The sequence below is a fragment of the Aquila chrysaetos genome, chromosome 7, assembly GCF_900496995.4.
Source record: "Aquila chrysaetos chrysaetos chromosome 7, bAquChr1.4, whole genome shotgun sequence".
Taxonomy (NCBI): Eukaryota; Metazoa; Chordata; class Aves; order Accipitriformes; family Accipitridae; genus Aquila; species Aquila chrysaetos.
In genome coordinates, this window is record NC_044010.1 from 32536045 (window position 1) to 32608133 (window position 72089).

Genomic DNA, 72089 nt, shown 5'->3' on the forward strand with positions numbered 1-72089 from the left:
TACTAACCCTAATGCACCTTCAGTCAGGACCCCAGGCAAAAAACACCAGGTCTGAGCCTAAGAAATTAGTACCTTTCATTACCTGGGATTTGGGGATAGGATTCTAGAAATTGTTTTTCTGACCTATATAATGTATAGGTTGTACAAAATGCTAAATCTGCTACAGAGCTAAATGCTCATTCTGTTACAAATTCTGATACTTAATTTTTTTCTTTTTAATTTTTTTAATAACAGTTTAACATCAAATGTCTAGTTTTGTTCTATTACTGACATTTCTAAAAACCTTATTCTGATCCACTGAGATGGTTCGTTTCCATTATGATGCATCATCTTGTTTCAAAAATGTGCTAAAATTTTATTTTGATAAGGTCAAAACATTGCAGTATAATTTAAAATATTGGTTATAACATACTGTCAAATACACCTGTCATAATGCTATTGAAATTCATATTTCAAGGGACTATAAAAAAAACCCAAAAGGTTAATTCAAAGCAAAACTAATACCTTGTCATAACGAAATATTCATGCATTATGGAAATGAGAAACTTAGCCAGCAATCACTGCTGAAAATCACTGTGTCTCACCAGGAGTCCTCCGTTTTAGGCAAAACGGCGTCTTTTGTTGGAGCACTGTTCAAACAACAAGTTGTGGCCAGTTCCGCTTTAGTGCTTGTTGCAGGGCAGAAACTACAAACCAAACCATTACTTTTAGCAAAACTGCCCTTGAACTGCCTGCCTGCAAAAGTCTAATTGAAAGTAGGCAGGTATGTGCTGTCTCTGGAACCTCACAGCCTCCTTTATATTTATTTTCCAGGTTTTGCAGCAAGTAGTTTTGCGTTCGCATTCTTTCTTTCTCCGAAAAGAAAGGAAAGGAAGAAATGAACAATGGTAAACTTTGTATCGTAACCCTTATAAATTAAAAGTCATCATAGCTTTGTTTTATGCCATGCACAGAAATTATAAAGCAGCTGTGTCCTGCAGGCAAATCTTAGGGAACTCACACATAGTCATTTAATCTGTAGCCACTATGGGAAGCAGATGTCAGGGAAGAAGCATGGTTTCCCTTGTAGACAGTTGGTGGTCTATAGGAGGGAGCAGTCCTTCTTGCGCTGCTGGGCTGCGTCTGGTAAGGTGTCTCGTTCCCGCGACACTGACTTGATGTGCACAGCAGTGCACCACCGAGGATCGTCAAAGAAGCGGAGACGAAGCCAAGGTAAAGAGCTTGACCTATCTCGTACTTCATCCCGCTGGGAAGCACGGGGTTGTAGAAATCTGTAACGACGTCATTGGTAGTCCAAGAAACAGGTACCAGGCAAATGAGACCAGCCAGGATGAAAACAATCCCCCCAGAGACCGCGATGGAGTCTTTGGCAGAAGTCTCCTTGGCACACTGCGTGCACTTCATACCGATGACAGCAATCACGCATGCCAGCGCGGAAAGGACGCAGGAAATTACCATCATGGCACGGGCGGCTTGGAGGTCACGGGGCAGCGCCAGCTGGGAGCGGTGAACTTGGCACTGGTAGACGCCGGTGCTGTGCCAGACACACTCCATCCAAAGCCCTTTCATATAGGCCACAGCTGTTATAATATTGGTGCCTACATGTGCCGTTCGCCACCAGTGTGGCAGAATAGTAGCAATTAATGTCCCAATTAGGCCAAGAAGGCTTAGAGAGAAGCCAAGTAACTGAACAGCCGAGTTTGCCATGTGAATGTTTGTCCTGACTAGTTCTCTTAATAAAGCACCTCCGCTTGAATTCCTTTGGAAAACACGAGCTTTTCTTGGAAGATATGCAGCTGTTTTACTTTGACACCTTCTGCTCTCCTAATAAAAGGTAATTGAGGAAAAAAGGAGTTAATTATTACCCAAATGCATTACCTCTCCAGCCAGTAAGGTGCATTCCAAGTGCAGTTAGTGTAATAATTAGCATAGTTATCGCTGTTAATCGTACTTTTGTGGAAGTAATGGGAAAATAAGCTTCCCTCTTCACTTATATAAACAGTCTTCTGTTGCCCGCTGGGAAGAAAACTCAAGACAATTTATGAAATGGAAAAAAAAATTTTAAATGCAAATATTCCTCTTCCCAGCAGACTCTTCAAAAAAACAAACATGATTTCCTTTCTAAAGCAGAGAATTAGCTAGTGTTAACACTTGGAATGAATGAGATTTACAAAGTAGGGAACTGCAGGTTGCTTTACACGATGAAAACATTCCCAGAAGGTCATAGCAGGACTAGGAAAACAATAAGGGTGTATTTGCTCAAAGTAGGGAGCAAAGAGAGTGATTTAAAACCTGTGGAAGAGGATAACAAGTATTGGATTAAAGTCGCTTTCCTGACTTGCCAGTATTTCTTGAGGTTGCGTTTTAATAAAGCAACTCAAAGGGGAATAATTTTCATTAGCCTCTGTGGAGTTTCAGCTTATGATTTTAGCTTGTGGGCAAAATGACAGCATGTGAAACCAGATGTACATCATGGAGCTTCTGAGGAGTGACACCTTCACAGTTTGGTCGTGTATAAATTCTAGCTGAAAAACAAGGAATAGTAACTCTTCCTTCTGTATAAATTGCAGATTAAGTGGTCTTTTCCAATGGCTGACTTGCAAGGTCTGTTATACATCATGCATTATGTGTGTGGGCAGAAACCTGATATTTTAATATATAAAATAACTGTTACATCAAAATCCAACTTGGAATTCAGAAACAGAAACAAATTTAGGCTCCAATTCTGCAAAGACCCATGCATATGCTGAACGCATGTTCATAGAAGAAAGCATAAGTGTTTGCAGGACTGGGCCTTAGCAGGCAAAGGGAGGAAAACCATCTGGCCAAACTAATGAAGACCATTAGAACAACAAAATAACACAGAGGGAGAAAAGTGAAAGCTGGTTTACATTCTCCTTATCTCACTAAAGAGGCAGGAGTGCTTTAGGTGTGCATCAGTGCCCATGCTTGTCTCCAGACCACTGTCGCATGCACCGATCTCTACATGAGAACAAGATGGGGTGTTTCTCCGCAAAACAACCCAGAATCTGCCTTGGATGTTTTGCCAAAAGAAAGGAAAAAATTGAAAAGCACGGGGATTATATGGGCTAGGCAGGACAGCAACACAGGCTGAGAGTCTTGTACTTACACATGTTCCTTTTCTTTTGTTTGGAGCGTGTCTGCTGTGCGCAGACATAGGATGGGGAGGAATGCAATGTTGGACGGGATCTGCGGAGAAGTGCCCAGCCCTCTGATGGGAAGGGAAGAGAAAAACCAAAGACCAGCTTTCCTTTAGTGTGGCTAGTTTTAGGAAGGCATTTTCCTACTGCTAGGGCTTTCTGGCCTTTCAGATACTCTTTACATAATGCTTAAATGAACATAACTAGGTTTATGTGGTGGTTGACGTAATTTGCCTAATTTGCAAATAGTGAGACAAATGCAGAGGGTTTTATATCAGAAATCATTGTTCCAGGTAGGTGCCACGGGATGTCTCTACACTCTGCCAGAGAAGGTCAAGCTGCAGAAGTCTCTTGTTTTACCAGCTATGACAGAGTACTGCAATATGACAGGACACATGTTAGGGCCAAGCACAGAACAGAGGAACACAGCAAAAGTAAGCAAATGGTTATCTCCAGCAGTACTGGAGACATTTTATTTCTATTCCCACCACGTGCTTGGGTTAAGATCTCTAGAAGTCCTCAACGTATATTTGCCTTCCAGATTGTTTGGGTTTGCCTCATATATTAAGCATAAGGAAAATTGAGCAGTATTTTCCCTTTTTATATTACTGTTTGTTTTCTGTGAGGCATATGGTTGTTGTATCCAAGCATGCCACACACCTTAGAGAAATTATCCTCGTAATACCCCTCCAGGATCAAGGAGATCTAGACATGGCTTTGTGGCACAGCAGGAGGACAAGGGACCTACCCAGGTCACACAAGAAATCTGCAACTGAACTGGAAATGGAGCTCGGGTCTCCTGCGTCCCAGGCCCAGGCCCTAACCCCAGCACCACCTTTCACATCCCTGGTCTCTGTCTGGTCTGATAGTCCCCCACTCCCTCAAGTATTTTTCCCTGCGCACATCTGCAGATGAGTGCAACCTGAGATTATACTCTATCCAATTACTCAGCCTGCACATTATATCCATATATTGCACACCATTCAGAAGAGTGCTCTAGGTTACTCTTGCATGTTTGCAAATAGGCTTTCAAGGTCAGGCATCAGGCTTTGCAGCTAATCCCAGGGAGAGCAGGATATAAAAGGTAAATGTGATTTACACCACCAGTCACGGGAAATGGACTCCCAATTTAATGGAGGTCAGAATACTCCAGAGCTTGGCAGCAGCTATTTTTAGATGTCATTAAGGTGTTATTTTTAAACATTAGCCATTAAGAGCCTTCTAATTTAAGAAACTGGTTTTAATTAGCCCCGCTTTCTTGGCGTCATGTTTTCCATGTGCCTTTCTCAGCAGATGCCAGCTGCCCCTGGTGCTCAGTAATGCTTTAACTGCTGTGGACCAGCCTTCCCCTCCCCGCTTGCAAGTGGCAAAACCAGCTGTAACTTAACACATATATCTCCAAGAACATCAACGGCCTTGTTAAAATGTCTCACCTTACAGCTTTGTTCCTAACGGGTTAGGCGAGGAACATGACCACTGCAGCAGGATCAGGTGAGCGGTTGGTCGGAAGTTTCTCGTGGGCTGACCTAGTTAAATGCAAGAGCAAAAACAAGCCATTTTTTCTGCATGGATTTTGTTTGTTAATATTTTTTTAGAAAGTGAGTGAACCAGAGCCAGCCTTTGTGAGGCAGTGAAGATGACAGCTGTCTGGGGTAAAAAAATATGAAAGTTGGTAAAATGGCTTCTTACTTCTAAGTGGAGGCAGTGGCGTTACTGCCCAGTGCACAGCTGCCAGAGAAGGTAGAGATGGCTTTCTCAAATTGAGCGTGCTCCTGAAATGGCTTGTCTTTGCCTTTAGCTTGCTCAACCAGACATCCACATCTCGGGGACTGCAGAGTACATGAGATGTGAGTTGCTTCTTTCAGGGGAAGCCCCTTTTAGCCACAGTGGTGTCTTTTTGCACTCCCTCCAGCAGCAACACCATCAACCTCCTGGGCTCTTGTCCAAGCCCATCATCTCAGATAAATCATTTTGTCTTCACCCTTTTGGTGCAGTTTGGCTTGTACCGGTGAGAAGCTTTGAGCTGGCTGAACTGAACCCCTGCAGCAGACCTGACTTGATGAGCATCGTTAATTTACTGCTGTACACGGGGTGATGGAGCCCAATGTCAAGGCCCCATAACTGGATCAAGAGACAACGTGCACGTTTAGCCTTCATGACCTTCAAAGCCCATCTAAGCACTGAGTGATTGTAAAATGATGTGAAAATTTGTGAAGACAATCTGTGAAACTTTTGAATTTCCTTGCTCTGCCAGCTTATGCCAGCTTTATTTTTATGAGCCCAAGGGTTGAAAAGACAAATTCTACATACAAATTTTAGTTTTGCCTAATGTCTGTGTTATACAGGAACAGCCATAGCTGGGATAAATCCTTGGTTGTGCTTTCCAATGGGCTTATCACAGCTGCGTTAGCCTTGGGAGACATGGCTCCAAAGTAAGCTCCAAATAAACAGCAGAAACTGATGTCACTAATCTGGGTATTTATCCAGGATTAAATGACAGATGCATGTTTTACTGCTGTCTCTTTCATTGTTTCTCATTTTACTATTTCCCTACCCATATAGGTCTTATCCTTTTGTTTCTGCTCTTTCCAAGCCCTTTCTCCAGACTTGTGAATTGCTTCTTCTCGTGCAGACTATGGCTGCGGTGCCTCTCGTCCCCTGGGCTGCAGACAGTTCTGCCAATGAATTTTCATTCAGTAATTTTGGTATTTCTCTGTGAACCCTTACCAACCTATGTTTTCACTTCAGCTCCTCAAATTCTGCACCAATTCTCTCAAAAACACTGGAAATTTGGCCATTTCAACGTCTGCACTGAGAATGTAAAGTGGTGCGATGTGGTGATGTCTGCTGCAGATATCCTTCCCAGCTGCAGACCAGTGGAGAGTCACGCCTGAAGTACTCCCTGTTGTGGACCTCGGCCGAGCCAGGGCCTTAAGTATACACTCATTTTACATGCTTGCTTAATCTCGCACAGCCTGACTTATTAAGGTTGGGTCCATGTTTAAGTGCCAGCTGGATTGGAGCTTTAAGGCATGCTCAGGTAGTACGTTTGCCAGACAGGCAAGTGAGGTTACCTGCTCCGACACTGTGAGTTCAACTGTTTTGGCTCCCCAGATCCTTTCATTGCTAACGCCTGCCGAAATGTTTTTTGGGAAAAAAATTGACTGGCACTTTGCACTCTGTAATAAGAGATCCCTCTGTGTATGTGGGCGAAGGTGGGTGGATCTGAGGGGAAATAAGGCCTGCCGGGCTTACAGCAAAATTCTTCTCTTTCTTCCCCCCTCTTTATTTTTTTAAAGAAGAGATTAGGAAATCAATAAAAGTTTGAAAGGCACATTGTAACCAACCCTGATCCTACACCTACTCCCACCCCCTCCCTGTGAAACAAGTTCTCGTGGCAAACGCTGACATTGATCACTGCAGCGCAGCTGCTGCTCCGCCAGATGTGCAGGAGGAGCCTTAACCCCTCCTCCGAACCACAAAGCCTCCAGGACTTTCCCCATGCGGCACTATTGGGTTGTAACTGGCCTTGTGCCGCCTCGTTGTTTCCTTCTGCATGGACGGGATCCTAGGCCACTCACACATCATCTCTGCACCAATTGCTGCTGGCTTTAAAATTTTCTCACTTTGAAATACTCCTGAGTGGACCCCAAATTTTTTTCTATCACAGAAGTATTTAACTTTTTGGGATGTGTTATTTGGGGTTTTTCTAGAGGTGCGAGCCAAAAGATTCATCTTCACCCTGAAATTATGTAAAAGTCAATAGACCTGAAAAAACTAGAAAGCCCACAAAGAAAAAAGGATCAGGTCCACATTTTGATCCCACATAGTTTTACTCCCCAGATTTTGGAGTATTGTCACCTCAGTCCTCCAGACAGCCAGTGGTTGAGGTAGGTACCTTCAGAGAGAGGTTTAGATCACCACTGGGATGAATTGCCCTCGAGGGCTGCTACCTGCGTTTTGGGGTCGATAGGAGCAGCTGTGGGGAGCAGGTCTCCTCAACGAGGTGCTTCAGGCAGTGCCTGATCCGAGGCCTCAGGAACGAGGACTGCAACACGAAGCAGTTTGCATGGCATGAATAGGCAACAGGGTTAAGGAACGAAGGGACACTAACCAGAAATTGTATATATGTATATGCATATGTATATGTAGATATTTCCAAACTTGTACATGTAGATACTTCCAAAACTGTTCATCAGGACTAGACCTTTCAAAAGAGTCCTGTGATTTCAAGCAGGTTGGGTTTTGGATGCTTAACTTGAGAAACCTTCAAATGCTCATCTCTATTCTATGGTAGTCAGATTTAAGCTCCAAGAACTGGGGAATGTAAAATCATTTGTCACATCTATAATTGGGTCTCAATGTCCACCCATAAAATCTGTGGTATGGAAAAAAGAATGAAAGGACAAAATTATCTGAGAGCTAAACTGTGATTATAACAAAATGATTGATGTGTTCAGACAGAGGGATATATGCATATGACTATTTGGCTGGCACGTGAACAAAAGCTCTTGTGCTAGGACCACTTGCAGCTCACATGATCTCATTTTTTACTGAATGTAGCCAAGGTTATTAGTTTTGAATGATAATAAACATCCATGATGTGGTAGGGGCTCTTCCATATAGTATAACATAGAGGAGGATATGATGAATGGTACATTTATAAAGTGTACTCCACATGCAATGTGGCTACTTAATTCTGCCCTTTATTTATAGTATTAATGTTTTAAAAGAGCATAGTAGCAAATATACACTATAAACCTTCATTTCTTTTCAGAAAGTCAATCCTTTCACTGAAATTGGTTTACTGAATCTAGGAGGTGTTTGTTTGCCTGTGGGACACTGCTAGATGAGTCAGCTTAACAAACTAGAAATAATGGGCTCTTTTCTCACATGTTGACTGTGTCTTTGGAAGAAACTCTGCTGCAGTTATTAGTACCTGTCTGGGTAATCTTAATTTGAATCTGTCTGCAAATACACAAACATTATGAAGTACTGTATATGTACATGATAAAACAGCCTTTTTTTCCTTTAGAGCCCATCCCTCATTTGGTCTGGAATAATGGGTTGTAGTCAGGGAAATTAGATGAACAAGGCTGCTGTTGGGGGTGTTTTATCCACATTATTCCCAAAGCTCCTGGGGAGTGTTGGGCAAATCACAGGTGCCAGATTTCATTTTTAAGGGGGACCAAACATGACAAACATAACAATTAAGAAATTCAGTGGGAGATGGGACAAGGTAATGTGCTATGAAATATTCAGCACTACGAAAATCAGGTATGTGGTTCCTCTCTCCAAACACTAAACATTCGGTGACATTTCTGATAATTTCAGCTTTTCTTCTCCACATGCAAAATGGAAGTAATTTCAACTGAGTGTAAATTCATCAGTGTTTGAAACACTCATGTTTTACAGTAAGACCACAAAGCTGTTGCTCTAAACTTAACGTAGTATTTTATTGTAAGCTAGTATACAGGGAAAAGGCAAGATAAGAGTTTATCTCAGTATTTATGCACAGTATTGGTGCGCAAACAAATTTGTGCAAAATAAGGAGATGTGGGAACAGAAACTCTAATAGTTTGTGTACCAGTGTATTTGTGGATGCTTTTACTTCCAGAAGAAAAGTAGCCAAATCAACATCAGAGAGTCTCCCCATAGCCTCGTGTTGGAAACAACCATAGCCATTTTTGGAACATGATCTGCTGGAACCAGGGGAAGTCTGTGCGTAGGCTGGCCTTTTATCGGGCCCTCAGATTAAAAAGCCACCACATCTGCAGAAAGAGTTGCAGCTGGAATGACGCAGAACTTACGGGGGGCTCTGTGCCCTGGAGGATTCCTGTCTGCAAGTGTGAGCTGGTAAATTAATCGTTGCCCAGTCAGATTATGAAAGCCTAATAGCTAAATCAGAGTATTTATTACCCTGGAATACCACAAGATGATGGACCTATTTTAGCCTGAAGGTCAGAAACCCTTGGGCCAGGCTCTCAGCTAGCATAAATCCATGCACCGTCACTCAGTGAAGGGAGTGGAGCTACACCAATTTACACCGACACAGTATTTGACCCCTGGGAGCTTGGGGGGCAGAGGTTTTGAGGTCTCTCCCCCGTTCACATGCATGCAGCTTGCTGGCTACCTATTGTATCTGAGTTATCATAATTTATGACCGGACACCATTGTGCTTGCACAGCCTGCCAGTTGCATGAGTGTTTCCCTCCAGATTATTCTTGGGTGATTTTGCCCAGTCAGTTTTTAAATGACTCAAGTCTTTGAGTTTCTAACATTTCCTGTGTCAGACTGCTCTACGCTTCACTGTTTAGAAATAAACCCTGAGAGCCAAACCAAATCCTCATACTCTTTCTCCCAGCCATATTTCCTTGAATCAGCCTAAACAAATTACCTCGTTGATGTGTATGCCTTGCAAATACCTATTGAGAGTTATCATACCTTTTTTATTAGCTGTGTCTCACCTGGGCTCACTCCCTCTTCCCTTTCTGCTCCCCACTCTCATGCTATTTACATTACTTAATAGTGCTTAAAATAGTTTTCAGCCTAATTTAATTTCATCTTTGTTGCAAGGCTCTGTGATGTATTGCGCTTTATGCTGTCTTTGCCCCTTCAGCCATTACATAAACTGATCTCAGAAAGGGATCGTGCTACTCAGACTGGCACTGATCTGCTCGATGCAAAATCTTTGTGTTTATTGCTCCTGGTCAATGTTATCCTATGATGCAGGTAGTCTCAGAAACTCCTTCTGAATATTTGAACCGCTACTTTGTTAAAGACTGAAATCAAATTTACAGAGTTGCAGGTAGCATAACCTGCTAGGTGTCTGCATCTTCAGTTATCCTCTCAATATCCTCTATAATATTCAGTTATTCCCAGGATTGCTGATGGCTTTTCGGAGGTGATGACTGGCAGTGCAGCCAGCTCTCCCCTCCCGACCCCCTCCCTTCTCCGGGCTCAGTCCCGGGGGCGTTAGCGGTCCCACACGGAGAGGCTGGTGCTCTCTCGTTGAAAGATCTAAGGGAGAAAATATGCGCCATCGCAAAACCTGAAATAAGATCTGGGCTGCCATGCTTCACTCAGCAGCCACAAAGCAGAGGGACGAGGGGGAAGGGAAAGGCCATTTGTTGGATCCGAGCTAAGCTGCCCGGAGTCAGCGGGACGCCTCCCCACGATTTCCATGCGCACGGACTCAGGGCACCTTTCGCCTCTCCCTTCTGCCCTGCTCTGGGCCCAATAAGCTTTCATCCCAACCACCCACAGCCACGCGGGCATTTGCAGTCCACTCACATTTTTTATTTTATTTGTTTACCTTTTTTGGTTCCCATGTTTCTGCCAGGAAGGCTCCCCCACAGAAACATGGGCAGTCTGAGCAGCGCATCCTATATGCCTGTGTGTGTTGCAGAGACTGCACCTAGCCTGAAGAGCTGGGCAGCAGAAGGGGCTGGAGGCACCTGTGCTGCCTAGGAGGTCCACACGCATACCGTGCTGCTTGCCCAGGTTTGGCAGACCCCAGGGGGCCAGCTGGCAATAGTACTGTGAGTGCATTTCTGGACAGACATTTGGCAGCCCCAGATCAGCCAAACATCCCCGTTCTTGCTTACACAACATTTGGGTGCACTGAAGACATATCTGAGAATGGGTTTGAACTTGCTCATGTTGCTGTAAGCAGAAAGCAGCTCCCCCAGGGTCTGTCTCATTAAGGGGATGATAGATTGGAATCAAACAGGATGCAAAGATCTTCTTCTCCCTTAGGTTCTTCTCCCTTAACTTTGGACTTGTGACATTCTCGTGGAGATTTTACATAAAGCTTTATGTCCTCACACTTGCATACCTTAATGGGAGACATATTTTATTCCCAGGCTGGCTTAGTTCCATTAACAAACAAGCTGACAGCTGACTAACAGAGAGCTCAAGATGCTCATGACTTAGTGGAGCAGTAAACGTAACATAAAAATCAGTGGAAGCACTGAGTTCAAAATGTCATCTTTCCTTTGAGCTGAGTATGTGTGGGACTCCTCACTGTCGCACTTTGACCTGTATTTGCTTTGATAGCTACGTCTTTGGTCACGTGTGAAATTCTCCCCACATCTTTGACACTTTCATTTGTCTTTCAGGATGACAACAGAATAAATAAGACCGTTGGCCACAAGCTCATTCGTCTTTCCTGTAGCTCTCAGAGTGCTGTAATTATTTAACATCTTAAAACTTTCACACTCTTACAACTCTCATAAAGTAGTTATTTAACTCTTGATATTTTCTCCCCAGCTGTGATGATTTAATCTAGCCTGGGTTTTGAAAGAGTCAGCCAGGAAAATCCCAGAGCGCAATACAGCTCATTTATAAGGATCAACGTTTCTGCAATACCAAGCCTGCACTGCACTCTACATCTGTCTTATCTAAACACTACCATCACACTGTATTTAGATTTTCACGGTAAGTTAAACCACGACACGTAGATTTGAGCAAGTCATACATCTGGCCTGGAAAGATCATTCTGTATTTTAAACATTTTGCGGAACAGCTCCATATTATTAATTCAGGTAGAGCACATTTGTTTTGGGAGGTTTAGTTCTCTTGCCAGCAAGGGGGAAGCATTGCGGTCTCTTTACCACAGAAGTTCTTACTTCTTAAAAAAAAAACCCAAAACTTAAGTCAGTTCCCTAACTATATAAATCATAGCCTTTCATAAACATCACAAAACTATTCTGATGTGAGAATTGTATTATAACACAGGTGAAATTGCCTTTCTTTCCCGGTGATGACTTTCACACATAAGTGAGAAAAGAGCCAAAATAACTCAGCAACACGACAGTGACATTTTATACTTCAAAACCAAGCCCTCTGAATTCCAATACCTGGAAATTCTTATGATTAAGATGCCTCTTACAGACATTAAATACCCAATATAGTTTATGTTGCTTATTAATGATCAACAAGAATACTTTAAAGTTTATATTTAACACAGAAATTGCAAGTATAAACTTCTCCCACTACATATATTTGCTATTGCTGAGCTAACATTGAAAGACACATACTAACTTTTTAAATTTCCTGACTTTTATGATTGCTCAATTTTGCAACCTTAACATTATTTTGAAACTAGGATTGTGTAAAATTTTCCCCAAGAGACTGAGAGAACTATGTGCTTTTGAAACACTGCCTTTCTGTAGCTAATTTCCCTGCTTTTGTTGGGTTTTTTTCCAGCTGAAAATCTCACAGACAGGAGCAAAATCGCAGGACCTCAAAAATAATCAAGTGTGTTTCTAGTACCCTGGTGCCTTAGCTTTTCTGCATTTGCTGGGTGTTCATTCTACGGTGCAGGTGTACATCTGCTATGGATCACAGCCCTGTTCCTGAAAGCACTTGACATCACTAGAACCACTCACATGCCTAAGGTGAAGCACTTGCTTAAGTGCTTTCCTGGATTGGGGAATATCTTTAGAGATATTTAAACTTGAAAGGAAATTGAATTTAATTTTCCTATCGATGCATGTGGGATTTAAACAGATGACGAATTACATCCAATGGCTGCTAGCGTGCATATTCCCTGAACATGAGTGGGAAATTAATCCTTTCTGTCTATATGGAATCATAAAGTAGCATAATAAGTAAAAGAAACTGTGTTCATTTAAAACAAAACACAGGTCGTTCTCAGTTTGTATCCAGATTGTTTTGCACCTCAAGTTAAGAATTTGTTTCTGTGCCCACTGCTAGCTGGTTTTCTAGGGGTGAACAGATGGTGGGAGCTCTTTTATGAGCTGGTATTTTTAGGTGAAAATTCTCCCCTTGTGAGGGGGCTTAGCAGACCCGTACAATATTTAAAACCCCCTTAAACAGGATTAAGCGGTGTCTGAAGGCTAATGCTGGCCCTCCACAATGAGATGGCTTTTCACCCTTCATCAGCTGAACGTGAAATCTGAAAGTGAAGGAAGGGCAGTGTCCCTGAGTCCAATCCTGATGAACCACAGCACGATGCAGTGCCAGTAGGCACCTGCTTCTCACGTAGTACGTCGTCCTCTTCCCTTCGCAGCAAGAAGGGCCTGGACACTCTACGCCTGTCTGTGATGAACCGTTTTATTACTAACCTTAAATGGCACGTGGCTCTACACTTAGAGCAGATCTGTTAACCTCAGAAAGTCACCTATACAAGTATGACTATGCAGTGGAAAACCAATATCTTTTTAAACAAGGGCAAATCCTTCGTGCTACAAAGAGCACAAAACCTTGTGGAAGCACTGATCTTCCAAAGGGCTCGGCATCACACAGCAGAAAATGCTTCACACTGCTGGTAGCCTGGTTTTCAAAAATATGCGCAATGGCAGGGGTATTTAATTTGGAAAGTACTGGGTGATGCAGGTTTGTTTCCTTTGAACACGTGTCTCCCTAAACCGTGTGCCAGCGTCTTTTCCTGCGCTGATGAATGTATCTAGTTTAGATGCTGAGAGGAACAGGAGGCACTTTTACTGTGTTCCAAAGAATGGGAAATACCATTTCGTAGGTTTATTTTTCATTCGTTTAGGTGCCGTCCGGTCGACTGCTGCAGATGCCTCCGTAAATATCTGCAAGGGAGGGACCTTTCGGGAACTAGAGGCTGCTGATATCCCATGCCCAGCAGCCAGAGCCAATGGAAACAGACCCAACGTTCTGTATCTCTGTTTTCACTTCTTTCTTGTTCCAGCGTAGCTGCAGACTTTTTCCCCTGGCTCAGAGGTGAGCCGTGCCAGCAGCCGGTCTGGCTGAGCCGCAGCCCACGGCAAGCCCTGCCTTGAGCGGGCCGGAGGGTCTGCAAGGGGAGCGCGCCGTGGCCGGGATCGTCCCGTCCCTGGGAGCACTGCTGCCCATCCCGCTCTCCCGCAGAGCCCGCTGGGCTTCGGCAGGCAGCCGAGGTTTCTCTTCGCCCGCTCCCAGGGAAGGAAGAGAAACCTCCTGCGGTCCACACGCCGTCAGGCTGGCTGGTGAGAAGCCTGGGGCATTGGCAGCTCCTTAAGGCAAGGGCCATAAAAGCGCTGGGGGGCCCTGGGATGGCATGTGAACGTCAGCTAGAGTAAGGAAAGCTTTTTTTCCGTTTTGGCAGACTAAAAGATTTGAAGACCTTCCACTTCTTCCTTTATTTTTAAAGGAAAAAAAAACAAAGCAGCAACCCCTCTCTCTTTCTCCATTCTCTCCCCACCCCACAAAATGAAGGTGTTGTTTCCAAGCAGTGTACCCCAACGTGGAGCAAATTTTTCTATGGTAAAGGTTATTTGCAGTGTCAGCTACTACAATGACTCAAGAATTTGACCATTACAGCATCACTGTCTTATTAGTATTATTATTACTGGTCTCTTACTACTATTTCCAAGGTGGCAATATACTTTTCAGAGGCAGCCACAATTTCCAAGGGCTTTATCAGTGCCCATTACAGGGATGGAAAAAGCCACGTGTTAGTCTGACTGAGACTAAAACAGCAATTAACCTGCCAGTGCTTCCTTGATGCAGCGATTCGTAATGATGAAAGCTCCAGACCTGCTGGCTCCAAGGAGTTACTTTTACTGTACCAACTTTTCACATGTAATAAGTATAGCCACCTGAGAAATTGAACTTATCTGTGTACCCCCAAGTTTCAGAGAGCAAAAGACTTCTAAACCAAGTGATGTGATTAGGAGAAATAAGGAAATGAAATCACTTAATGGGAATGTGCAGTGCATAGAAGGAATCAATAAATAGTTCCCAGGAGTTATCAAGGGCCATTTAACGCTTTTTGGACGTAAACTATCTAATCCCTACCATTTCTGTTTTATTTGTCCTCCAGTCTACCACATATCACTGGAATATCATGCATCCTGTGAAGATCGCAGCAGCTGCTCGGTCCCAGGATGCAAGGTACTGTAAAAGGGTCAAGTTTTCTTTATGTTACGTATCAGATTCTCCATGAGAACTCTCTGGCTTTTCACAACTGCTTTAAAGCCTTATTAAGGATATGGATATAAGCCTGTTTCCACACACACACTGTTACCTTCCTTTTCCTGCGGCTTAATATATGCTGTGGAATAATCATCCTCTGGGATAGCCCAGTAGCAGTAGTTCATCTGAATGCTGATAGATAAAGCAGTGCAGTGCAGTGCAGTGGGCTGTAGGGCCGGTGAATCATTTTAAAAAGTAGTTATTGCAAAAGAGAAAGGAGGTAATAAAAGCCTACAGGCCCTCTTGGTGACATCTGTGTGACCTTGCTCTGACTAACATCTGAATCTGTCCCAAGATGTTTTCTGACTTACCTACCTGGGTTGCTTTCACTACATAAATGGGACAAATAAACAAAGGTAGAAAACTGTCAGTCCTGAATTCAGCACCCACTGATGTTACCATTCAGTTGAATGAGTCCTGGGCCAAGATTTTAATTCTGGGTGGTGCCAAATTATTCTCTCGTCACTGTTGACAACAATAAGCTTTCAGAGGACGTGATCACTAGGGTGAATGCCAGCTGACCTCAGCTGGTGAAAAACTTGGAGAGGAACAAATGAAAGACATAAATTGGGCTAGCAGATTATTTTCATACAAGGTAGTGTTAAGCAACATCAATCTTCATCTCTTTTTGTTTGGCGATGCCTACCTGAGCTGAGGAAGGTGTGCCAGCAACGAGCAGTGCATGTTAATTCATGCCTCTGAACCCCTGTCACACAGTTAGGACTCTTTCATTGCAACATCTTAGTTTTGACCCTTAATAGCACCCTATATTCAGCCAGGAGGATGGTTTGTTTACTGATATTTATCATTGCTGGAAAAAGTCCAAATGCTTTTATGTGGGCAAAAGTCCTACTTGTTTCGGTGGAAGTTGAGCCAGGGTAAGGAAAGCTGAAGAGGGCTTCAAGCTTTACTCCATTCTCCTGAAGATCAAAAGAGATTATCTGTGGAATGGACAAAGTTTTACCAGATACTGCAAACACCCCATCTAATTTTAATCAGCCTGAATTCTGCAGTCAGGATACCCCTACATCTAGTAATTCTGTGTGCCATCAATATGTCTGGTGATGGGATCGCACCAAATGCTATGTCTGAAGACATCTAATTTGGGAGATTTAGGTTATGGTTTAGATCCAGTTTATAGCTTAAGTGTGTATCCCAATATACAGCAGTCCCTTTGTGTCAGTTTTTCTCATTTTGTGGCTCAAAAAATGTGTTTTGCATAACAATGTAAAAAATTGTATTGAGTTAGATCAAAGATCCATCCACTCCTGTTGTCTGTCCCAACAGTGCCAATAGCTGAAGTTTAGGAAAGAGAGTAATAATAGAAAAAGCGTATAGCATTGCTTTTCCAGAATACTGTCCCTGCAAGCTGATGATCACAGATTTCTTGACCCTGGAATGTTATCTTAGTGTTTCACCTTAATGACTTTTTCTTTCATTATTTTGTCCAACTACTTTTTGAACCCATGCGAGTGTTTAGTATCAAGTGTCCTGTGGCAGACACTTTTTTTTAAAAAAAGCACTCTTTTTTTTCTTAATGCTTTGAACCTGCTGTATCCTAGTTTCATTGTATGCCACTTTCTTCCCATATTAGGACAGTCATTCCCTATTTAACATCTCTGTGCTGCTCATGACCTTGTAATATAGATGCAACTGTGAGGACAATCCAAAACCATGGAGTTCAGATCTACATGATAGGAGGTATAAAATGCTTTGGCTTTTCATAGTGAAGCTGCATTTCCACCTATTTCCATTTTCCACCACTTTCCATCTGTGCAACCTGCAGTTCTCAGCATAATAAAACATAAAAAGCAAGAGTTCTTGGCAAATGAAGGTAAGTTACTTAATGCCTGTTGAGAATCTGTCCCCATATGTTTAATAAATGCTTTCATTCAATAAATGTATACTCAGCTTTAAGAAACATGGAAAACTACAGTTTTTTTGCATGAAGTGCCAAGATAATAATAATCTGGCAAGTAACTGTTTACTCAAAGTAGTTAAAGGCCAGTGAAGCCAAGATTCACTGTTACCAGTATAATAATAATTATCTGCTGGTGACCACCAGTCTTCAGTGAAAATTTCAGGTGTCTCTGGTATTTTTCAATTTTTGCTAAGTGCCCGGTGACTCAGGGTCCAGGTCTCCTGCTCTTTCTCACACTGAGTTTTATCTGATTGCAAATTAGCCTCAAAAGACTTGAGTTGAAGCAAAAAATGACTCATGCTGAGGAACAGCAGCAGAATCTGATCCTGTGTTGCTGGTCTCTAAGTGATTTTTGAGTAGCTGGTACCAAGGCTTTACATACATCTTTAAAATAGTGGAGGTCTGGGTTTATTACCAAATGTTATTTTAAAAAAGCCTTTTGTTATTTCTATTAGATTTGTTTGTAAAAACTATGTATTCTTAGGCTGAATAGTGCAACTCTTGAAACAAAAAGTAAATGACAAATTCAGATTTCTGGAATTGTGTAATTTCCACTGAGAAAATAACCCTGAAACCTCACCAGCCACATCTGTGTGTACCACCATTCAATTATTACTGTTTTACTAGACTGCAGGTTATTTTGCCTTACACCTGATGGTACAGGGGAAAAAAAAGTCCTTACTGACAATCAGTGATATGGGGAAAAAGTTAAATCAATAAAAAGAAAAATTATCTGACAATAATTACAGTTGCAAGGCTTGCTTCTGGGCACACCATGAAAGAAATCTGAACTTCAAACCTCTGTTATTATACCTCTCTATTTCAGCTGTAGAGCAATCCACTTTGGTCCTGGGAGTACCAGATGCCAAAATCACTTTTTGGGAAAAAAATACACTAAAAATATGCTAAAAGCAAAAACTCAAGAAGGATGTTGCTTGAGTAGGTTTTCATTACCATGGAGCTCATTCACAGAGAGGAACTTCAGAGAGAGGGACACCTGCGAGAGAGTAAAACAAATTTCTTACCCCCGGCTGCCTTCAGGACGCAAACCCAGAGACTCATACACAGAAAGTGTTATACTTGCTGCCGGTATAAATCAGAATAGATCAACAAAATGGCACCGTTTTTAACCAGCTAGATGAAATAAACATGTGCTTGAGGATGAACAGAGCAAAATTTAAGCAAGGCTTGTGTCATCGTAGCAGGCACCATCACTTGTAAGCTGTTGAGTGCCTGCTGAAATTGATGGGAGTTGGGGGCATCGGGCACTTTCTGGGTCCTAAAGGAGAGGCCACTATGCTAGGGCATTTCTTTCTTTCCCTCTCTGAGCAGATAAGAAAAATTACCATCGAATCTCCAGGAGCAAACAGCTTGGCAAAGCCTGGGGATAGCCGAGACTTGGTTTTGCCTCCTAGCTGGGACCCCCAGCCCCACACGCCGGAGACCCGGCTGCAAATCCATCTGTCACTGTCAGCAGCACGGGAGAGCTCTCACCCGCAGGAGGGGGCACGCAGAATCCATAATGGCTCACTGAGTGACATGCAATTTGTAGCTCACTTCCAGGTCCTCGGGCAAGCGGCAGTAGGTCAGTAAAAGCTTTTACTATTGTTTGTTTGGTAATATAAAGTCTTCAATCTCATTCATTTTAAAAATTATATTGTCAGGTGAGCAGAAATAGGTTTTGATAGCCACCGTGTGGAAAATGGCATACTAAATGGATGCTAGCTAATGTTTCTGGGGGCCTTGTGGTGAAAAGGAAAGGCTGTGTAAGTCAGGCTGGGCACACGGGGTGTGTGAACACAGGGGTACGTGCCTGCTCCCCCAGCACAAGGAGAACTGAGGCACGTTTGCTGTAGGGGAGGCTTTCTGTGTTCACCCCAGGGAATGCAATAATATTTACTTGCTACCTGTCTACAGCCTTTCCTCAATCTCAGATTTACAGAACAAGGTAGACAGTATGACCCACGTCACACTAAAGGAGAATTGGGGATACAGGGATATTTGGTCACACAGCAGATTGGGAGGAGTGCTTGGAACAGATTCCCACATTTCCTGTTTCCTGTGGAGGAAACTTCTCCAGACAGAGCTGAGATCCCTTCTGAGGGCATGAATTTAAGCCCAAATCTTCTTGGCCCCACCCTAGCAGCAAGTCTTCACGACAGGCTCCGTGATGTGGTCTCAAATATCAGCAAAGTGAGCAAATATGAGGAAAGCAAGGCTTTGTACTGTGACAGTGGCTGCCCATTGCATTTTGAGACTGTGCGGCTGCATCTTTCACTATCTGGGAAGCCTACCAAAAGAGAATTACAGTAATTGAAAAATGTGGCCAAGAGAGCAAGCACTGCTCTTGCAGGATAATTGCAAAGCAAATAAGGGTGCATACAGCATTTGCAAATTTTACAGACTTGAAAAAAAAGGGAGAACAAAACCACTCTTATGACCCGTTCAATAAACATCTTTCCAGCAAGAGCTCAGAATTGAAAATAACCAAGTTAATAATACTTGAACTAACATTTCCAAATTGCATTCACTTCTAATACACACGACACAGATATGTACTAATGACCTACTCATTTGTGTTTACATTACCTGTCTTTTCAACATGGCGGGTCTTCTGAACCCAGAAAGGGATATCATTTGAATCTCCAGCACAAGAGCTCAGTGTTGTTGGAGATAAGATATTCCATATTTAGTATGGTCTGAGTGAAAGGCCTTACAAAATACTCTGAAATGCCAGAAATAGGCCAGATTTCAAATCCGTCCCTACTGCCTTGCAGTGACTCTCAACTGTCTGAGTAATGACTGTTTCCAAAAGTGTCAAAAACCATGTAAGGCTCATTTCAGAGAAAAACTGCCAAAACCAATTTGCAGTCAACAATTTGAAAAGCCGCTGAAATGTGCTGTATTATCAAGGATCCATGACATGCAGCCTGTAGGAGCTGGCAGCGCTGCAGCAGCAAGCAAGAGATCTACTCTGGCACTAGGAGAAAGTCAGCTGGTGGGAGTGACTCGGCCCAGAGAAACAGGTGCCTTTTCCAGAATGGGGCAATCTGACCCCAGGGGCTGACCGCATAACACATTTCAGAGCTCTCACAATAAATAGTCAGGCAAAGTAGTTCCTATGCCTCTTGATTTTCTCTCAGACCTTTAGCTGACAGATTTTTCAGAGTCTCATCACCCTCCTCCCATTTGTTGGTTGTGTCAAACCATGAGCCAGGAGAACAAGACCCCATGAGTTATGAGCCATCACTATCCCAGAAGCCTTCATCCCCCCCTCTTTCCCATGCCCTGGCAACATTTTTCCTAGCTGTCTGCAGTCTGAAGACGATTGAAAACCAGATACAAAGAACTCTCTTCTTCAGAATAACTGGGAGAAAGCAATTGGGTGTAGCAAAAATGGAGAAACCAACAGATCTGCAAGAGCTGTGGTTTCATCTCTGTTGGAAGGACTGGTCCTCCTGCAGCTAAGATGGATGTGGACCTAAGGTTCCCATTGCTCTTTCTGTTTCAGGAAACCAAAATAACAACAGGAACACCTAATTTCATCTGAAACTAGCCAGGAAATTGTGCCCCTCATATTCGGATGTGGAACTTGGCTGAGCAAACTATGCTTTCATCACCTTCAAGTTAGACTATTGCAAGCAATACGTTCTCGAACTGGAGTTAACCACAAAAAGGCACTCAGAACCTGTAACTGGTTCATGAGACTTGTCTCCTGAGTCAGACATGCCAAAGAAAGCACTTCACACCAGTGCTCTGCACTCCCTCTGGACTCCTGGTCCAGTTAAACAACTGGCTTCAACGATCTTGTCTTTCAGCTGTAAAATCTTGAAATGACCCAGGCATGGCTCACAGTCCATCTTTCTTCCTTCTTCCTCTTGCAATGATCAGTAGGGACATCAGTTAACATTTTCCAGAGCACCAGAAGAGACTTAGGAACCTTTATCTTTTTAAATTGCAGTGGCTTGAGCTCCTACATCTCTTGGATATTTTTGAAAATTTCATACATGCAAGGAGTCTGGGAGTCTAAAGTGCACAGATCTTACACGCAGGGAAGAGGCGTTCCCAATTGCTGAGCCCAACTTCAAAAAGGAATGTGGTTTAATTAAAAGCAAGAACTTGGTATCCCATGTACCCGTGATGTACTTGGCATCAGAAACCAGGTGATAGGCACTTTCTCTGAGAAGACAAAAAGTAATTGAAACCTCCCCCATCCTCCTAAAGCTCAGACAAGGTGACAGGTTGTTGACTAAATTCTCCCTGGAGCTGACTCACAGCCCCACTGTGGAGGGTTCAGTAGTTTACTTGGCTTCTCTGCTTCATGCTGAGAAAAAAACCAAAAAGTCCTTTGTGTGTGGAAGTACCCAGAAGACAGGCGGTAACTTTTTCCAAAACAGTTATGTACTGTAGGAGCTACATCCTTCCCATAATAGTCCATACCACAATATTCAGCAGAAATATTCAGTGTGCCTCTCACTGTATATTTAAGCAGCAAATACTCCATAAAAACTCCAGTACACACAGGAAACTCTATTCTTGTTTTGCTTAAATTTAAGCTTTTTTTTTTTCCTTTTCAATTATCTGGAGATTTGACTGAAGGAGTTGTGGATGAACACACAGAGACACACAACTCCCCGTATTGAGAAGTGATGAAAAGAAAATAAGGCTCCTTGTAGGTGAGGACTGTAGAACTCAGATATGAAGCAAACAGTGCTGGGATAAGGAATAATGAAAGCTACTGTATGTGAGTGAAAAGGGAATGTGATAGGACATAGCGAGCCCTTGACACAAGGGAAGAGGATGAAGTTCCTGAAGCAGAGAGGTGGAGAAGGGAGAAGTGCAGCAATAGAGGGGATGGAGGGCAAGAGCTCAAGATGTGTGAAACACATTTGGCCTGCAAAGATGTTCTCCCTCTCCCCCAGTTCCTTTTTGTAGTTGTTCCCCATGACTCACACGTCTCTTTTTGCCTCTCTCGCAGGGCCTTTTCCTCATATAACATGCTGAATTTGAACATCTTGAAAACCAACAGAGCCAAAAGTATTGCCATAGCTCAAACTAAGTAAAGAAAAATGTAAAGGACAGACTTCAAAATCAACACAATACGTTTCCAGGTCCCTATCAGAAAGGTGTTTTGATTAGGCACTTGTATGAACCTGAAAAACAGGGGTTTACCATCCTGCAAAATGGCAAGGAAGAAATAGTAAGTGCTAATCTCTCTTAGATAAGACTGGTGTGATAGAAAAGATCAAATCCAGCATATTTCTTCTGCTGTATAACTGTTGTCTTCTGATTTTACACTGTACCTTTCTTAACAACTTGTTCAAAAAACCTTTCAAGAGTCTTCTAAGAAGTGGTTTGGATCTAAGCAATTCATTTATTTTGAGAGTCAAGTCTTCTTGTCTTACTTATGTGAATAGTCAAAGGGACCCACCCTGCAGTCCAAGAAAGCAGTTTTACTCTTTAATGTAAGCCCTGTGACTGACTGAACTGATCTTCATGTCCTACACTGCATGTTGTCACGTTCCACGTTTGTCCTGAACCCATCTTTTGCTGTCCGTTCAGAAAACTTATTTTAATTCAATGAGGAGCAGACAAAATTTCCTCTACCGTACTTATTGTTACTGACTGATACTTCACTATACAAATAGCAAACTGAAACTAGTACAGTAACGTACCAAAAGCTGGGACCTTCTGGGTTAGTTTCCCATCAGGCAGTGCACATTGATGTTCCAGAGATGAGCAGAGCTGCCTTACAAGCAGTTGACCCACGTTCAGTTCCCAGCTGGTGGAAACTCATGGTATCTTTCTTGCAGTTACTCTGTGACCAGTTTGGCTTTCTTCAGGGGATGTGATGGTGGTGGGAGGGGAACAAGGAGGGCATCCAGTGGCACAGAATCTGTGTATTTTCTTTCTACAGCTTGTTTCGTATAAGCTGTAAACTTCATTTTGTGACTAGAAATGGTTACAAATAGATTACAGGCAATTCTGTTGTAGTATATTCACCCCAAATACCAAGTTAGGTCTGTGTGGATCTGCCCAACATTTAACTCAAGAGACTGAGGCAGAAGACATGACCCCTTGCTTTTTGAAAGAGCTCTCCCAAAGGACAACTACATCACAAAATGGACAACTGCAGAGCTTTTCTTTAAAGACAGTGCAGAGCTGGTACGCTAGGCCAAAACTAAGTGAAACAGCAGCATGTGGTGAATTCTCCAACAAAAATGCTACTCACTGCGAGGATGGGCAGAATCTCACCTGGTGAAAATAGGTGCAAATCCTGTTGCTTCATAATGAACATCAACATCACTTTGAATGCAATGACCAGAAAAGATTATTACAGTTATAAGAAATGCCTCACTGCCAACAAAACAAAAATGCTAAGCTTAAGGCTGGGATAGGCACAGCACACCACTGTACATGTCTAAGGACCATGGCACAAACTGGAGTCTGCTGGACACACACCAGTAGGGGGTAATAGAATTGGACTGTTTCCAGTGAGATTCCAGCAGCAGCTTTTTCATATAGTCCATCCTTGCTGAAGCCAATGGGAAAGGTACTATTGCCTTCAGCATCTAATTTTCTTGTTCAGAACAATTTTGGAAAGCTCCACTTCTCAATGACTGGCATTTGCATGGCATCCAAAAACAAGCCATAGGAAAGAGCACTGGGCAATTTGCTATGAGGTCTGCCTGTCTGGCTGGCTTAAAGGCTAGCAAAAGGATAATGTTCCAGCAGAAGAATATTTAACATCATTCTGGGTTTTGCATGACTAAGAGCAATGCTTTTTTGGTTGTTGAGTATTGCAAATGGAGGCTTCGAGCCAGTTCTTTACAAACAGCTTATTCTATCAGCATGGTGCTTGTAAGTAGTGCTAATAAGGGAATGTCTACAAGAATGCTGGGATTGAATTCATGTCTTCAAACACTGTAAGTGGATCCTCCTATATAATAAGGGCTTTTACAAATCACCTTCTTCCTCTTGGGAAAAGGAGGAATATGAGAAACCCCTTAACTACCACCACTACTAAGCACACACTTCAGTTTGCTTTCCAACAGGAAAGGATTTAAGGATCTGCCTCTTCTTTTGCACAAATTAATTATCGTCTCTTTTATCTTTAAGCAAATTTAGAATAGAGCCAAGGAGAACTACAAAAATATTGTACTACAAAGGCAATATTGACATAATTTTTAAAGCTGTAAAAGTCAAGCAATATGGAATGAAGGTTGAAAAGCTGTCTTTACCTCATCAGTCAGCCACAGGGATTTACAGCAGCACCTACTGCCTGCAAAAGGAGGGGTGGGGAATAATAACACTCACTCAGGCTCATGATGTGTTATATTTTGGGAGGTGAACAGAAATAGTGATTTTAGTTTTATTTCCCCTTACTTTCTTCTGAGACTAACAGTGAAAGGGATTAAAGTCTTCTGTGCAAGATGTAACTGGTACAAGTCTTTTTCCTCTTGCACCCTTTATCCAGGTATGTAGCGATAGCCAGTTAAATACTTCCATTAGCATTATCTCTGTGAATAACATTAACGACACACATTTCGAATCACGTATATTGATTTTATGTGTGTGCATAAGTAAGTACAGTGAAGAACAAATGTTCTGCTTCTTCAAAATTTAGCACAATCTTGAAAATTTGATACCAAACAGAAAACATCAAGTTTTGCAGCAGGTGTTTTTAGCCCACACCAAGGATTTCAATAGTTAAATATTGCAGGAATATTAGGTGCAGCATGGGAGACACCAGAAATCAAGTTCAAATGTTATTAACTTTGTTACAGACCTTATACCCTTCAAAGGTTTAAGGTCAAGGCTACAAGCAGGAAAAGAGAGGTGCCTGACCTGTTTGAGTTGCTAAGCTGGAGAGGAGAGTCCTCAGCTCTGCCTCATTGGGAATTGAAATGCAGAAGAGAGTGGGGAGAAGCAGGTTGAGACTTAGTCTTTCTGTATTTGGGGGAGGGAGGGTTAGCAGACGGAGAGTGTAGCACATGTAAAAAATTACACAATTTACTTACTTCTCCTTGTAAGGCCTCTGATTAAAGCAGGAGTTTTGAAGTTCCCCAGTCTTCCAGCTGTGGCTGCCTTAGCTGAGTGTAGCCAAGCTGCTTTGTAGCTGGAGTGAAAGCTCATGTGAGTATAGTTTTGGTTCTCAGGTCCTTTTATGCTGGATAATGTTTGCTTTTTGTTCTTCCCAGAAGAACCTGAAACAGAAAAGATTTTTCTCTGCTCTGCCCAAAAGCTCATCTCTTTTGGGGCAATTAAGCAAGTTAAGTCCAAGGAAATTTGGGGGCAGGGTGTTGTACGTAGTAACCTGTGGTACTTTTGTTTCTCAGGAAGCTGAGGGTCTTTTGAGTAACTGATGTATGAGTTGGCACCTACGTTCAGAACCCGTCTCCCTTTGAATATCCTGTACGGCTCTAGGTGGGCTCCTGTGAAACTGGATTTCTGCACCTCTCACAACCCCCCGTCTCCCAGGATGGTCCCAGCCCTGACATTACAGAGGACACCTGGCCCGTAACAGGGTAAGCCGCAAGTATTTGTATTTTAGTAAGAAGTGGGCCAAAAAAACTTGTTTCCTGTGGAGCAGTGAGCATCCCTGTGGTGTCTCTGTGCTGTTCAGTAAATGCAGTTCTGCTGCTGCCTTTCTTACCTTGGAAGCATTCGTAGGGACAGTTTTCTCTGCCTAGCTGCTTATTTTCAGAAAATGCTTAGGAACCTAATATCTCAGAAGCTTCTGCTCTCTCAAGTCTGGTTGAAGTTGGCTGATAAATTCAGAATTATTGTGGAGGAAATGGATAAGCAAAATGATGGCGTAACCCTCAGGGGAACAAACCTTCAGTGTGTATTTCAAACACGGTCCCAATCGCTCTGTGTTAGTATATGGGAGAAGTAACATCCAGGTCATAGGTTTATACTGAACAATGATATAACAGACAATGATTGTAACAGACAAATGCAGCCTTACTGATGACATTTGCTATTTCAATCATATAATTATGTATACGACTCAGGAACTGAAATGCCGTTGTGTAGGGATTTTCTTTAAGTATTGAGGACTTGACTTGTAAAGGAAGTTCAGTTATTACTTAAAAAAGAAATATAGCCTGAGTACGGAGGAGAGGCTTGGTGATCTCTCAGAGGCTTACTTTTGTATTGTGTTTACCTCTAATATAAAATTGTTAACATATTCTCTCCCTCCCATGGAAGCATAATAGCAATATTAAAGCCAGTTTTACAGTTTTCATCCTGTATCTAAATCCCCCCTCATCCTGCTTGCTTCTTATAAGAGACTTTTTGCCTGACTTTTTATACAGTATACATTACTACCCTCTAGCTCTCTCTCACAAATAAACATCCCACACCTGTGACTGGAATTTCATCTGGGCAGGAAAAATGGAAACTTCTCCTAATGGAGAAGGGTTTGTGCATGTCTTGCTGTGCCACCACTGCTCTGAGGTGCATTGCTGCATGAATGCAAGCAGTGAGCTGGGCAATCTGCACCAGCAAGATGTTATGTTGAACAGACTGCACTGGCAGAGAGCTAGGAAAATAATGGGATGGGGTTCAGGTTACTGCATCAGCACTTCTCTCAAGCATAAATGTAGGCCACTGGATCTTAATAAGGTAGATGTCCCTTTTCCCCTTTACTGGCTTCTGTAATAACTGTAGAAAGGTAGGCAGTTTTTTTGTGGCTCAAGAGTGTGAATTTAATATCCCCAGTTCTTGAGTTCCCTTGCTAATTACAGCTCACTTCATCACTGTGTATTGGAAAGGTAAGTTTTACCCTAACAGTTAAATGAAAGTAGGAAAAACTATCACAGGAGAAGCACAAACCAAAACTACAGAAGTAGCAGACTCATAGCACCTGCTTCTGCACTCTGTGAATTAATAAGTTCTTGGGCTTTATTACAGGCTGGCTCTGTTTAGGTTAGTGCTTGGCAAAGATTTGTTCAATATGTATTCAGAAGGAGTGTGTGAACCATTTTTCTGGCTCCTTTCAAATGGTTTCTGCGAGTCAGAACTGTCTGCACACATTCAAAAGCTAGAAGGCTCCATGGCCCTTTAGCAATGTATGATGTGAGGTGAACAAGAAAATGCTCTCCAAAACCTGAAGTTTGTACAGAAATAATGTAAATACTATGTGACAGTTGCTGCAAAATGAAACTTTGCACATCTGTGCACCTTTAGCCTGATTTTCATTTTGATGTAGAGGACAGTGTGCTTTATTTTTTCCTTCTTTAAAAAGTCTAAGCCTTTTACAGCTGGACTTAAAATTCAGTGTAAACTTCTGATGTTGACTTCTGCAGTCATGGAAGGGAAGCTGTTTAGAAGCAATCGGTAAGGTATCAAAAAATTTCATCTGCTAGTGCTATTTAGTCACAAACAACAGGAACAACACCAAACAGTTAAAACAACCCCCTGTGTTCATAGCAGGCTAGAATAGACTCTGGTTTTCCTTAGGTGAAAATAAAACATCCTAAAGTCACTCTCCTCCCCCTCCCTGAAGTCTCATACCTTCTAAAAACACGATGTTGCCCCAACTTTGTTCCCACTTATTAATAACTTGAGGGGAGAGGAATCTTCATATGGCACAGTACTAAATAAACATACTACGCTTATAAACACAATTGGTGCAGGAGCTGGAATTTTTCAAAACCCTGGCTGATTAAAAAAGTTTTGGCAGATACATAGGTTAAGCTTACGTATTTCATTCTACAAATAATCAGCTTTACATGCCTTGCTTAGGAAAATACAACAAGCAGGCTTTGTTATTCATTCCCTCTCATCCGCGTATTTAATAGGAAAGACAAGAAGTGCCTGTTTCCCACCGCAGTGACTTACGCTCTCTGTACAGCTCTCTGACATCCCAGCAACTTGCCTCTACATGCTTCAGAAACACCAGCACAGAAGCTTGTGGTGATAATCCCTGGTGGGCTACAAGTGCTAAAGGGTAACACCATCACACACTTGATTAGAGCTGAGCCGTACTGTGTCGCGAAGGGAAACGGTATACCCGCTGCTGGGAAGCCACAGGCAGTGAGTGACATGCTGACCCAGTAGGGCTGTCCTGCTGCATGCTAAGTGAAGAGCTGGTCTGCTCTCTGCATCAGCTGATTTCCTCCAGGATTCCCTCATATCATCTGACATGGATCACTAGGAGATGCTGCGGAGGACAAGCCCAATAACTACCAGAGGACGGTGCTCAAGGAGACCTTGAAAGCAGGAATTAGAAAACCCATCTTCCCACGTACAAATGCTGCAGGCAGATCCTTTGCTTAGGAGGAGTCTTGTGTCAGTAACCAGCTGGTAGTACATGACCCAAGCTGTCTAAATTTGTCATGGGAGGAGAGGTGTCAGAAAACAGTGCGTGCCTAACTGTTTGGTGGAGGATGCAATGCTGGAATGGGAGCATCAAGTTCAGCTGACTATTTACAGTCTCCTGGAGACAAGGAGCCTGTGAGTTTTGGAGTGGTGGTCACTGAGATGGAGATGACAGTGCAGCTGGGCATGACTGGCTAATATGGGGTCCCTTCAGTCTAATATACATCATTAACTCCCTTTTTTACCTACAGCAACATGCTTTCAGTGTGAGTTCAGCCTTCAGTGTCAGACCAGAATGGGTAATCGGTTTTCCTAGCCCACTCCCCCTCAAACCCGAAACCAGAGCCCCTGGTCTTGTGAACTTGGAGCGACGTAGCTAAAGTAAGGAAGAAAGTCATATTAGGAGTATGTAACTGAAAGTATTTTACCTCTATTGTTCTTTGTCCCTTTCTCTTGCTACATTCCTCTACAGGGAGCTACTTCCCTTTGCAGGAAGGTGTCTTGGGTTGTCTATAGCCTTTGCAGTTGTCTTTTCCCTCTCAGACACCAAAAGGGGACTTGTCGACTGCACCTGGAAAGTAAGTGGGAACTGTGGCCAAAATAGAGCTGGGGCAAGGAAGAGGATCATCTTTCTCTCTGCTAATGCCAGAGCTGTTTCAGAAATAGTACACCCTGGGCAAGTATAAATATTCTTCTCCAGACCCTCCATTTGTCTTGGTCTTCTGAGAGCTGGACATGATGGGGATGGAGTGGGAGGAGGATGAAAGGCTGCAAAATAGTTTGGTGGTATAGGGCAATTTTCCTCCCTTCGGGAGCTGCTTCAGCAGAAATCTGCGGTGAAGGTCAATCCCACATCGGCACTTAGGAAACTCTATGGATCTAGTGATGAATGTCCTTGAGGAATAAAGGTTTTCTTTTCTTCCAACCCCTAATTCTTAAATAGGCACTCTCAATGGGAGAAGACAAAATGGTCTGTGTTGTAGGATTGGACCATGGTAAACGTAACAGCTCCCAACCCAAAAAGCATTGGAAGGCTCTCAGGAGCTATGGTTCCTTGTAGACATGGTTAACAATTCCCGTCTCAGAAAACACTTTATCTCCTCGAAAAAATGAAAATTACACTTTCCCTTCCCATATGGAATACCTTGCAACTTCTGCTCATTGGGGCTTGAAAGGCAAACTGGCAAGGAGGGAAATGCAATGAGAATTTATTTTGGCCTCAAAACCATGTGAAGTTGGGGACAGATTCTCTCTTGTCAGACAGCAAGGCATTGCTGAGTGGGAGCAGTAAAGCCAAGCGCAGACTTCAAGAGCCCTTTTCAGACATCTATCTGCCTGATGGTTGAAAATGAGTGGCCTGTAAAACGCTGCTTTTTTTTTTTTTTTTTTTTTTTTTTGATTGTTGCAAGCACAGAAGACAACCCAGTACTTTCCCAAACACCCACTAGATGTCAGTGTGCTCTGCCGGTTCAAGTGCCCCCGCTCCCGCCGTCGAGCCCGCCGCCGCCTGCCCCTCTCCGGGCCCGCACCGGCAGCGACCCCGGGCGCCGCTCCCCGGGACCGGCACCGGGACCGGCACTGGGACCGGGACCGGGCTGCCCCCCCGGCGGGGCGATGCCCCAGAGCTGAGCTCTCCTGCCGCGAAGCTCCGCCGGTTTTCAAGGAAAGAAACTTGGGCGGTCGTTGCGTTCGCGCCTTCGGGAATCCGCAACCGGAGCCGTCGGGTGGATGCGTAAGGACTTGGCGATGCCTTTGGCTGGTTGAGTCTCGTAGATGCGCGCTCCTTCCTAAAGAAAATGGGGCTGAAATGTCAAATTGCCTTGGGGACGTTGCAGACATCAGTATCAGAACTGGAAACTTGTTTGTTTACCGCCAGGCCGCATCATCATGAAGCATTTATTAAATGACTTATCCAATATCCTTCTTGAACACGAGGCTATAAATTTTCACTCTGTTTTGTGAATGCTGTCACCAGTAAAGGTCCTTTAGGAAGTGCCAAGTCTGCAAAAGGCAGATCTTTGCATTAGCCATTAAGCTCCCTATCGTTGCCTCCCTGGAAAGGTCATAGATGTTTCGGCCTGATGTGTTTGGTGCAAATCATTCCAAAGAGAGGAGCCGACCCAACATTGAATCCAGATGTGGGTTCAGAGTCACCCAGCCTCTCCATCCGTGCTCACAGCTGTTGGAGCTTTCCTGATCCCATGTTCTGGGCCTATCTCAATCACAGACATTACACTCTTGATTTATTTTTAAAAAATAAAAAAAATCCTACTGCCACTACATCATCAAGTCTTGGCAGATCTATAAAAATCTACTTGTTATACTGTTTCAAGGCACTGTCTCTTGCAAAGAATATTAATATTCCTGAGGTTTAGTATTTAAGAAAAAAATCTGGGACAAACTGTTCTAGGCGATGAGGCAAGAGAGAATGCCTCCTTCAGATGTTTGATATACAACAAAGTTTGGCAGAGCCTTCACAAAGCCTGAACAAGTAGGTCAGGTATTTGAGCATTTATCTATTTTATTTATTCTGTGATGGATGTACAGGGCTAGCATGAGATTTTTTGTTAAGGGAAACACAGTGCTGTTCAATGTAAAGCGGATTAGAGGATGTAAATTAAAACTGAAATGCAGCAGGGAACCCAGCAACAGCTCTGACTAGGGTAAGCCAGATATCCACCCTATTGATCTCATCATTACATAAAACAATACTAGGAAAAAATCTCTTAGCTGACTAGTCTTACTGAACTGTGCAAGAGTGTCCCCAAGGTGATGCACTAGGTCCCACTGCCTGACTCACTGAGTAGTGCAACGGACAAGCCACTAGCAAACTTGGGGAACAGTTCTGGGTTGGCAGAGGATGGACCATATGATCTAACAGTCTTTTTTTTTTTTTTTATGTCTCTAAATTTGGATTTAAAAGCTTTCTGTTTCAGCAAACAGCAGAGGTATATGACCAACTATTTCTAGAAATATACAGTTTACTGTATGCTGAAACATATAGGACAATAGGAAAGAATAATTCCTTAACATATCTCATTAAAACTTGTTCCTTCCATGAGGCATAGAAACCTTCTTCTGCCCATCATAATACTGATATGCTCATTTTTTTGAAACCCTTTGTACACGTGTTACTAGCCACAGCAATGCACAGTCATATTGCTGTACAATTAATACAATACAATAATATTTCTTGTTCCTAGTGTTGCTGTGCCATGATTTTCCTTTGGGAGGATTTTCAAGCAGGGGAATCCTATGAACTATGTAGGCTACAGATGTTGACATACAGTGTCTGTAAAACAGCAGATATTGGAATAGTTATGAATAATTATAACAATAAATCATAATTGTTAGTAAGGTCAAGAATGGACAAAGTCAAGCGGGAGAAAGCATAGTAGTATTTTTCACTGTGTGAAAGGACTAATACTTTTGTGACCCAAGGCAAATTGCCTGCTCGGACTCACTAAACCCTGGTAAGTGATGATAGCATTGAGCCCCAAGCTCAGCCGACTTCTCATGAATTGCCCTTGGGTTGCTGCCAAAATGAAATTTTCTGCTTCTGAAAACCAATTCCAGCTATTGCCAAGAATGGAGGTTAAAATGGAGAATGGAGGAATTTCACAGCCCTGTGAAGTGCCAAGGCAGCCAGTGATGGAGCTGCTCAGGAAAGCTACTAGAGGGCAGTGGCTCTTGTAATGGCTGAAGCACAAAAAATGTGGATTCTGGGTTTGAAGAAACTTTATTAGAAACAATTTGGCCTGCATCTTTGACTGGATGACTTGCTAAAGGAAGTGTTCTCCTGGAGGAACTTAGATGTTGCAAGAGAGCAGTATGCTCCCATTATACATTCAGTTTATTTGTTTTGAATCTTAATGATAGCCCAGAAAAATCGAAATCAGCTGAAACCAAGAGGTTTGCAGCAGGATCCATTGCCTGAGGACAATGGCTAGGACAGAGGGCTATTCCTCCTTACCTGGTAGGCTTGCCAGGGAGCTCCAGTTGAGTGCTTTCTCTGCCACTGTGCCCCTGTGCCTGTGGAATTTGGGAAGGGAGAGGGTACATGCACATGGAAACAGCTGCTCTTAAAAATCTCTGAAGTAACTGTGTATGGGAGAGACATATAATACGTTGAATGCCATCAGCAGGGAAGAAGTGATAAATGGAGCAGATCTCACCCATAAGCTCCCTACTCATGTTCTCAGATGTTCATCCAGGATCTAACTCCCTGTAAGGAGCTAAGAGATCTTTCTTTCCCCCAGGTTTTTCCACCCTCTGGTTTGAAGTAATTTACTTTAAAATGGACAGCTGATGAATCACGACTAACCTCACCTTATGCTCTCCCTGAAATGCTCCTTGGAACGACTTAGAAAGGACACGTTTGACAAGCCTTGTGCAGCACCCTATTTTAATCTGCTCTTGTCAACCACCACTTCAGTTAGTTCAAGAAGATTTAAAAAAAATCTTTGTTTACATGAATCCCAGGTGAAGAAGTGCAATCTCTCACACGTGTACAGAAAAATGGGAGGGGGGGCCTTTTTTTGTTTTGTTTGAGTTTTTTAATGCTGTATCCAGATATAAAGCAGGCGAGCTCAGTGAGTTTTGTAGCAGATCAGTTAATGAGGAATAGAAATGGCTGCATTCACTCTGAGACATCTCTGTTGCTTTAAAACAGCCAAATAATCTTCACAGATGTCTGTTGATTGAGGTAAAATTTTTAAAACTCCTTCCAAAACCTTTTTTTTTTCTACTAGCTCCAGGCATTACTTGCAAGTGATCTCTTAATGTCAGAGAGACCTCTGACCTGCATTTTATCAAGTTATTAATAGTGAGCTACTTTTAGTTAGGTAAAAGAAAAGGGTCTTGTGACAGAGAAAACAAAAGGAAAAAATGTCATTCTGCTAGTTAGGTGAATTAAACCATTTTTCTATAATACCAGCTAATGTGTGAACTTTTATGTCCTTTCAGATCCCTGGTTTGTTGCAGACTTGCTCATCTTCCCCAATAAATAGTATTTAACCTTTTGTAGAACTCCTTTGGGTTATCGCTTAAGCCCTTATATTCCACATATATGTAATAAGCTCTGAATGTTTTGCTACCAGATATACTTGTTGCAAAAATGGATTTTTATAATATGCCATTAGTGGCCTGTGACCACAGCTGTCCTTGGTCATGCTGCATTGTCACAGCCATATGGGTGACAGTAGTCAAGTAGTTGAGCTGGTCAGATGCTTTGAATAAACTTTTGCAATTAGAAAGGTTGAGGTCTTCAAAATAAGAACAGGAAAACCTCTCCCAGGTTTTTCCCCCGGACATTTATTTATTTATTGGTAACAGAGATGGAGAGGGAGAACACCAAACCTTGTGAAAGCAAAACTCTTCCATCAACATTACCACAAAGCGAGTGAGTGGTAGAGGTCCTTTTCCACCTGCGAAGTGCCAAAGTCGCTCTGATTCTGCAATCTCTTCTTCTGCCCTTACTCTTGCAGAATAAGGAGCGCTGTCTTTGCAGTACAGTCTTCTCCTTGCTTGCGGTTTGTGTAAAGTGGTTCCTTGTGGTTTGGGGGCTGGAAACAGCATCAGAAGGGAGTGGGGCAAAGCAGCTGCCGGGCCTCGGCAACACGCAGTCCTGCAGAGGCTCCTGCGAGGCAGCTGCTGGGGAACACGGACGGTAGCTGCATCGCATCTGGGAGAGTGGGCGGTTGTCAGGAGGATGATCAGAAACCAGGAGAGTGGCACAAGGAGGTGACTTTTCATTCAGAAGACTACTGGCATGAAGCATCTCACTGACTTAGTTTGCCCAGCCCTTTTGTGCAATCTTGTATGCTTCAAGCATTTACTGCTCTGGGAGGTAAATATTGCTTGATATTTCTTCTGGTTTTACCTGCCTGCGCTTGTTCTCCATAGGCTCTTTTTCCTCAGGGACAAGTTAGAGTTGTACATGGACTTCTCGCCACGCAGTTATCACATTCCTATTAGGTACAACTCCTAAAATGGTTTTCACATTGTGTTTAGACTGTGTGCCATCGTGGAGTGCCTGGCACCCTACTTAATCCAGTGACCTGACCACACTGCACCTCGGCTCTCCTCTGGCTGACATAGACAGGTTTTCTTCTAAAAGTGGGGTGTGGGGCAAGCTGACGTATACCTTGGACTCACCTGATTCTGGGTGGTGTAAAAGCCTAGCCAAGAAGCTCCCTGGACTCAGAAGTTAGGAGCAATCCCAAGTCCTGCAGCTGAGAAACAGCTTACGTGGCTCAGTTCAAAATCTGTTCTCAGCTGCATGGCCTGTTTCCCTGTGCTTGTACAGCGCACCAACAATTTTCTCTAAAAGACCTTGTATGAAAGAGGTCCATTTTTTTGTCTTAGCAACAGCCTGAAGTGAAGGACTTCACCAAAAATGCCTCATTTTAAAGAAAAATCCATTTTCTTTTCCTAAGCGGAGCAGAGCATCAATCTTAAAAATTGGCTTGGATGAGAATATCTGAATGCTGGCTTTGCTATAGAACATAATTTCCTTAAAAATGGCACTTTGAAGAACAGGGAGGAATATCATTTGCAGCTAAACTGAACAGTATGCTAATAGTGACAATTATGAGTTCTGGAATGCAATGCAGGTTTACAGACTGTGGTACATATTTAGTCATGTGGTAACTAAGTCATGAATTTCCCGCCTCCACAAGAGGTAGCAAACTGACTATTAGCTAATTATTAGCAAAATGGCTTTTATATCAACAGGAGTTGCCTCAGGGTATCAAAACTAGGAAGAAATCTGTAGGTGAAGATTTTATTTTTTTTTTAATAATTTAATCTCCTTGCAGGTTACTTGAAAAGTAAAACCAAGAGCTTCTGATTTACTTTCTGAATAGTACCCAGTCAATAAAGTATATTACCAGTCCCAGAAGTCAATATGCCTGTTAAGGTTGGCACTGCCTGTTAAATACTCAACCAGTCAAGCTGTATCACCCAGAAATATGAGAGAGTAAAGTTGGCACTGGTCTCAATTTCAGTTCTAAGAATTGCAGCTCTATGGTCTTCTATATTATCTTAACAGATACCAATCTGGTTACAGTTTATGATCAGGATTATGCAGAAGTCTCCTCTGTGAGTAATTTCTGAGGCAAAAATTCAGTTCTTGTCTGAGTTATTCTTAAGGGTTATTGAGTAATTTTGAAATGTAGTGCCAGCTTTATCATCAGACTAATCTTCCACAAAGGGATATAGAGACATGTGAAAGTGTAATGCTGTAATCATTGCATTGCCATGTCTAAAATTGATAGTTACTTGTCCATTTTCTGTGGATCTTGTACAGAATCTTGCCAGTCATATCGGTTTGTTATTGAGGACAAGCCTACGCAGCATGGCTAAAGATTGCTGAGGATGAAAGCAGCAAGGGAGCAAAAGTAGCTGCAGAATCAGTCCTGCTGACTAGCAGGGTCTAATTCCTGCTTTTCAGCAGTTCATATGCCAATGGAGGAGGAGTTGCAAAAAGAAAACACGTCTCTGAGGTATAGCCAATAATCCTCACATTACATGCTGAAATCAAGCCTGGTTTATTGTGATCCTAATCTCAGTCCACCACTTCCACATCTAAACATTGTATGCACGTCTGTATAGAGGACAGCTTCCTGCACTGACCAAGGGCCAGTGCTGCAGCAGATAAGGAGCGTTAGCATGCTTGAGCTGTATTAATCTATTATCTTCACTTCTGTCTTTTTTTTTCAAGCATTTGAGTCTCAACCTAAGCAGCTGTTGGTGTAGTTTGAAGGTTCCTCAGAGGGTTCCTTCTTTTACAAAGACCATATTACAAACATCAAATCCGTAATTATATACAAAATTAGATGCTGGGCACAAAGCCTATCTCTAAATCAAACTGGCGTGAGGCAGGGTGGTGTTACTGGAACAGGCTCAAAATCAAGTTATGAACCATGACTTGGCTCAAATTCTCCCCCTAGTCCTCAGTCATTAGGTTTGATACGTAGAGGAATTTTGCAAGGACACACTGGAATTTCCAATCTATTTTTGATCAAAGTATCTGTAGAATGGGACAGGAAAGTTTTGGCAATTCTGAGACAAGTTCTGTTATCACTGAGATTTCTTTAGGACCATAAATATAACTATTCCAATTAAATTTGCTAATAATTGTCTTAGGAAATGTGAATTTGAACCTTCCTGGTAGATCAGACTGACACTTAATTAGGGTCAGCTACATTAGTGATCTCCTGATCATTGCCACTTACCACGCTTTGGCTCACAGCACAGAGCAGTCTCTGAGTACACAAACGGGTTTCCTTTTGGATTAAATGAAACCAGACAATGTGTTCCAGTGTTGCTCTTAATGCTCCCCAATTATTTCTACATATTCAATCCACAGGCCCAGACCAAAACTAGCCCAAAGTAAATTCCCTTGAAACACTTATCATCTGCACATCAGATACTCAACACCATTTTTTCACTCTATAAATCCACTCTTATCAGGCCGCATGCTTGCTAATGTAGGTGTAGCCTTAGATTTGCAGTTTTAGAGTTTAACAAAAATCGCTTGAAGAATATTTCTGAGAGGTCCTCAGATTCAGCAGTACACAGCTCTTGGCAATGGAACCGTATGCTTTTGTGAGCATTTTGCAATTTAAAGGCTGTCTTTAAAATACTTAGACTTGTGCTGTGGTGTTTGTTCTCAGAATTTGCTGAAGATTGAAGGAACCAGATCTGAAGTTTGAGTGTGTGAATTTGCAAGTTGTCTCTTTTGACTATTGATAATATATTACCACCTAATGATTTCTGCTTTGCCCCTGGCACCTGAGAAGCACAACAGGATTTGAGTATGTAAACAAAGCTTAAAGGCTGGGATAGAGAGGATAAACGTCCAAAAATAGAGGCTGTGTTATGCAAGTGGCCACATCTGAATATATAGCAATTTGATTTCTAAAACTTCTGGTGTTCTTGTATCATCAAAATTTTAAAAGAGATCATTTTTAAAAACATATGAATCCTTTGTTTTTTAATGGATGAGAAAAGAGAGAAGCAGGGGAAGAAAGAGGACAAAAATGAGGGAAGTAAGCACTTGTATCTTATGGTAAACTTGCCAAAGTGAAAAGAACTGAGGCAAAATAAAAAGACCAGAGGCAAAACCAGCACTTTGCTGGTTTTTTTGTGTGCATCTGAATGCAAAGAGAAGTAACGCTCCTTACCCTGTCCCCAGTTTTTGTTAGCAAATACTTGAGCTAGTTAAGAGTCAAATCTAAGCATGGCACTGGGTACAGAACCTTTCAGACACATCAGTCAGTGAAGTCTTTCTGCCCATGTGACTCGAAGTCATCTTGAGCTCTTATACATGTGACATTCCCTGGTTTATGAACTAAGCAAACTGGGTAAAACAGCAGATAGTTCAGACATTCCATCCTTCACTTCATATCACCCAAAATTTTTGTGGCGTCCCCATCCCATACTTAGCTATAGTCAAGCCATTTGCCGAGAAAGCGTAAAGGGTGTTTCCTAAACACATTGTTACTATACCCTGGTTAATACATGCTCTATGGAGGTAGTGCATGCCCGCTGGGAACTGGCTTGTCTTATGGGATGCTCCTGCATGTGTATGATGCTGTATGTGCTCAGGGTCCACGTTCAAAGCCTCCTTTCTGCAGTTCCTTGCTCTGCTCTACCGAGTCCCAAAACAGCAAGCTATGCTGCAGCACAAGCCTGGATGAAGTTTTCTCCTAAACTGAACTATCCAAAACAGAAGCCATTCCCAAACCATCTGTATACGCAGCTGGTGTTTGCTCTGAGTTAAAAAAAAAAAAAAAAAAAAAAATTAAAAAAAAAGGTGATAAATTGCATCTCTACCATAAGACCCATATGCTTGAATACCATTGCTCTGCTAAACCAGGCTTTTAGGCTCTGTCCTTTTTCCTTGCCTGCTCTCTTTCAAATCTTCCTCAATGCGCATGTAACCAATCAGTCCCGCACTGTGCAGAATTGGGCCGTGTGTTTAAAGGACTTTCAGGATTTGCTCACTTGTACCTTAAGTTATGGCAGCAGTTAGGAGTGGCTTAAGAGGTAAGATAAGCATCCAACATGACTCACCAGAAGCTCTGCCGACCCTGGTTTTACCTGTTTCAGCAGTTTGGTGACATTGGTAGAGTCTTGAAATACATCAGCAGCAGACATGGATGTAAAGCGATGGACAACTTTATTTTATGTGCTATCACCACCATCGGGTGATCAATCAATGTGCACCACTTGCAAGCAGGATAGCCTCAAATTTACTACCTGATTTGCCATTCACTGAAGTATTTTTAACCTTTTCACATCAACTTGCTCTGAAATAAATAGAGGCTGAATGTACACTTCTGTTCAGATGAGTCTTTTGTGAAAGGCTGTGGCTGATCACCATAAGGCGCTGCAAAACCAAATCTTTTTCTCTGCGTAGTAATAACAAGATGCCTTTAATTTGGCCAAGACTTTATTTTAATAACTTGTCTGCTAAGTAAATACAGTTCAGATTTAAAAAAAAAAAAAAAGTCTTTCTTTTTCCACGAGTTCTGTGATAACTTGTTAGAGTAACTCTTAACAGTTCCTACTGTAATTGTGTAAAGCTTGGTTGTTCATCACAGATGTGATAATGTCACAGACTTGGACCACCCCGTCAGCTTGTCAGTTTTAAAATATTACTCCTGGAATAATGAAAAATTGCCAGCTTCTCAGTATGGCTTTTTGATTTATGGGCAGTTCCTCAGAGATTGATTAGTTGTTTTGTTTTGTTACCTGGAATGAATGATGAATATTTTAAAAAATACTTAATGTTGGATCCAGTGCAAATGAGATAATTTTACAGTGACTTGTTTAGTTGTTTCCAGAATAATTGGACATTATTACCTGCCCACCATGCGTGAACTATAGGTCTCTGGAGGGGCTAAATAGCTTCAGTTGATGTTTCCTTAATATTTCAATGTAGTTCATCTGCACTGTTCATACAGAAGCTTTTACCAGATGGTTAACCAGCCCTGTAATGACATTTCACATTTCCCGTCTATTACTCACTAATGGAAAACGATACAAATTGATTCGCTGTTCAGCTTAACTTATGACCGACTCATTTGTGTACCTGTACTAAAGAATTGTGGCCAAGTGTCCCAGTGAGGTTAAATTGAAAGGGAGTTTGCTATTACTTTGAGTGGGATCAGTACTGACATCTACAATATTGAAGCAAATAACTCGCTCTCTTTTTTATGGTTTAAGAACAAACTGGGCTTTATAAGGCTTTTCCTGAGATGGTTTGGCAAATAAGACAGCTGGGTATCACCCTGAGAGTGATTTTTAAAAAATTCATGGTGAATTTGATTTGAAACTGCTTTTAGACCTCTGGCTCTGCAGGTGGAGAACAAGTAGTAGTAGGTAACGGCGAGGCCACAAATAGCTGACCTTCGTTTCTGAAAAATGTACTATTTGTTCAATTCTTGAACATCAGGGCACCTCTCTCCACTCTCCTTTGGCTTTCCTGACAGCATCCGTGTTGTTTCAGCCACTGCAAGGCAGCCTCCTGGAAAGCAAGAGCCTCCTCGGGGCATTGCCCACAGCGGGGAGGCACCACCGCTCTCTGTACCCTCAGCTGCTGGGAGACAGCCAGGAACAGAGGTCACGAGAGAGCCTTTAGTGCTTTTGGGGCAGGGGGGTGGTGAGGGCAACACACAATCCAAACTTATCTTTGTGTCCGCTGGGGAGCATTTAGGCAGGGTTTTTTTCACAGTTTATTTTTACTGGAGAGTTTCATTCTGCTGCTTTTACAAATGGACCTTTTGGATACACGGTGTCCTTGTGTCTGATAACCTATCGGTATTTTATTTGTCACCAAAGATCTTCAGCATGGATCAGGTAGTGGGAGAAGGCTGCTTCATAGAAGACATTCAGCAAACTGCTGTTTCAAAACATAATCTTGCCTGTGTGCTGTCAGAAGTTGCACGCCAGGAGCTGGATCTGTAGGCAAACAAAAAGACTGTTTTCTTTTCCTGCCATTCTTTATTCTCCTTTGAATCTGCACTCGTCTGTCTTCTTCCTTTTCTGTCTCTACGCCATTTCCAGTTTGACCTTGTTTTCTCATCTCTGGGCTGTTCACATTGGTTGAAGGCTCATATAGCCATGTTTGTTCTATACCAGTCTAGTTTTGCAAATTCTTGTCTTTCCTATTTGACCTCCATTCCTTGGCAAAGTGAAGAGAGACGCTATTGCAGCGATCAGTAGCCTTTGATCTGTTGGTCACAGCTCTGAGGACTGGCTAGTGGAAAGGAACCTGGGCTGGACCCCTGGGATCACAGAGCCCAATCTCCCACAGCTACAAACAAGCACAAAATAGACAGTTGGTCTGGAGAGCCAAAAATAATTACTGCAAGCCCCAAAATGCTCTTCAGGACCCTTTAGCAAACTTTGTATGTAAATACAAGAGACCTGTAGCAACTTCAGGTATTACAGTGTGTCCCAAGAAGAGAATGAGGACATCACCAATGGCTCAAGACATTGCTTTTAGTGAAAAAACTTCCATAGTCTGAAGAAGTGGACCATATATTGAGCTGGTGAGGGAGAGAACTCTACAGGAGGAAGCCTTCCTCACTTTCTGGAGCTTGTCCAAATTGCTGGGCTGTCTCCAGAGCTCTCCACTTTTTAGTAACCTGATCCTACAGAAACCTTTTGTTCTAACATTTCTTCCCTGGCTAATGTCTGCTTTGCAATGTGGCTACTTGACATGTGGATTACACTTCTATCCAGTTTTCTTTCTTTGCTCATTAAGCATCTGGCCTCATAGAGTTTTCTTGACTTGAATCTTTGGGATCTTGCTGAACACAGCTATCTGTAGTAGTCTTCATGATAAATGTATATGCTGGGAAATCATTCTGTTGTGATGGCAAGGAAATGGGTGTGGGATAACTGCTGCTTACTATTTGAATTGTGCTACTTTATTGTTTCCGTCTGTGTTATCTCCATCCCTGTCTTCTCATTGTAGGCTCTTTGGGCCATGACTACCTACTTATTGTGTGTACTTTACCAAATGCCTCATTGGAGTCTCTAAGTGCTGCTGAAGTCAGTTATGAATATTTGACATGGTAGAAAGCAAAGAGAGGAGAAGATCATATTCAGAGTTGCACCATATTATTTTGATGTCAGAAAATCAAACTGAAAGACCCTTTTTCCACTTTTCTGTAAAAAAAAAAAAGCTCATTTTTATTCATAAAAAAGGCTGCTTCTTTAGCTGGAAAGAATTTTTCCCCTCTCACTAGGAATATAAATAATTCTCGAGAAGAGAACAGAGAAGCCACATTAATCATGTATGTATGGATATATTTTATTTCAAAATTATTTTCTTAAATCTAAAAAACATTCATGACTGTCTTATTCAAGTACAGTAGTTTTCATAATATAGTGGACATATATAAGTATTTATTTCTTTCCTTAGAGACTTGGGTTTTAAAACATTTTTCTTTTTAATATCCAAAATTCATGTAAGGTTTAGGATTGACTTAGGTTGAAGCCATAATTCTTAAAACGCTTGTGCATATGCTTGACTTCAGGAATGTAAGTCTCTTTCAGTTCAATAGAACAACTTTGTCTAAGTTATATGCTTAAAGAAGATCAAAGCCTGAACCTAACTTTCCAAATAGAAGTTACTAACATTAGTTATAATGATCTAAGCCATGAAAAAAAAATAGCCTTATTAAGAGAGACTGTAGTTTCAAACAAATAAGACAGGATAAACTGTAGGTGAGAGGTGGAGCCCAGATCCGTGCTGGTCCTGTGAGTTATCCCTGCATGAAAACCAGCTTTTGCAGAAGAAGTGGGAGGCAAAGCAGGGCAATGGAAACCGAGAGAGATGGCAGAGAATGGAAAAAAGCTGAGCTCGTCAAGTGAGTTTTAGGCTGTAAAAAGAGGTAGAGAACAACTGCTACATATAACACTCCTGACTGCTAGTTCCTTTGCAAGCCCAACTTCGCTGTGCTCGTAAAAGCTTCAGCAAAGATCCCGTTGCACACACTGAGAAGTGTTGGTAAAAATTTATTTTGACTTGAGAAAATTGCAAGGGCTTGATAGCCATCGTTTGGAGACGCACGGTGTCTTTGCTGTCTTTACCCACTCTGTAGTGTAGCTCCAAGCAAAGCAGGACGGCTGTAGAGCCTCTGTGTAGCTCTGCGGTGAGCAGGCGGGAGGTTTCCAGAGGCACAGAAGAGGATTAAGCAGACAATTACTGTTGGACGCCCCTGGTAGAGAGGCATCCTTTCCTCTTTGTGTCGGTCAGAATTTTTTCCATCTGCCTTTTCCACAGTGACGGCACATTGAGGTTATCAGAGAGTTCATGTGGCTGCTAAAGAAGTTTAGGGCTGATTTAAGGGAGGGGGGTGCTGGAAACTTTGAAAAAAATTAATTTCCTGTGGAAATATGTTTTGTGTCTTGGTGAAATACCAGGACCTGAACATGCTTCTGGTTTTAATAAAAATGTTTAGGGCTTGGGTTTTGTTTTTGTCAGTTGAAGAAAATTCAACCATCTCCACTACAAAGCATCTTCTCCATATGAGAGAGCAGATGGAAAGTTTGGTTTCCCAGATGGTGTCCAGGGATTTTGCAGTAATGGATGGTCATTTTAACTGCTCTCCCGTGGAGATCTGAGCCGAAGACGAAGGAGGGAAGGCAAGGCTCCAGAAGCAGCTACTGAGCACTGTGCGTGGTGGTGGAAATGGGGAGGCTCCGGAGATACAGCCGGAAGGAAGAGTCGCTGGATGTGGCTGAGGGAGACAGGCGAAGGCTGGAGGAAGAGGAAAAGGGAGTATCTCTAAAATCATGCGGCAGCAGGAAGAGTATCTGAAGGAGCAGAGATGAGACCACACAGACCAACAGATACTCTATAGGATGCCAGTGACATCCTGGAATAGTGGCACTCACCCAAAAAAGTGTCCTCATATTTGTCTTATTACTGTAGCCTTTATCGCTAACTCTGTCCACATATATTTCAGTCTGTGGGGAGAGAGACCATTATTATAATATATCCTCAAAGCACAGCAGTAAATATTTTCTCTACAGCCTTTATAATGCACGCAGAGCCTAGGATGATGTGCAGATTTGCCATTTTCTTGCAGGGGGCTCCCTGGGATGGGCTTTTTGTCAGCTCTTCCCCCACCACCACTGCCCCTGAATTGCATTTATTTAGGCACCCAAACTACCGAAACCCCTTTTTTTCCTAGACGTTTGCAATGCAGTGTGGCTGGTGAAAGACTTTTAATGCTACAAGACATGCAGTGCTGTGCCCAACAGGAGTACTGATATCTTGGTTCTTTATTAGAAACAACCAAATAAAACTTGATGAAAAATGTATTCAGTTTATTAGCTTTCCTAGTTCCTGAATGCCTATTAGCAATTTGCAATTACTTAACACTGACTTGTTCTAATTTACTCAACAAATATTTCAGTATTTCTTGCAGTCATGGGATTTCTTGAAGAGTTTGCTATAGACTTTCAGTACTTCATATTCAAAATTTGAACATGTTCTGTAGCGCTTATATTAATGTATATTCTCTGTTACGTCACTAAGCAAGTGCAGCTTTTTCTGTTTGGGGTGGTGAATGAAGAACCTGAAGCCTCTGAAGGTTTTTTTTCCCCAAGTAAAGAATTTTTTTTTCCTTTTTTTAAGAATAAGTAGCAAAAAAACCGAGATAGGCATGTACTAATCTAGACTTAAAAATTAAAAGAACAAACTATTTCCTTCTACACCTTTCAGAGATTTAGTTACAAAAGTCACTGTAACATTTGTTGGCTAAAAGCATGGAGTTTCAGGACATTTACAGGGAAAAAGAGCATGGTAAGAATAATCACATTGTTTCTGGCTTGTCCCTGCCCTGGTTGAGACACATAACTTTGAAAATCCTATCTTGGCTATGCAAGTTATGGAACAACATCTCTAGGATGGAAGCTCGAATGTGCAAAGCAGATTTTCAGCTGGTGTGAACTGTCATGGTGCCAGTGAAATAAATAAAGTTTTGACAGCCCGTATTAGCTGAGTTCGAACTTCTATTTTGAGGTATAAAATTTGGGAATGCCAAAGAGCAGAAGTCAGGAAGATGATGGAATCTGTTTACAGCAACTTGTTGCAAAATTCATCCGGGCTCAGAAATAGATGCTTTCTATTTTTAAATCATGGTAGTACACAAAAACTCAAACAGACCAAGGTCCCTCTTTCTACCCTGTATCTGTAGTTTCTCAAAGAGACAGCCTTTGCCCCAAAGAGTGTGCAGTCTAAATATAAGACAAAAGATGGGAAAGATACAGACACATAGCGAAGCACAGTGATTTCCCCCCTTTTTTTGCAGCAGATCAGCATCAACACCAAAAGTGGAACCTGGTCTTTAGGCTGCTGGTGCGCTCACATGTCATGCTGTGGACTAAGGTTGTGTACTGCCAGTGCTAGCTTCAAAGCCATATAAATGAAAAAATGCTCAGATAGTTGTATTTTAGATCATTTACATCATTAAAATGACATTATCTGGGGACATGAGGGAACAGAGAATCAAAATTATATGCCTGAAGGATGGTTTTGTTTTGCTTTATTACCGCAGTGTTTAATAATTCTGGAAATACAGGTTAATGCATTGTGAACGTGTTCAGATCCCAAAGTGGTAGAATTGTATTTTAAATGTTGCAAAATGAGAAAGATATATTTGGTGTTGAAATATGAAGAGAGGAAAAAAATCTCTGACTTCCAGTCCTCAAAGTAAGGTGAGATAATTTTACTAACTGTAGGGGTAGTTCCCTGATAAACAATTCCTGCGGGTATTCTGCCAGGAGTTTCCTTCCCCGATGTGGAAGCAGTCTCACAACACACTCACCAGCGTCATTGATGCGACAATATGTATTTGTTCTTCAAAGCCATTTTGGTTTTCACTCCTTATTGGCAAGCTGAGAAAGAAATTCTTGAAAACACACACACACACACACACACACACACACACACACACCCCCCACACACACACCCCCCCAAAATAAATTGTAACTGTCTGAATAATCTCTTGTGGAATTTCTATGTCAGAGCAGACCAGTGGTCCTCCTTGTCCATATCCATCCTGAGAGTGGTCAGGGGCCAACAGCATGAAGGAGTTGCAAAATACCCTAGCTCAAGCTGTTGATGTAATAACAGCTCCTTATTACTTAAACCTTGGCTTATGTCCTGACATACAAGGCTTTATATACCTTCCAAAATATGCAAGTCCTCACCAATGCACCTCTGACTGTTTTTATTATTCATGTAAATCACAGGTGACATGCTGAAGGAAAAAAAATGACCAGCTCTAAATGATAAACAAGTTTGGAACTGAAAAGAGGGTGAATGAATGAAAAGCCTTCTGGCCCAGGGCAGCATAGGGACTGTTCTGCAAGTTGCTGATTTTTTCCTGAAACGATGAAGTGTATCATTATGAGGGGAAGAAGCTAAAAAGAATACAGGAAAGAAAGTGTTTTTTATGAAGTATAAAGAGTGGCAGGTAACTATATTTTGACACTGTGTTTTATTATAGTAGAAATTATCCTATCAATCACATTAGTTCTTACAAAAGTTCATCACTGTAATACCACTACTGTATTTTTTATTACAAGGAGCAGACCAATCAATGTGTTAAACAGCTTTTTCGATAGTTTTCATAAGTTTTTGAGTTTTTTTAATCCTAAAAAAGGGAAAGTGCTGCTGTCCCAAAAATATCTAAGATTTGTTAATGGTAAAAAATGGGATAAATGGTAAAGTTACTGCATTCATCAGTCAACCACCCCAAAACATTTGCAACTGATTATATATTTCAAAACTTGGCTGGGAGTTGTGAGGTTCCTTGTAAGCAACTTGCTGTATTGTGCCAAATGTAGAAAAAATTGAAGGTACTTCTGAAACATGTGCTGAGAAAAATACTTTATTGTTGTTGTTGTTTTTGTTGTTGTTATCATTGTAATAATAATGATGATGATGATGATGATGATGATGATAATAATACTACTACTAATAATAATAATACAGAGGTACGGGAATAGGTTTCAACTAAGTAATAAGCCATCCAAGGAAGACTGCGAAGTTACAAAAACTAAGACCATAATAAAAATATCTCATGTATGCACCATTTCCTATTTTATTGTCTACAAGTTGCTGTTAAACCATACTCAGGTTGTGTCTCTTCCTGCTCTTGCTGGAATATTTATCACAAGAATGAGGTGCCAGAACCTGAAGGCTTGTCCTAGGAGAGAGAATAGTCAGTTGGGGTTTATTGCAAGACTCTCCACAAATGGTGGTCTTCGAGTTAAACGCATTTTTCTTCCTCCTCTTTCCTTTTTGTGACTCATGTCTGGTATGTCTTGGCTTCCTGAAAAGGTTTGCTACCCCACACACTGGACATCACTCATCCCTTTCCCCACTCAATTACACCTTCTTTCTCCTTCCTTCCCCTCACTATTGCTCTTTCAAGAATGTCAGACTCCCATCCAGACTTTGTACCATAGGCAGTTTTTTCTTCCTGACGGTTGGTTGTGTCCTGCTGCATTGCCGCCAGCGATGGAAGGAGAAAGCTGACCTCCTTGGACGGCAGCCCTGTGGATGTCTCACTGCAGCATTCCTTGGTCACCGGGATATGGGATGTTGCTGTTTTCTGTCTGTTCTTCTACAGTGGAGGAAAGTTGTAAATTACTGGTACTTTTTAGGCTGCACCCTTCCTATCCTGTGCTGTTCATAAATTTTGCTGCCATATCTAGTCCAAGAGGGTGGGAGTGAGCTTGGGACATACTTCACAATTACAGTTGTAAAGAATATTTCAAGTAATGTGCACAAGATCATCTGTGTATTGGAAATATGTAGATTTGCATGTGCAGTTGTGTCCGGGTAATTATGACTCAACTTTTGTTACCCGTGATGCAGATTTTTTTCATATAATTCTCTATGTCAGATGCATTTTTAAAACTCAGGGCAAGACTTTGTCTATTACTGTCTTCTTTATATAGATGTCATTAGATTGGTATTCTGACCCTGTAGTAATTTATTATCACTTTTTTTTTTGTTTTGTTCCCTCTGCTCAGGTACTCCTACTACATTAAAGGGCTCTCCAAACGCCTACTTGTTATCTATTACTTCTGGTTCCAATCAAATCCCCATTACAGCCAATATAAATATTTTCAGTAATATCAGAACACTTGGAATTGAGCCCCAACTGAAAAAGAAGCAGACATTAGTGAGCTAAAAACTAAGTCAAATGTTGGCTCATGGAAGTCACAGTTTTGCTGCAAGAACAACCCAGAAAGAATGGGTTTGTAGCTCTCAGCTCCTTAGCTTTTTGTGCTGCAGTAGTCATGCCACCTGTTTGGGGTTGGTTTTTTTTAAATGCGTATTTTACATTCCCCTCCATGTTGGGCAGCTGGTTTTACTTGAAACTTCACCCAGTTGTGGTCATACCTTCATACCACTCTCATCTTATTTGGAGGAGCAAGTGTAAACAGCAAGCTGGTGACCTGGTGTGTAGTCCTTTTACACTGTATAGTTTCTACCACTGTACAGCTACAATCTGACCCCTATTTTTTAAGCTGTCACTGGCTTGCCTTGAGGGAGGGAAACTGCAGAGAAAAGAAATGGTTTGCACTGCAGCCATACCCAGGAAGCTCAAGTCCAGGCAGAGCTAGCTTACTCATAAAACGTGAACTGAACTCGGGTGCCACCTTTTGCATGGACCATGCAGACATGTTGCCTCACTGAGTTCATTATCCATTAATAAGCCAAAAATTAACAGGTCCAGATGCAGCACAAGGCCATCATCTACATTAAAATGAAAAAGTGTAGGCAAAAATAGTCTGGAAAGTAATGAAGAGGAAGCTGTTTCTGAGGAAACCTTTGCTCCTGCTTAGGACTAACTGATGTGTCAAAGATTTCTCCAGGTCCCTCCACGCTGACTTCTGCAGTGCTCGTTGAAACTAGTTTAAATTAGTAGTTAAAATTATGGAGACCTCACAAGTCACATTTAAAATGAGGAGAACATATTGGGCAATGTTACTTTTAAAAAAAAATTACTAAGAGAAAACATGTCCGATTTCTAAAACCCACTCAAACTGAACTTAATACCTGGATCATGACAACTAGAAACTAGTAACACGTATCTTATATCCTGTCTCTAAGAGACCTTGGTTTAGACAATACATAATACATGCTATTGCATATGTTGAATAGCTTCCTATTCTTGGTTGTTATGTCTTTAAGGCAGTTCAGCAGCAAAAATGCAGATAAATGCAATTTAATCAACATACCTATTGGCTAGAACAGAGAGAAACAGAAACAGATGCTTCCAGATTCCTCATATGTATTCTGTGAGGTTTTTTCTTGCACTGCATCTTATAGGTACTGAACTTGAGGAAGAGGATATGGAACATAAGGCTATCATTCTTACTAACATGATTACAAAAATCTTATTGTATTAGCAGCATTCCAGTTTTACTTACAGAGTGCTTAACTGAATTAGTAAATTTTATTTTCATGTGAGATACTATTATTATTTAACTCTGTAATTTACTATGAAATCCTTATTGCTTTGTCACAGGAGTTTTATGATCATTTTTCTTAATGATAGGAGTTGCCTTTGCACCAAGGGAGGGTTTTTTTTATTTAATCATGGTCTTAAGAGATTTGAAACTTCAGGGATTAATAAAGTATCCCCAAAATCATAAAGCAAATCACAGCATACCAAATCATTTCTCCTTTGAGACCGTTGCCAAACATTTTCTGTGGTGTTCCAGTGAAACTGGACACTTCCAGCCCAATGGCTAGTAAAGTCAGCAAAGAAAAGAAAAGAGAGTGACTATGTGACCAAACTTTTATTTTCAGCACATAGCTGGAATTTCAGCCTCTCTGCACAAGTCCTTGCCATTACAATTTATTAGATGTTTTATGTAGCAGATTTTATTGAATGATTTAGGTAGTCTTGACTTGATCCTTTCCAAATGTGTTCAACAGTATTCTGCTACATGCGAAAGCGTTTTTATATTCTCACTTTCATGTAACTAAATCTCTGAAATCTAGATAAAGTTACCCTCCTGCTGCATATACTGTTTTACTTTCAGAATTAATTTGGAAAGCCCTGTATGGCCTGGCCTCTGCAGTGCTTTCCAGAAGATTTAGGATTATAAATTAGATTGTCTGACATGCATCAGCATTTCGAGCCGGAAGGCATGTGTCTGCCAGCAGGAAGAAGAGGGGCATTGGAACCACCAAGCCGAGTAAGAGCTATTAAGCTCCTGGGAGTGTGAAGGTTAGGATAAAAGGAAATGGAGAATATTAAAGATGCAGGAACTACATTTTCCAGAGCATATCTTGATTCCATGGTGTATTGATCTGCAGTCCTGGATTTCATCAGATGTAATACCTCATCTTCAACGCGCTCACGGAAAAGGACAGGGGAGCAGGGGAGACAGCCTGAAGTGGTTGCTCTCCGCTAAACCGAGGGAGTGGCTCTGCTTCTGTAGTAAATGCGTATTACAAATCTTTTGATTAGCATTCAGACACATACATATTGCAACAGAATTTATAATCTTTGTTCTGAAGGAAAGGGAGAAGGTTTCTTTTCCTAAATCATCTTTTAACAATAATTCCCTTAGAAAAACAGGTTTGATGAGATATAGAATCCCTTATGGCATCCTGTACCTCTTTCGAGAGCCACCAGTGCCAGATCAATGGGTATTCAAGGAAAAAAAAAAAAAAATGCTGCTTCAAATTACAGGAATGGCAATTCGTGTATTTTCAGGTGTTATGAATCCCTTATCTACTGGTAATTCCCAAAGCATAAGGAAGTTAGAGGCAAGTTTTAATCTATTCTTAGTTGTTTTGCTTTTAATTATTTTCTTGTCATTCACACATGTAAATTTGTTAACTTTATACGTGCATAATGTATATGCACACATCTGCACATATTCTGCATGTCAATTTGAAATAACATGACATTATTTACTGAGTTACATTTCCGTGAAAATTTAATAGCTTTTTTAGTTCCTACCAAGTCTGACTTATGCCTTCATTTTTAACTTTAACCAGGGTTATTCTTTAACCATTAGAATGATTAGAATCATTCTAATTTTCAGTATAATGGGTGAAATTCTTGTTATTTGAAGTTGCAGTGTAAACAGTACACATCAAAGAACTTTCTTGGACATTAGCAATACTGTCCATTTAGTTAGTAAATTTATAAGCAATGGGAAAAACATTCCTATAGATGAAGCCTAAGCTGAAGAGAAAAACAATTCCCATTCAGTTCTGGAAACCAGAATCTTCTCTCACCGATCTGACCAAGTTGTTTTGCAACCTGGAGGACACCTGTTTGTTTATCAAATGTATGTACCTTCTTACAAGGCAACCTGTTTATGTGCACAAGGAAACCTGTTTATGCGCACATAAGAGCCACTGCAGACTGGAGATCTGTCTAGCCTGGTTTCCCACCTCTGTCAATGGCCATTAGCAGATACCCAGAAGTGTAGCGCAGAGGGGTAGTCCCAGAGGTATGCATACCGGGGCCATTCTCACAGCCTGAGGAAGGTTTCACCTCAGAGACTTTTTGAGTCAAAGGTAGCACCAGCGTTGGGCTTGATGAACTTCGCTTCCGCTAATTTGCCTAATAGATCGCTGAAACCATGTTAGTTTGCAAGCTTCCACAAATCTGCATGGCAGCATGTGTCACAGCTTGTCTGCAGGTCATGTGAAAGAATACCTCCTTTGTTGTGATTATAACCTTGGCTGGTTTTACCCTTTTTTCTTGCACTGCAGTGGCAATCAATAAAGTTCCATATTCACTATCTCCACATCACCTACAATTTTATATATGATTTGTGTAAAGTTAACTCTTTTATTTTCTCCCCTACTCTCCACTCCTCGCTTATCGAAACTAGATTATGGTCACTCCTCGTGTGGAGACTCTCCTATGTCACCTTGACCTTCTCCAAGCCATCTCTCATTCTGAAATATCTGCCTAGAAATAGAGGCTAGAAACCAACACTACCCCTGTAATCAAGCTGCAGGTGTGTTGTGGGTTTATCTGGAGACATGGTATTCTGTCATGATACTCTTTTCCTATACTACTTGCTTTTTGACCACTACTGAGCACTGAGCTGACTGTCTATCACAGCTCAGAAATCTTTTCCCCAAATAGTAGTAGAGAGTCTGAAAATTATCATTTTATATCCAAATCTTGCATGGCTTTTTTCCCAAGAGTATTACTTTACGCTTCTCTGCATCAAATTTAATCTGCCATTTTATTGCCCAGTTACTCAATATAGAGAGGTCCTTCTGGAGCTCTGCGATTGTCTTTGCTTGTTAATATTCTGAATAATTTAGCTTTGATGCCAATTTTGTCACCTTACTCTTCATCCCCTCTTTCAGCTGATTTCTGAAGAGCACAGGCCCTATCACAGAAATCAGAGGAAATCCACGCTTGACCTTCCTTCTCTGAAAAAAAAAGATAATTTGTTTTTTCTCTGTGCTCCTCACCTTTTCATCAGCAATGTAAACATGTCACAACCTCCCCTCCTGTCCCATGGGAATTTGATTTTCCCTAAGAATACTTAGGGAAAAATAGTGTTGAAAACCTTTTGAAAATCCAGGCACTCTATAGCAACCATGTCTCCCTTGCCCACATTTGTTGTCTCAGGTAATTCTAAGAGATCTGCAAGGGCATGACTTCTCACTATAAAAGCCATGTTGACTCTTTCCTAAGAAATCAGTTATCCATTTGACCATTTATGCGTGTATCCACTAATTCTTTTCTTTTAGTTTAACGTTTTGATGCAAAGTTGATAGCAACTCCCATTTCTGACCAAAACTCTGCAGGACGATTTATCATCTTCTGTTTCTCACTGAAACTCCTAGTTTCTGTAAATTGAAGAAATATGAACTCCGTTCCACATAGGCTGTGTCTAATATACCTCTAATAGGAATTTACATGACCAATTGAAAACATTGGCTCTCCTTCTCTGTTGATGCTACATTGAGGTACGTATGCAAAAAACTGTTAAAATCAAAAGAGTGCTGGACATATTTCCTTTTCCTCCACTGGGTATATCTAGACTCGCAACCAAATATATGTTGCTGAACTAGCCTTAAGAAATTAAATTAGAATTTTATTTGCATTTGTGTCCATGAAATTTCCTTCCCAGTTTAACATCTAAGCAGTAATGTGTCCAATATCCAAACTTCTATGCTTCAGTTGTTTTATCAAGTTTTATTGCGGCATTGGATTTCTCCAGTCAGAAATGACTGAGTTCACTGTGCTGAAAGGGTACTTGGTAGGGGGTGGAGAAAGAAAGGAAAATGGGCAATTATCTTTCACAGCCAAAATTCAGGGGCCTGATTGACTAGTACAACATGATGACTATGTGCAGTCTGTTCTCTTTTATTTGCAGCAATGTCGGTGGCAACAAGTTTCCCTTCAAAGATGGAAATTTTGCAATGAGGGTGGTGAAACACTGGCACAGGTTTCCCAGAGAGGTGGTAGATGCCCTATCCCTGGAAACACTCAAGGTCAGGTTGGACGGGGCTCTGAGCAGCCTGAGCTAGCTGAAGATGGCTGTGGTGGGTTGACCCTGGCTGGGTGCCAGGTGCCCACCAAAGCCGCTTTATCCCTCCCCCTTCGTAGCTGGACAGGGGGGAGAAAATATAACAAAAGGCTCGTGGGTCAAGATAAGGACAGGAGAGAGATCACTCACCACTTACCATCATGGGCAAAACAGACTCAACTTGGGGAAAATTAACTCACTTTATTACAAATCAACCAGAGCAGAGTAATGAGAAATAAAACCAAATCTCAGAACACCTTCCCTCCACCCCTCCCTTCTTCCCGGGCACAACTTCACTCCCGGCTTCTCTACCAACCCCCCCCAGCGGCACAGGGGGACGGGGAATGGGGTTTACGGTCAGTTCATCACATGTTGTTTTCTGCCGCTTCATCCTCCTCAGGGGGAGGACTCATCACACTCTTCTCCTGCTCCAGCGTGGGGTCCCACCCACGGGAGACAGTCCTCCATGAACTTCTCCAATGTGGGTCCTTCCCACGGGCTGCAGTTCTTCACGAACTGCTACAGCATTGGTCCTTTCCACGGTGTGCAGTCCTTCAGGAGCACACTGCTCCAGCATGGGTCCCCCACGGGGTCACAAGTCCTGCCAGAAAACCTGCTCCGTGGGCTCCTCTCTCCACAGATCTGCAGGTCCTGCCAGGAGCCTGCTCCAGCGCGGGCTTCCCATGGGGTCACAGCCTCCTTCGGGAACCCACCTGCTCCGGCGTGGGGTCCTCCACGGGCTGCAGGTGGATATCTGCTCCACCGTGGACCTCCCTGGACTGCAGGGGGACAGCCTGCCTCACCATGGTCTTCCCCACGGGCTGCAGGGGAATCTCTGCTCCGGTGCCTGGAGCACCTCCTCCCCCTCCTTCTTCACTGACCTTGGTGTCTGCAGGGTTGTTTCTCTTACATGTTCTCACTCCTCTCTCCAGCTGCCGTATACTGCCTGTCCCAACTTTTTCCTTCTTAAAAATGTTATCACAGAGGCGTTACCACTATCACTGATTGGCTCGGCCTTGGCCGGCGGCGGGTCCGTCTTAGAGCTGGCTGGTATTGGCTCTCTCTCGAACACAGGGGAAGCTTCCAGCAACTTCTTACAGAAGCCACCCCTGTAACCCCCCCCACTACCAAAACCTTGCCACACAAAACCAATACATTGGCCCTGCTTGTTGCAGGGGCATTGGGCTAGATGACCTCTAAAGGTCCCTTCCAACCCAAACTATTCTGTGATTCTGCTAGCAATAGTACAAAACACAAAAGAAAGTGGTCCTAGCTTAAGTTCAATTAGAAAAGAGAAAACTAGAAAAGGGGCATGGGGAAGATAAGGTTTTAGTCATGGGGTGATCAAAAAAATGCATTTTGCAATCTAAATAGATTACGTCTTTGTCAGGCATGCTCATTTTGAGTTGAGTGCTCCTCTTCTAATACATAGCTTATTGCCAATTAATCAGATTTCACGTAGGGTGGCAGGAGGATCATGATCTTGCAAAACTGTTCCCAACTACTACTACATGCCTCTGGATTAGCATTACCACATATATAGACCTCTTGTGAGATGCAGAGTCAACAGCAGAGCCCTGGGCAGAGGGGAGGAACAGTAAGTAGGTCACACCTGGAGCATCAAGGATCCGTACAATGAAGCTGTTTGAAGACAAGCTGAAGAATCATAACTGGATTCAGTGGAAAGAGAAGAGGGGAGGAGACTTTAAGCTGTAATGTGATGTAACTAGCATAGCCTTGAGAAAATAGTGATTTATAAATGGCAGGATCATGGGACAAATCCAAGGGATGTTATTTAGAGCCTAACCTTGCTTCCTTTGAAATCATGGTAAAACTTCTATTGAAAAAAGCTCTATACTTCTGAGTTTTCTTACATTGCACTTTCTGTGGTGATAGATTCTACTGTTTGATTCCGGTTGCTGCTTCAAAATACACATGATAATTTGCATGACAGTACTTTTTAAATACCAACATTGAATCACAATTGATTAGTAAGTATAGTTTTTATGGAAATAAATTTACTGTGTCATTTAATTCTACCATGCTAAAGCTGTTTTTTGTTTAAGCTCTTAGTGTATCACTGTGTACAATGATAACAACAAAAAGCAGGTTCGTATAACTTTATCTTAGAGTAGTTCTCCCCAGTGAGCCTAGATGACATCCTTAAGTAATAGTAATGCTGCGGGTGGTGTTTTCATAATTCTAGTATTAAAGTACATTGTTTGACTAGTGTTTCCTCTTCTGGAGCAATGAAATTTTCAATCTAAATGAAACAATCTTCTACCTCATTACATTATGCTCCTCTAGCAATTCCAGAGGGCACACAGAATAACGTTAAAGGCCAAAGGATTTAATTCATAGAGCCAATTCTGGTAGGAATGAGCAGTAATCTGAAAATTGCTTTAGTTTCACTTTTGGGTTACTCTTTAGAAACAACACTTGACAAAAAACACAATAAGCAAATGAAATATAAAAATAACTTGTAAAGGCCTTGGCTTTTGAAGCTGTAGATGGCCATCACTGTGACATTAAAAGTGACTTGAAGCACAAGCATGCAAGGAAGATCTTGAAAGTATACAGTCTACAACTCAAAAGCCCTTCCAGGCATTTTGAAGACGGCAAAAATTCTTAAAGCCACCTCAATGGTTTCTCAATGGATTTTTTTTTTTTAATCTCAAACAAATATTTGCAACAAAAAAAGGAGGATTTTATTTATGTTTCAATGTTTTGGCCCTATAAATACAACTGATCACCTAAGTTAGAAGGAACGATGTTTCAACTTGAGCTGGGAGATCACACTTTCAAAACAAACTAGAGAATGTCCAGGATCCATTCTGGTATGCTGTGGTACTCACTACAAGTAGCCGAGGCAGGACTCTCAGTTTGTGGTGGTAGATACTAAAAAAGTGAGCAAACCTTTGGTGGGATAAAAATGGCCACTGTCTGCACAGACTTCTATCAGTGGGATGTCATTTGCAAATATTTTCATCACCTATGGCTATGCTGTTCTCTTCTTGTTCAACTCCTCCTTTATTTCACTAGCAACATTTCTTATCAGCATATTTCCAAAGCACTTTTTAATTATTCGTGGTTGCTAGTACCTTCCATTTTCATTTATTTCAAGTTACTTGATTTCTGGAAGAAAGTCAATGTTTTCAGCTATTTTGGAGCTCTGTCTTAAGGGATGCAATGTGAAAGGGGTAAATGTCAGGTTTATCAAAAACACCTCCCTTTTCAATTGAATTGAAAAGCATGCCAAATGTTTTCAGTATTTCTTGTCTTGCAATAAATCTACTCATCATTCACTTTTACATTTTTGTTATATTCCAGTAAATTACATCTTTTTTTGTGTGGTTTTGAACCTTTCCAGACCAAGCATGGAAAACCGAGGGCTTAATGTGGATATGGCCAGGGGACATTTCTGGAAAAAGCTGTAACTTTGTTTTCTTTGGGGCCATTGCTGCAACCTCATTATTATGTATTTTCTGCTAGAACTTGTATACCAGGTCAGCTTATTTATCTCCCTAGTTGTACCATTCTATTTTATTTTGTGGTGGAAGGGATGAAAGAGAGAGCAGTTTAGAGGCTTCATTATTGCTGTTATTGTAATGAAGTGTTTAAATGAAGTGCTGGTCCTTTTAAGACACCATTTTCAGCAACATAAATACAAATGATCCTTGTGCTGACTATAGCCCTTACAAAGAGCACTCTCAAACAATTATTTCAAATAGATGTGTAATCTTTTAATCACTCTGAAGTTTATACATAAGAGTAATTACTCTGGCATGAGTCCAAGTTGTCCCTATCAAGGCATGGTATTAATGCACTAATTAGCATAGCTGGAACACCGTTATGGATTGGTAGGGCTCCATAGTCTAAGCCTACAAGATATTTAGGCTGTCTGCCATGAAACTCTTTACCAGTCTAGAATAAGACATTACAATCAGGTCTAACACACAGGGGAAAAGTTGGACTTTTCAGAAGTGAAAGCAGCAGTCTGAATGCTTCTCTTTAAACCAGTGGTAAATGTAAACTTAACAGAAGCAGAGAAGGACCAATTCTGAGTCACCTTGATGATCTTTCCCGTACTGCATTGACAGATTTGCACATAGGTCTGCTCTTTTTTTGCAATTAGTGATTTCTCTGGCATGTGGAAAGTACTGAGAGCAAAGACTGTTTCAGGCTCTAAAAATAGCATTTAAAGAGTGAATTTTTAACTCCTGAAAGATTCCACACCAGACTGTATCACTGAAGTGTTTGTGGTGGAAAGCAAAAACATCTCTGAAAAACAGAGATCACTTAGATCAGAGATCTTTCTTCTCTCCTGGAACATGGAATAGGACAGGGATCTTCTACCCATGCCTGTATCAAACTATCTATGTTTATTTCTGTAGATCTCGTCAGGTTCCTCCTCATGGGGATGAGATGGTCCCAGTTCCAATCTGATCCAGAAGGATCCTAAATCTGCTAAACTGCTTGAATCACTAAGCTGTGTCCTCATCTACTGAAATGTTACAGAACTGCAAGCACAGATTTATTGGATGTGGGGGCCTTCCTGAGCACTGGGTCTCTCTTCAACCCACAATTGCAGCAGATCCTTCTCCTATGATATGAGGAACCTGCTCAGCTTTGCTGCTCAGATGGGGGATTATCTGCTTCAGTAGTTGCACGCTGCCTTTCCAAAGCATACACTCAGGGGAAAAAAAAAAAAAAAATAAAGTCTCTCTTCCTCTAGAAGTCTTATCCCAGTTCCCCATTGGAATGACAGTGATAGTGATGGACAATTGTATGGCTGTTAATAGCTCTTAAATCTGAAGTACCGATCTAGGCTACATCACACAAGCAGCACATACAGGCCTTGGGTGTTTGCAGTGGTAGAACCTGAACTTGCTGAACATCCCTCAGGTCCTGCTGTGGAAGCTGGGAACAGCTCTCCGGAGTGCTGTGAAACTAAATATGTCAAATCTTTCCCAGCATCTTGCCTATTTCTTAGAAGATGCTTTAGACATCCGACATACCATTAGTGTAATTTTGTTATAAAACTCTGTCATTCGACTAATATTAAAATAAATTTTTTTCTCCCTCTATTGCTCAGCAACAGTATCTTTATCTGTCAGTATTCAATAAAAAGAACCTTTAGCACTTACTGCTCCCAAAATACAGGGTGTTTTGCTCTGTACTAATAACCCAGTTTTATTGCTCTATTTCTTCATGAATATTCTGCCCCTCCTATGTATTGGCAATGCATACCGACATTTTGGTGAAGTTCATACGTTCTGTGAGATAGTTATTTGCATGATTATTAGATCCATCTTTGAAGAATTGTTCTAGTAGTTTCCCTCTGGCTTGATACTTGCTTTCATTACAATCTGATTTTGCCTCTCTGGCAGGTAGTTCTTTACTTCCTTTCAATAGTTGAATTCATCCCCTTCTTTTCTCCTTTCTAAAGATTACCCATGTGTCAACAGGTTTGATACCTTACAAAGGTCAGACAGAGTAGATAGATACAATAGATTTCCTTTGTCTAGAAAATCAGTTATCAAAGAGTTTAAAATGGCTGACATGATCTCTTCAATAAACTTTTGTCACATATTTTTATATCCTATTGCACTTTCCTTTTAAATATTCTTTTTTTTCAACATTTGTTCTCTTTCGTGTTACTGAGATTAGACCAGTGGACTCAAAGATGCCCTGTTCTGCTACCTCTTCTAAAATACATATGCCACTAATACAACCCTCTGTTTTGCAGTCCCACTTCTTCATTTGATCACTTTGATAAAATTTCTTCCACTGGAATTGCAATTTCCTTTTCAATGCCATGGTCATTTCCATTTCTATAGTCACCTTCCATTGTGGCCTCTCATTATCAACAACAGCATGTTTCTCAGAAGATGAGGCAAGATATTCGAGTTCATCTGAATCTCAAATGAATGACCTTTAATACCTGACTTATTCTCACTGGATGTGAGATCTTTTTAATAGATATTCTGGATGAATCTTTTGCTACTTGCTTTTTTTTCCCAAAAAATTTACCTCAGCTTGACTTTTGGAAATTCTCACTTTATACTTACACTTTCCTACTTAGAACACAGTACTCAGCTTTTTTTTCCTGCTCTTTACTCTCCATCCTTGCAGCCATTTGCATCTATTCTAATTTTGTAAAGCAATTTTTTTATTTATCCATTTGGTTTGAAGATCTTCCTTATGAATATTTTCCCTTTCACTAGGATAGACTTGGGGCATTATTTTTGTGCCTTTGATTTAAAGACATGTAATGCCTCCTCCGTACTGAAGTTCCAGAGATCTTCAACTGAAGCGGTTTCACTGAATAGTCACAGGCTAGTCACTTTGAATCATTGATCTTTTAAGTAGCAGAGATCTCCGTTATTTTCCTGAAGGTTTCTATCCTATATTTCAGCTTTCCCTCCTTTTAGGGAACAAGAAGCACATAGAGTTGTTCCCCCATCTCAGTGTCTCGCCATGCACTCCCAGAACTGGATGTGCTTATCTTCCTCCAGGATGTGAAAACTTTCTTCTGAAAGTCAACTACACACAACTTGACTTTGTTCCCAGATAGTGGTTGAAGCACTAATTCTGCAGGAATCACAGGAATTTAATTTTTTCAGTTGACTTTCTTAGAGTGTTCATCTCACCTCAGTCTGCACAGGGTTAGATTAGCAGAGAGCACTTTTCAATCTTCTGCTTTTAGCTTTATATATAACAGAGGTAAGGTTTTAACCTGACAAGCACTGGAGTGAAAAACCAAAAAGATGCAAACATTTGTGTAAGGCAAATAATGATGCTTTACAGTTCCCAGCAATCCCTTCCTTAGTGCTGATAGGAAATGTGCAAATTAAGAAATCAATGTACTGTACAATGTGTGATTTTTAACCACTGTTTTATAGCCAGCTTATGTGCATAGGGAGAAGGGAAGTTTTGAATTGCATTTCATTTAATTTATTTATAGACAGACAGATAGATTTACATGCGCACACATATATAAACAATGAGTGCTCGTGTGCATAATGTACGTATTCACGAGGCAAAACCCCCAAAGAGGCAGGTTTAGAGTGTCATCAGCGTGCCTTTTCATACAAAGGGGAAAATCTGCAATTTAGAAACAAACCCCTGTCATAACAAAGTGGTTTAATTTTAGTTACAGGCCAAGCTTAAAATGTACCCAATCTAGGGCAAAGCCCATCTCTGAAGTGCACAGCCTGAGGTAAATTGATACATTCATTCCCAGTGCAGACTTCTTCTACACTGATTACTGGTCTCTACTAACAGTGTTTGCAAGACGGCTTATCTATTCTCCTCTTCTATAAGAGACACTGTTCAAAGAGCTTGAAACACAGCTGCCTCTTTACAGGCTTTACCTAGTTTTCAAAAGGAGGGGAATCACGTGGCTGGGGGGTGGATACCTCCGCAATAGAAAACCTAAATTAATCTTCATAGAAAGTGGGGAGCCTTGTTTGGATCTATCAGAAAAGGAAAGCACTTGTAGGTGAAATCTTCTTAAGACCAAAGTGAAAACTTGGAGGGAACCCTGTGAAAACGCTGGGCTACAAGGCTTCCTGGGCATTTCAAACAAAAGAAATTAGCTCTCCGGATAAAAGGTTCCTGGTTTAAATGTGAAAGTTTTCACCATGAAGAGGCAGTGCAATGCCGAAAGTCTGAACGGGCTGAGAGCTTAATGTTGAGCCTCTCCGCCTGGCTCTGGCACAACCTCTCGTCTTCCTCGCCTTTTCCTTCAGAGCAGGAGCCGTGACACCAAATACACATTTGCTTCATCCTTTTGGGAAACCAACCAGTGGACTTCAGTGTGTCCTAACCTTTGTAGGCAGTATTTCAGTAACTTCCCACTTTTGAATTATTATTTTGACTAGCTGGTCAAATACAAGGCTGGAAAAGCTGTCAGAAGGACACCGCTTTCAGTGTTTCTCAGTCTCAGCCCTATTTCACTTGCTAGTGTGGGAAGGCTGTGCTGTGGCAGGAGGGAGGGTCTGCTGGCATCTGCCACATTGGGATGTCTTGCAGACGACCACTGGTCCGGGAAACACAGAGCTCGTCCATCTCACCCTGGCTAGTGTTGCCCTGTACCCCAAGACCAGGAACAGAGAGAGACTGGAGTTGTAGCCAACAGGGATGACCAAAGTGGGGGCAAGAAAAATCAAAATAACAAATAGAGAAGGTGAGAAAGAGGGTATTGCAAAAGGGGCAGCCTGTTCATATAAACACATAACCCAAAGATGTAGTTTAGTGGAAACCAACAGCTTTTGGCTTTCATTTTAGTGAACTTTCACAGGAAGAAAAAATACTTCTTTTCTTTGCGCGAGACTTGTGAGAGCATAGAGCTGTTCCCCCATGCATTGCTGTTGGTTTGCAGTCTGACCTGCTCAGTTGCTAAAATGTATATAAGAGAGGAGAACTTTTTCGTCTTTTTAGAGCTCTGCTAACCAAGGATTTTTGGTATCTGAAGTGCTTGCAAGATATAAAAAGCTACTGAACCAAAGTCACCACTGATTTTTAGTGCAAAATACATCAGAAATTTTCTAGTAATGTAAATCAGATCATTTTGATTTGCCATCGCTATGGGTTTTTTCCTCAGCTTGTTGGAAAAAGAAACTTACAGTATGATGAATGAACACTGCCTTCTTGCTCAGGCAGCGCTAGACATAAAATCCATTGCCTTTTCCAAACTGACCAATGCTTGTCCTTCCTGTTCTTGGGAAATTAAGCTTATGAAGGGTAACATCACACCAGACAAGATCACGTAGCTGTTTTAGAATGTTAATTCGCTTGCACTTGAAGATCTGGAATGTACGTGGGCAAAAGGGAGGTGATGTACCCATAAGCTGGTGATAACTATTACAACAGGGCTGTGGCTTGTCCTGCCACCTGCTATTTTGACAGTGACTGTTTTGCATATCTGGAATTAAGTGTACTACTAGAGACATAACTGTCTACATTTCTAATAAGTGAATAGCATATTAAGTATTCTTTTTTTCTGTTAAAACACTTTGCATTTGTGTTTGTAGAAGAGCTGATCCCCAAAATACGGGGTTTCCATATGCAAAGCTCTGCTCCCAAGATAGTGATGCTTGCTTTCCAGAATGCTGTTTTTCATTTCAGAAACAGGTCTCTGGCAAGAAGGAAAACAGCAGCACTTACGATATGAGTGGGGACCATAGATCAGTGTGCAAGTTCCCCCAGGGATTTCCATGTTCCAGTTTTGCACTTCAATAGGCCTTAGGCAGCAGAAATTGCATGCCTAGATCAGTTAGATTCTGTTTCTTCTTGAATTATGTGCAAGATATGCAACCCAACCCTCCTGTAAAAGACTCGCAACATGCAAGCTCACATAGCCCCCCATGCAAGGGAATTTGCTTTTATGGAGACTGGCCTAATGTGTGAAATCATGAAGTTAACCCCCTGGAATTAGTGGTGGACCTTTGCCTTGACAGTTTAAGACTGAAAACTCCCAAGTGCCAGTCCCAAGCGCTCCTAAAGCCCAATGGATAAGGCTGCAAGCAAAGCAACTTCCCACCTCCAGGTATATTTCATTTCCCCAAGTTTAATAAAGTAAAATGCATCAGGCAGAGATCTCGCTGTGTCTTTGGAAGCAAGACCACCCAGGGGCACCTCTGTGAAATTATTCTGAGTGAACGTGATTTTGAGCAGTTTAGAACAAGGTCAACGATTCTGGGGTTTGTTTTTTTTTCCTCTGTCTTGCATCTCTTCTTCCTTCCTCCCATTTCACAATTGTGAAAAAGTCCAGTTCGATTTAAAACTGCAAACCCACCCAATATTCTTCTTCGCACAAGGCAAAAGAGGAAAATGTTTTAATGGCCCTGTATAGTTAGATTCACTTAGATAGTGAATGAAAATGCTTACAAGTAGCAGTTTTATGCACAGCTGTAGCCTTTGATTTAAGTACCTGTTATTTTAAAATTATTCCATTAAAAAACCCCTGCATTTATTTCTTCTACTTGCAAAGACCGCTGGGACAACTTGCGAGTCATTCACCATAGAGATAGAAACGGCAGGGGAAGTGGACTGTTAACACTAGGATCTCACCTGCTGTCAGATCAGGCTTAGCACAGAATAGGATGGGAGATTTGGATGGGGGTCTGTGAGTCTTGATCCTACGCCAAGGCAGGGCTCAGCTCAATTGCTTAAAGGCATGTTCCTGCAAACAGAGCCAGTATGAGAATTGCCATTGACTTCCACAGAAAGGCCATTGGAAGTTTCTCTTCAACCCTCCTTCCACCGCTCGCTCGCTCCCTCTCCCTCTTTTTCTTTATGTCCCATCTTCTTCACTTTGTTTCTGGCCTTTGCAGAGGGGGCAGCAATTTGGCTGGGGTCTCTGCCAGTAGGTTAGGGGCCCAATGCCTTTTCTCACTGGACTCAGTAGAAATCTTTCTTATGACTGTAAAGGCAACTTGACTGAACATAAATTATTAGGCATGGGGGATTAGCTGTTGTATTAAATGTAAGTAATGATCACAGGTAAGAAGTAAAAGAAATATTTTTTTAAGTAAGCTCTCTTCTGGAAAGATTTTTAAAAACTAATTAAGATAAATGAATTATTAATTCAAGTACTTTTTCAGAAGACGAAAGAGATTATTACTTTCTCCTGCACAGAAATTCATTGAAAGGGAAATTATAAAATACAGCATTTACTGCATGGAGCCCAGACGAATCACTGAATTTAGTGGCGCCCTTCCTGACTTTCATTTCCTACACAAGAGGAGAACTGGCCTGTGGGACTGGAGAAAGAAAAGATTAATAAATGGTAGAATGAAAGAAGAAAGGGAATAATTGTATTATTTTAACTGGAACACATCCCTCTACTACTTGGTCTCACTGCTGTTTCTCACAAGAAACTTCCTAAGTAACTTTTTCCTCATTGAATGCTCAGTTTCTCAGTTAACAGCTCCCTCTACATGGACTAGAAGTGGACTGTGCAGGGCCTGGATCTGTCCCTTCAGCCACGTGGAGCATAAGGATTCATGGGGAAATCCATCATAAACCCCACAGCCCTCAAATCGATCCCTTAGACGGGGTGCTCTGTAAGGTTGCTCCCTTGGCCATCTTCCGTAACCCTACTTTCCTCCTTGCTGCAAACTTCCTTTAAAAATCACAATATCCTTGGCTCCCCTGAAAGGCTGTGGGAGTTGGCAATTCTGTGTTGACGCTATTGGCATTTTCTGCTAGAAAAATCCTGTGGTGTGCTGCTCCTGGGCCACGGTGCCATGTGGAGAGGCCAGTTTCTTCCTTGGCCTCATTTGGCCCCAGGACACACCCCGTCCAGAAAGATAAAGAAGAGGTATCTGTACCCTCAGGGGAGGAGGAAGATGTTTCTATATGGGGTTTGCTACCCTCTCACAGGCAGTTTGGTCTTTGTCCTCACAAAGTTTCTGCTCTCCCACCAGGAGACAGAAGAGTAGAGGGCAAGTTCCCAGGATTTGCTAAAGTCCACATGGATTATTTTTTTTCCCCCAAGAAGTCTGTCTTTAAATTAAAAAGTTTAAATGTTATTTTAAAATAGCTTAAAGCTTAAAAATAGCTTTAAATGTTATTTTCTTTTATAAGTATGTATCTCTGGCTTCTTGTATTGCAATTACAATATTGTGCTTTTATTTTTGCAGAGTTCACATGCTTTTTATTTCAGCCAAATAGCCCTAGTGGAGCACTTGGCAGCTATTAAGCACAAAGACATCCTGCAACTTTTGTATTTCCATCCATCACCTTCCTCCTCCCCCTCTCCCATCCGCATGTTTGTCTCCATCACCTGTCCCAACACTTTCGGGCCAGGAGCCCTTTGTCACAGACCGTCTGTCAGCCCGCGTGTTTGCACAGGGCTGGAGGCAGCGCTACCCAGTCCTGGGCAAGGCCTCTCACACAATATAAATTGCGATCCACAGAGGAGATGTCTGTTTTTACAGAGAGCTAATCCTCACACATCCTCGTGTGGGGTAGGTATGGCTCTCACTTTTCAGGAGGAAGGACCCTCCAAGCTCAGAGGCACCGGCCCCAAACCAGGGTACATCCTGCTGGCGGGGTGCCGGCTGCAATTGCTGCCCCAGGGACGGTGTCCATCATGTTTGGTACTGGCATGCGCAATTCCGTCCCTCCCAGCCCCCAGATTTCCTGAGCATAGGAAAACCATGCACATAAACGTATCCTCAGCACTGGTGCGCTTTGGCTGGCTTTTGTGGTCGATGACAGCTCCGTCACCGAGCTTTGAAAAGGGCAGCGTGAGGATTTTGTGAAGTGGCAAGCAGTAACCTACCCCAAAACACCTCTAACCATAAACTCTCGGTTTTCTGCAGTGTTAACCCTGAAAGTGTGTTTATGGGTCTAGGTTCAGCCCTGCAGTGACTCTGTTGGAGAAGCATTAAACAGAGCTTGTACGTGAGTTTTGTCGTCCCGCGCTGGCTGCGGTGCTGCCGTGAGGCTCTGCTCATGCCGAATGTTGGCAGCAGCAAACGCCAGTGGCCGCTGATGCTCCTGGCAGATGTCAGGGCAGTTGTGGTAATAAAATCTGTAAAGGCAGGTACCTTTTTGCTGCTGTCTCATTGAAGGTGAGTGCTGGAGGGGAGGGTTAAATACTTTCTGTAAGTAGCATGTCAGCAGTAGCAGGAATGTGGCAGTTAGTGCTGGTCTCTTGCACTTTTAAATGCTGCAAAACGCTCATCCGTGGGTATGTCAGATGTTGGCACTGTGCTGTCTGCACATGAGGAGATTTCATCCTGCAATTTTATTTTTCTTTTTCAGCTGTGACATGGGTGTTTCCCCAGTGTACAGATAGGAACTCTTTGCTCTGAGTCTTCTTTTAGACATACAGAAAGCTGCACCTCCTCATATCTCTCTTGTAGACTGGCAATCGAATTATACTTCACAACTATTTCAGCATTTGCAGCTCAGGGCAGTAAAGAAGCTGGTTACCTGGAAGAGTGCAATACAGTTTTGAGAAATACATAGGTTTTGAGTTACAATTGTTGTGACAGTTTGCTTCGTTGGGCTCCAATTCAAGCAGGAGAGCGGCAGCCAGGAAATAGCCGAGCAGGGTGGGGGAGGCAGGGGCTGCAAGACGTTGAAACAGAGTCAGCATTTCAAGCTCTGCACCTCACAGAATCCAACCGAGTTTCTTCCTAGCTGCTCACTGGGCTGTATCTATTTTGAAACTCTAATTTCCAAGGACAGTTTATATTAAAAACTCCCTTGCTGAATCTGTTCAGAAATTTCAGTGTGAAGCAACGAAACAAGTTTTTTCCCAAGGAATTTTCTTCCCAGAAATTGTTGATTAAAACCTGTGGATATATTTTTATAGCATTTGTTATACATGCCTGCTGGTTTCCCTTGCCTCTGCCATATTTCCCTACAGTTTCCAGATGACTGCCCACCGCTTCCCCCTCCTTCTCTTCTCTGTACCTGAAATTCTGTACCACATCAAATTCACACTGGAAAAATCTTGCACATCATCTGTAGATGAAAAATTATGGTTTCAGATTTTAATTAAGAAATAATTTCCAGTAAATGTTTTTCCAGTGAAGTCAAGTTTCACCAAGTTATTTGCATGAGTATTTAAAGAAATTTCATAATAATAAAAATAAAATGAAAATATGCTGGTTTAGGCCCCAATTCAGCAATGTGTTTAGGCACGTACTTAAACTCATCCATTAACACATTGGAGTGCTGAATAAATCCCCTGTGGCATTTAAAGCTTGGAGCGTGTTTAAGTATTTTTGTGATTACAAATCCTACTCCTCCTCAGTAGGAGGAAAAAAAGTATCTCATACATTAGATAAAAACACTTTTTTATTTTCTTTAAAAAAAATATTAAAGAGGATTGATGCTTATAATTTAGCCAATGTTTTGGGCCAGGCTAGACTGAAGCACACGGCAAGCTGTGCTCCTGTAGCCTGTCCTGAAGGGTCAAACCAGCAGTGCGGGGTGTTTAATGCCTGTCACCCAGTGGTGGGAAGACTCTTGCCTGCTTTCTGCGCCGGCGGCCTCAGAGCGAGAGGTCAGCCACCCTCTTCTTCCTCACCTGGTGACGGAGGGCAAGTGGCGGGTGCTCTGCAGGTGGCTCTCTGTGGGGACCCAAATGCGGGGCAAAGCTCCCGAAAGCTAACAGAAACCACTGGAGGAGGTTCCTGCCGCCAAGGTCTGTCCTGCCCAGCTGTTGCGCTGCAGACGCTGGCCCTCGCCTCCGCCTTGGGCTCGGCCGTTTGCTTCCAACCCGAGATGGACCTACCATGTACACACAGGGCGATAGGCACCAGACTAGCTACTCTATTTCAAAGTCACACTCTGCTTAATCTGAATTATTTTCCCGGTGCTGACAAAGACAAGAGAGGCTGAATTCAGCTGAACAGGTCATGCCAGCAAGAAACTCGCTTGTCTGTTATTAAGCAGGACTTAAGTAGCACCCTTCTGCAGGAGCAGTCAAGCATTTTGGGCATCCTATAGCTGCCAACACAGTTTCACCTCTGATTTTCTTTTCAGCTCTGATGATAAATAAGGGGAGAGTATGTATGGTTCTGCATGGTAATTGAAAATAAAACAAAGTGTCTGGCTTTAATGCAAACTGCAGACAACATTGGATTCTTAGTAGCATCTCTTTGAAGAAGCGCTCTTTCAGCTCAGCTTTCATACAACTATACAATGAAAGTTTGATGAAAGATGTAAAGACAACAATTTCAAATTTTAGTGCTTACTGAGAAGGGTGGAGAATTGTTAGACAAAAGCCACATTGAACAAAACAGGAGTGCGGCATAACTCTGTTTCTCTTTTGGCCTCTACCGGAGTCCTGAAAGAACTCGCGCATAAACTGGATAAGCCATTAAATATGACTCAGCTCATTCACACAAGCTGAAAAAAAAACTTTATTTATTTAAAGAAAATTCTCTAACAATAGCCCTACCTGCTTCAGCAGGCAAGCCTGACTGTTCGGTAATGCCAGGCTGTAGAAATTATTATTTTAAATGCAGGATTTCCCCTCTTGATGATGTTTGAACAGATGGGTTTGTGGCAACACCTCTATGCTTCTTTTTATTATTACTTTATTTTAATGCTAAACTTGTTTGTACTGTATGAGGCAAGCTATTAAAAGCAGCAGAGTACTAGGCTTGAAAGTATAATCTCAGTATTACACTCAAAAGGTTCTAATAAAATGTCTGAAGGAATGATCATTAGCCATCCCAGTATTCTCTCTGCCAGTGCCCAGTACTGGGAATGTCAGGAACAGAAGTAAAACTCCAGGATCTTTAACCTGGGAAAAATTATACAACTGTGTACACAGGTGGAACTGGACTCCCTTGTATCAAGGGGAGGAGATGGAGAGAGAAGGAAAGGGTAGGTAAAGTTGTTCAAGTCTGTTGGAGATGAGTGGGCTGTTTAAATACACCGGGAGATAAAGTGAAGAGGGTTATTTTCCACCTAAATATGCATGTGTGGTTGTCAGAGTCCTCAAAACATCAGACTGAAGAATTCCATAACCTTTACCATAGGGACTGTAGCAGCCAGTGTCCCCTTACTGGGGACACTGTGCATTTTGGTGGGTCCTCTGCTCCTCTCATAGTAAATGCTCTCAGGAACAGCAATGCAGTTGTGGGGGTTCGTGTTTTGAACTCTTCCAGTCACATCCAGCTGTGCTCCTCCTCCTCCGCACCCGTGTTGGTCCCATACCTCTTCAGGTAGGCTGCTCCAAGGCTGGGCTCTGCAGCATGACCACATCCCTGGGACGCCCAAGCTTGGTCACTGCATCTCCAACTGGGTGCCACCTGGCTCAGGTCCAGGCATCATCCCTGCATTAGCTGAGGCATGTATTCACCATGGTGCAGCCACCATGAAGAACTGGATCAGCAAGAAAGGGGTTTCAGGCACTAGCGTATGTTTCGGAGGAACTTAGGTTTACCTTCTTGCTCCTTTAGTCACCCTCTGCAGTTTTTGGAAAGCCACCAAGCCATTCAGAGCCTTGTTGCTCTGTGTGAAGGTTGGAAGGAGGCTGGGAAAGTAGCCCTGATCTATGAATTACTTATTCTGTGGTAGTAAAGGTTGTGCATGTGCTTTATAAGAGAAAAAGAGGTGGGCTAACTGGCCCAGATTCAATACGGATATGACTGAAATAAATCTAGTAGGCTGGACGGAAGATGTTGAAGCAGGAACAGATACAGCATATAAAATCCTGCTCCAGTTGATAGCCAAATTACCATTGGTTTTAGCAGTTCTGGGGTTTCATTCATGTTGTCTGTTGTTATTATCTGGATTTCAATCATTGTAAATTTTGAGAAAAAAACGTGCTTAAATCCCCAAAACACTTGTTTTACATCAAATTTAACTCTTTTAGAGTTTTTCATAATCTCCTTAGCCTGACTAGATCTCTACTAAATCTGAAAAACTGTATTCCTGTTTATGATGATTAACAAAGATAAACCCAATTTAACTTTAAGACTGTGTTTTCAGGGCTAGCAATTGTGCAAACAGTGGTGGATATAGCATAGAAAACAGAAATGAATTCCCAATAGCACCTCTTTTTACAACGTCATTGTGGGCTTTGTTGACTTTAGACTGGCTTTTTTTCTGTGGATGCCATGGAATTTGAGATGACTTGAAACACTCAAACACATTTAAATGTGTGTATTTATGGGTAAGGGAGGGGGATTCGCACTTAAATCCTAAGTGCTGGAATTAGCTCCAACAAAGCCTGAGTGTGTTGACTTTCAAATGTATTCAGCTGACGGAGCAGAAATTTGTTGGCTAGCTTCAAGAGTTATCTATTTTTTTGATGCCCCCCCTCGGAGAACATCTTTGCCAGCTATCTCAGTATAACAGAATAAGTGTAATATGTTTATACACAGAATTTTGGCTACAGAATGATGGGGTGGTGGGGTTCCTCTGCCAGGCTTCAGATTCTCTTTGCCGGTGTAATTTGGCGACTCCTGGATTGTCTGCGCTGTTCTTGCTCTGCAAATGCAGAGCTCTCCATCTGCCCTCAGTCCTAAATCCTGCACTCAAGGGGGGCTCTGACAGAGATGCTTCGGCAAATCCTGCCACAGAAATTTAAGATATTAGTCAGGGCCCCTTGGATGTTAGTGTTGACAAGACCCGGGTGGGAGACTCTTGCCATAGCAGAGGTGGCAGAAGAGAGCAGAGTGCCTACGCGTTGTATCAGATCAGTGTGCCAGGCAGCCAACAGTGTAAGCACAACAGCAAACCCATTTCCTCTTCCACTTTTACAGAAGATGATAAGCTGGGATGGAAAGGGGATCGATGGCTGGGGATGTCACCTGCAGCTACAGTCTGAAAGTTCATCTGCTGGAACCAAAACTAAACTGTACATTACAGGGGGCAGTTCATGTATTGTTAGACACCTCTTTAGACTAGCTCCGTTAGTCAGATTAATTATATAAATCGCCACAGACTGAATCTGAAACAAACTTGGAAAACTGCCTCTTCTTTGTATGGTGAAAGGCAATAAACCTTTTTAACCATCTGGCCAAGCCTCTGCATCACCTGTTGCAATTATTTTTACAGATCATATCGGCCCTGGCTCTTCTCTTTCCTGTAGATGCTGTAAACACCAGTATTGCAGCTGGATGCTGTGGCGGGGGAATAGGTGTGCTTGTAGGAAGAGTCCAGTTGGTGCCTGCAAGTCAGGGGGCAGGACAGAGCTGCCTTGAGGGGCTCAGACCAGGGCTTCTCAGGAGGCTGCTCCATCATGCTGACATTTTTGTCTTCAGGGTATGAAAGACAGACAATTCTGCAAAGATCAATATGCCTTGTACCATGCCTGACAGATTTCCTACAGCCTCTGGCACTTGTTGGGGGAAAAAAACCATCTCAACTGCACTTGCCCCTTCCTTCATGTGAATAAAACCTACAACCTATGTCTAGTTTTTGCTTTGTAGATACAGTATGCACTCTATCTAGTTATCTATCCATCTAATTATGATGACTATAACTGTACCTTAATTTAACCTTTGTCTATCTCACTGCAAAATCTTCAGTGAAACATGATAATTCACAGTAGTTTGATACACAGTTGGTGCAAATGACTGTTCAGAATGGATCACAGAGGTTTGGTGCAGAATTCTGTTTCTATAACAGAAAAGGAACATATAATGCAAACATTGTGTGCCTGACATATTTTTATAACAGAGTACTAAGAAAATACTTGCTACCTGAAATATTTCTGTAAGTCACTGAAGCAAGCAATCCAACATGTGGGTTACATTACATTCAGAGTTGATCTTAGTTTTGTAACACACACTAAACAGCAGTATGTAGGAGGCTCAGGTTTAATAAAACTAAAACTTTCGGTGCTGCATACAGCCAATAAAGATTTAAGCATGCTGGGCATGATCAGCATACTAATTGCTGCATTAATAAATCCTGAAGCCTGGGTTGTTTTGAAAGGCAAATAAAATTATTGTAGAAACCTTGAAGAGCATTTACTTAGAAAAGTTAGCATATGTCTGTACTGAGATGTACGTGAACGTAAAATATCAGTGATAACACTGATCAGATGGGGTTTTGTGGTTTTTTTCTACCTCTGCTCTGTACAATCAGGACTTTGCAACGTCTGATGTTAAGTTGTTCTGCCCTACTGTTTCTTGACAAAACATCACCAAAACCAATTATGTTTCTGTAACTCCTAGTGATAATGCAGTTTATTTTTCATTTTCACTACTGCATTGAATAACTCATGTTGTACAGATGAAGGGATCCCAAAGAATAATGCTGGACAGAGTTGTCTATTCCACTACAACATTTCAGACCACAAGCACAGGCAAAAGGAACATGAAGGCAATTGCCCAGTATAAAAAATTGGCCTGGGTATTTGTTTCACAAAGGTGGAGTGCAGTATTTCCCAGGAGGGCAGGGAAACGGGAAGCCCTGGAGGTGTCTTCTCCTGTGGAAACACGACCACAACTGGGTCTGACCTGATGTGAAGTGGTACTTCAAGTGCTGCGGGCCAGCACGCAACATGTTGTCCAGCTGTCAGCAAGAAGCTGTCTCCTCTCATTTCTGCTCCCCAACAGCCCCCCAGCTCCTCACCAGAGGGAAACACTGCCTGCCTCGTGCAGAAACAGGCTGGGTATCAGCAGCAAGAGGTTTTCAGATTAGGAAGGACAAGCTTGCAA

General features: G+C 42.0%; 1 protein-coding gene across 3 annotated transcripts; it reads right to left on the reverse strand.

Annotated features, from left to right (window-relative positions):
- Positions 1-364: 364 nt before the first annotated feature.
- Positions 365-28153, reverse strand: CLDN14 (claudin 14). Of its 3 annotated transcripts, XM_030020262.1 has the most exons (4): positions 27880-28153; positions 25053-25238; positions 4595-4687; positions 365-1824 (listed from the first exon to the last, which is right to left on the reverse strand). In XM_030020262.1, the coding sequence occupies exon 4, from the start codon at positions 1705-1707 to the stop codon at positions 997-999; it is 711 nt and encodes a 236-aa protein (XP_029876122.1). In that variant the 5' UTR covers positions 1708-1824; positions 4595-4687; positions 25053-25238; positions 27880-28153; the 3' UTR covers positions 365-996. The 3 variants fall into 3 exon arrangements, with proteins under 3 accessions (XP_029876122.1, XP_029876123.1, XP_029876125.1); XM_030020263.1 differs by lacking the exon at positions 4595-4687; XM_030020265.1 differs by lacking the exons at positions 25053-25238; positions 27880-28153 and adding an exon at positions 23264-23320.
- Between the last annotated feature and the right edge of the window lie 43936 nt (positions 28154-72089).

Excerpts from the sequence above, each read along its gene's own strand:
- CLDN14 (XM_030020263.1), bottom strand. The coding sequence starts at position 1,707 with ATGGCAAACTCGGCTGTTCAGTTACTTGGCTTCTCTCTAAGCCTTCTT.